Below are 71,660 nucleotides of genomic sequence, written 5' to 3'. Positions count from 1 at the left end.
ACTGTAAGAGTTAAATGTATTTTTATATTCTTTATTTTTAGGATTTTGCAAATTCTATTTAACTTTTCAACTTAACAATTTAAAAATTTAAACCTTTTATATTTCAATATGTTACAACTTGAATATTTTTATTACTTTTGCCTTACAAGAGTTTAATAGTCATATTCTCATATAATTGAAATTAAATTTTATCAAATTTTGAGCTATAATATATTAAAGTGAAACATTTTAAAAGTAGTTCTAAAAATTTAATATAGTTTAATATCAGTGAAGTGATCTACACCAAATTTCTTTTAAAAAAATAAAAGGTTTCAAAGTGCAAACTATTAAAAATAATTTTAATATTTTATATTTTAATATCTTTTAGGTATAAATTTGATATAATTTAATATTAGTCATGTGAAATGATAATTAAATCCTGTAATCAAAAGACAAATAAAACCTATATTGCGACAAATTAAAAAAAAAAAGACTTAATTACTGAGTTGATAAATTAAAGATATAAATTTCACAATTTTGGAAGTTTGGAATATCAAAATCCAATTAGCTCTAATTGTCAATATTCATGCGTTGAGTTTTGACATTATTGGATTTCACCTCTATTCACTTTTTCTAATGGTGAAAATTTTTATCATTTATTGCACCTTTTCTATTATTATTTGCTTCTGAAATTTGTAATATTATACCTGATATTAATATAGGAATTTTACATTTTTGAACACCTATAAAAAAATTATATATATTAATCTTATTTGTTTCTCATAAAATTCATACACTGAACGGCAAAATTTTGACATAAAGAAAAACGACTAAAGCAATAGCTTTATGTTTTTTGATAAATTGTTTAACTTCTTCATCTTTTTTTTTTTTTCTCCCCCTCATTTGATTATTGTTTTTTAGGTCAATATCTGAATATTGTTTGTTAAACTATACTTTTTTTTTTTTCCTCTCTCTATGAAAACAACTACTCTATTTGATTAAAATGATGATGCGTGCTTGTACTGTTTAAACTTTGAATATATATATATATATATATATATATATATTTTAATAGTGAAGATGGAGATTTTAGCTCAGATTATTATTTAAGAAAACAATGATTTTTATTATTGAACTATCTCAGGTAGAGAACTTTGAATAAATTAATATACTAGAATAAAATAAAAGATTAATATTAAAAATAATAATTCCTGTGTAATTTACGTTTAAAATAGTATAGAAAAATGTAATATTAATGAAACTACTCAAATATAATTGCTGTACGAATATCAAAATTGCCATTAGGGTAATGCTTTAAAGAAGAAGACAAAGACCACCTTAAGCCTTGTAATTCTCTTTCATTTGATATTGACTTTACATTAAACTAAACAAACATGCCAGCCAGATTATTGAGAAAAATTTCAAGTACAGAACCCACAAAATGAACATTGTAGAGGGTTTTGGTAGTACCTACAAGCACATACTACATAAACTATTTTCCCCACCAAGAAGATCAGAAAAAAGGATAAGTCTTTTCTATCTGTACCTTGATGAGCATGTTTTTTGGAAGTGGTCTAATTCATACATGAACCATCTCAGATTGGAGGTTGGGGCTACTATTTTTCTGATGGATTGTACAAATTTCATCCTGAAAAGAGAACAAGGTTGGTTGTCTTCCACCAATAAATTTAGGGTTTGGTTTAGACTTTTCTTAATATATCAAAATTTTAACTAATAATGTATGTCTGCCATGAGGGAAGTTTTATTCCAATCTTATCGACGACATCGACGACAATTTCATGTAACGTTTTCCATCAAGTATTCACTTTTTATCATATTCGAGGGGAATTACTTGAATTATGTTTTTCATATTTTGGCAATGAAGCAACAAGATTACTATTAATGATGTTGAAACATATAAATTATTTACGTTCTATGCTTTAACATGATTGCATAGTTCTATGTTCCATATTTTAAAATTCGTTATATATAACTCCTTAAATTTTTTTTTAAAAAAAATCTGGTGGCCAATATAATACACGATGAATGAGTAATACTTGATACACTAAACTGTCTAATTCTTTAGCAAATTTTGGATATTGACTAACTAATGTATGCCAATTTTTATTAGTTTTTTTATGGTCTTAAACTTAATTACTTGGAGTTTATTAATTTATTTTGAACAATCAAGATTCTATCATATTATTTAGTATCTAATCTCTGAACAATTAAATTAGTTTTTTTATTTTTATCAAAAGATAAATAAATTAGTCTGACCAATAAATTGCAACATTATTTTAGCTGCTGTTAGCTTTTTAAGCTTGTGTTTTCATATCTAGTTCAAAGAGACTTGTTCCAGTTTCAGCTAGATGTGCTAAGCAAACAAGAATGATAATCTCAATCATATGTGGTTTTCATATATAAGCACAATAATGTGCCTATTGCTACATATATATCAAGTACTTTGCAGGTAATCACCCAAAAAAAAAACACAAAAAAAAATGTACTTTGCATGTACAATATCATCCACATCATGGAAAATAGTGTTGTATATAACATATATATATATATATATATGTGTGTGTGTGTGTAGATAGATATATTTATCCAAATTAAATTATATATATATATATATATATATGTATATATTATGTGGCATTGCTGGGACCAGTGAGCATGGAGCATGTGGTGGTGTCAGAAGAGGTGCTAAGATATATCAAAATAATTTTGGTGCAGATATTTCTAGATTTATATACTTTTCTGTGCTTAAATTGTCATCTTCTTCCACTTTATTCTGCTGCATATGTCCTCTGCAATACATGGCAAAAGAAAGCAGCAGAAGATATAATTTCTTACTGTCTGTAATTTCTCCCTACTTTATAACAGAACAAAATCTATTGCCTCAAAACAATTTCAAGATAAAGTTTTAGCCAAAAGAAAAAAAACAATCTCAAGATAAAACTTGTTCCTCCATGCCAAACTTATTTCAGTTTTACACCCAATAAGCTTGCTCTTTTGCTTATTTATTAATTAATTTATTTTTATTTGGGATTGATGAATGTTAAACTTTTGAAATACTTCTAGTATGTATATCAATAAATTAGTTTAATTATAAGAAAATTAATAGAATCTCAAATATCTACATAGTATTGGTTGAATTAATACATATAGACTCATGAACTATAAAAAGACTTAGATTACCTTGTAAATTGGGATTATGATATATTCTAAATTAAAAGAGATGAGAGATTTTTCATATAGAGCTGATCAAATCTAAGATCTGGAGGTGTGTCTTAGTGAGTTTACCATTGATCAAGCTTATGAATACATTTATGTAACTCTATTTGAAAAATTATTTTATTATGTTTTATTTTATATTTTTAATGAGTGTGTATATCTAATTTTGTCAAATTTTTAATATAACAAAAAAAAAAAAAAGGGAGACAAATTCCGAAAATTTAATAGTTGAAGATGATGATGTGTAATTAACCCTATTAAAAAAAAAAAAACATTAAGAATAAGGACTTTTTGTGTCTTTCTAATCATGTAGACAAAACTATTGAATCCAAGTCTTCCATCCAAGTGAAAATCAAAGTACAACAAAACCATGCATGGGTTAGATTTATGGCAGATTGGGCATCACACAACTATAAATCATTGCCGTTGATGAAAAATAACCATAAGTCACGTTTTATATGAATTGTGAGTCCACTCTGAGCATGTTAGTGTACAAACAAATATGGTAGTGTTGCCTATCCATGTGCCAGAAAGTTGTCTTTTTTCATTTTTCGATTTATCCACTTTGGCACCCTCGTACTCGTCCTGTCCTTAAAATGCATTTAACAAAATTTGACTCTTGCTTGAAAGAATGGTTTAAAAATAAAATAATTATTATAAAGTAAACTTGATTATTGGTAAACTATTTCTTATCAAATAATAGGAAAAATTATTGTAATTGGTCAAAAAGTAAGATGATTATTGCTACCCTAGCTATCCCTTTTAATTTTATAAAAAAAACCTACCCTTTTAAAGGTAATCATTGTACCTAGAAAAATGCAAGCTATTTTTTTTTTTAAATTTTTTGATAAATTTTATTTAAATCTTTTTAATTTTGTTATAATAATTTTTAATTTTTAACTATAAAAATTATATTTGAGACATCGAAATAAAGAAAAATTATTGTAATTGGTCAAAAAATAAGATGATTATTGCTAGTTCAGCTATCCTTTCTAATTCTATAAAAAGACCTACCCATTTAAAGATAATCATTGAACCTAGAAAAATGCAAAGTTAACTTTTTTTTTTTTAAAAATAAATTTCATTTAAAACCTTTTTAATTTGTTATAATTACATTTATAATTTTAATCATAAAAATTAACTAGAAAAACTAATAGATAAATTCTAATTATAATTTTTTAAAAGCATAGATCTAACTATAATTAAGATAAAACTAAAAAGTTCTAGATGAAAATTTTCTCATGAAAGCTATCTTTTGTTTTTATTATTATTTTTTAAAAAATAAAAATAGTAGCTGTTAATGAGCTGCTTGTGAAAACACTATTTTACATCGTTTATACCATTTTTTGTTTAACATAAAAATATCTTGCAAGTTTACCCAAAAATAAAAATAAAAATAAGAAAAAGCATCTTTCAAAAAAAAAAAAAAGAAAAGAAAAAGGTCAAAAATAAAATTTTAAATAGAGGACCCTAGCTACTAGCATCTATTTGCCATTTGATTATTTTCATTTTACTATCATCTAGTTTTGAAATTTTGTAATCATTGAACTTTTATTTTTTAACATTTTGTTCATTGGTCCAATTGTATCTAATCTTAGTCCACCGCTTTATTTATTAGTCTTAGTTAGTAAATTTGCCAATAATATGCATATACGTATTTTTAAAAAATCTCCTTTTTTTTTTTGGTTGATTTCAAATATATGAAAAAAAATAAATGCATTATTTTCAATAGAATAATTTAAAATATGTATTAAACATATTGTTGTACTATACATGTGAATAAAAATACATATTTTAAAAAATATATATATTTTCAACTATTTTTTTCACTTTTACGACAACAGAAAAAATGTCTATAAAAAAGTTTTCTTTATTTTATTCTTTTATTTTTTAATTATCTGCTAATTTTTATTTTTTAATATATAAACTATTATTATCTTACAAACGTATACATTATTTATCAAGTATATTAAAATTAACTGATTTAATATATATATATATATATATATATATATTTAAAATCCACATTTTTAGCCCCATATTTTTTAATCTATACCATATTATATATATATATATATATATAGTGAATTAATAAATTAATAAACTTTCCTTTTACGTATTTTTTGACCAAATTTTTTTTTCTATCTTTAAATAAATAAAATGATTTATACATGTATGTATTTTTTTTTTTATGAATTTTTACTGTCCTGTATTTAACCAACTGTGTTTATTATCTTTAATTTTTTTGGTATCAATATAATTCCTTGGTAATTTTTTCATATTAATAACTATTGATTAAAAGCAAATCTAATAAAAAATGTTGCAGTTTCCATAATGGAGAATGCAGGCATGCTATAAATAAAATAAAGTAAAAGTGCAATAAAAATAAAACCAAAATAAAAGAAATAAAAATGCATAGGAATCTAACTCAAAAATCTTAAAAAGGTTCTTGTCATTAAAAATAAAATATTTAGAAAAATAAGAGAACAAATAAATAAATTAATTAATAAAAACCTAGAACTGGATTAAAGTTGGACAGACATTTTGAAAAGGGTTGTTGAGTAATGTTGGGATTTATCTTCTATCTCCTACCACACCTTTTATATAGACCTCAAAACCAAAGGGTTTATGGAGATACATATCCCATTAAATAAACTAGATAAAAATAAAATATGATTTGATAATCTAATCTAGATAAAAACAATAAATAAAATATCTAAATAAACGTCTATCAATATTTGAAATTACATTATTTCAACTATATTCCTTATTTTATCAAAAATAGTGATAAAAACAATAACATTAATAAACCTAATTTATAGTACTAAAAGGTATCATTTAATAAACATATAATTTAAAATATCATTATTAAACCATTAATATCATGTCAATCATTCTTGGTACCATATCATTAATTGGATCATTGTGCACAAAGTTAAAAATAGATAATTCAATATGGTGGATATGAAAACTAAAAATCTAAATTGCAAAAACAACTTTAAAACTAAAAGGTCACAAAGTGGAATTATAGCCAAGCCAACCAGAGAGGCTACTTTCTTCTTAAAACGGATTTTTTATTTTTTATAAACTTCATATTATTTGTTGAAGAAGCAGTGATTTACTATTAAACTGTAGAAACTTTTTTTTGTTTGTTTGTTTTTTTTTTTTTTGGGGGGGGGGTGGGGATTTTGGTATTTTAATACCATATTAAATGGCCATTAAAGGGTAAATGAAATTTGTAAGGATTTTGGCTTTCAATAGGTCAAATAAATTGAATTAATGGTAGATTAATGTGATTGTTATGGAAAATTAATTGAATAATATTTTTTTTTAATTTAATTAACCGTTATGAAATTAATTTAAATGTTATAGAATTAATGACAATGCTTTAAAAGCCAAGTAACTGCCTGCATGAATGAGTATAAATTGACTTCTAATTCCTTAAGATTTTGATAAGCTTTAGCGACATATTTGGGTAAAAATAAAATTAGTAGGAATCTAATTCTCTTGGAGAAGTGATAACTTTCTTTTGTTTGGATACTTACTATAAAGTGAAAAAGTATGGGTCTAAAGAATTAGATTCCCACCAATATAGGAAAATATGAGAGAAAATTGTTCCCATCTATATAGGTGTCATTTTGAGAATTCCAGAAAAAAATAATTTTAACTTGTTTTTAAAATACATATTTACCCTTAATTTATTATACAATATTAAATTTAATTACTTATCAATCCTAACTTTCTCATTACTCACCAAACAGATCAAGAGAAAAAATAATTCTCAGGAAACTAAATTCTAGTAAACTAAATCCTGAAAATCAATTTTCTTATCAATTTTGACACTTTCCAAACACTCCGTAAGATGTTTTCTCCATGAATGTCTAGAGTATGCTTAATGGCTATAAGCTTTCTTCTATGTGATAGGGTCAAAGCAATTTCAAAATCGCTAGAAAGAAACTCTAAAGGTAACATTTTTAAATTTATGTTAATTCGTTGTATTTTAGGAGACGAACATCTTTGAATTCATTAAATTAATGAATGGATATATCTGTCTTAAGGATACTGTGAAAAACATATGTGTCGAACCCGAGTTTGAATCTTTCATATAATTTCCATTGATTATTTTAGGTTTTTTTTTATCAATATATATATATATATATTTATGTAATTACTTTTGTTATTTTGTCGAAATTATTTTATGAGGAGTTTAAGCTTTCTGTATATTTATTATTTGTATGCTCCATGTATTAACTATCTATATTATATTATTCTTATATAATTTTTATTTTTTAACATTTTTAAGATATATAATGAACTTTTCCATATCTTGGGCATTAACATTTCACAATATATATATATATCTTTGGCTTTAACCAGGTATAGTTTATTAAGATCTTTAACCAGTATAGTTATATATACATAAACTTGCACAAAGCAAACCCAAATAATGACAATTCACTGCTCACCTTAAAGGAGTTCTGTCGTTTTTTATTTATATTATTTTTAATTATATAAAAAATATGACAAATATTTTGTAGTCAAGATTTGAATCAATCTGACTTTCCTAGTCAAGAACACATACTGACAAGGATGGAGTCGGGATCGATAATGTGGGTGTCCATATTTACATAACTTGTCATTAAAAAAAAAAAAAAAAAAAAGCCCAAAACAAAACAAAAAACAAAGAATCTCACATTAACAAGTTAAACTAGTTGAAAATTAATAATTATTATTATATATATATATATATAAGCAACATGAAATCATCCATTTTTAGTTTTTAAATTGTGTTAAGGATTAAAATTTAAAATTATATTTATTAATTATCAGATTTTCATAAGATTTATTTTTCATAAATAAAAATTTAAAGACAAAATAAAGTTTTAATATTCTTACTAAATCTATATTAACTACTTTTTAAATTTTAAATATCAATCTTTTATGTGATTTAATGATCATTAAATGTGGATCTTAATTTATTAAAACAAGTTAAACTTTATTTTGAGATTAATTACGGAAACAACTATTCCCATTACCATTTACCAAAAAAAAAAAAAAAAAAAGAGAGATCTCATCAACAAACAAATATTTATAGTGCTTCAACTCAAAAACATATCAATTATTAAAAAAAAAAAATTATATATTGGTAAGGGATTAATGAAAAAGAACTATGAGGCAAATTATCTACAATCATTGGATCATGAAAATTATATGGATTTGATTGTAAATGTTGTCTCTCATAATCTTTCTGATTGTAAATGTTGTCTCTCATAAACTTTTTCTATAAACCCCTTATCATATCATTTTTAACTATACATACATACATACATACATATATATATATATATAATCAAATCAACATAGATTTTTTATGTTCTTTTGAATCTCAAAAAACAGTTAATTTGAACAACATAAAAGTTTTTAGCAATTTCATTTTTAATATACATAAGTATCCACAATTTACATTGCTAAATCATTTGTTTTCCAACCATCCTTTGACTCAGTATTCTTTAATGTCTAATCAATACTTAAAATAAATAAATAGCAATAATATCAGAGTTTTTAAAATATTTATCAAATATATTAAGTAAAATTATCTTAATTGATAAGTTATTCATATCTATTATAAAAAATATCATAAATTCAACATATCAAATAGAAAAAATTATTATAAATGATAAAATATAATATATATATATATATATTTAAAAAATATGCTTATCAAATAATATTTTCTTTTTATTGATTTATCGATTTAAAAATTTATTTATCTATATTTAAATTATATAAATACATCAATTAATAATATCTTATAGAAACAGCAACTGTATCCGGTCTAAAAGACATTTTTTAGCATCAAAACACTCATCTACAAATTACATCAGTATCTTACCCATCAAGTAAATGATTCGAGGTATTTGGCTCTTCAATGTTGATCCACTACCTTCTAAAGAAATTATCATGCACTCGCATCCTAATGAAATTTTCTTAATCTTCGTCATACGTAAATAATCAATTTGTACAAAAAATTAAAATCTAAAAAAATAAAATAAAATAAGTAGATGGTTATGTTAATGATTTATAAATTAATGAAAGCAAAAACCTTACTAGCTAGTTTTCACCAGTATAAGCAATTGAAAAATAAAAATTAAAAGCACGTCATTAATACGTGGAACGAAGTAGGTAGGACAACGACATTGTTTTTTTTTTTTTTTTTTTTTTTTTTTTTTTTTTTTCATTGCTCCATGTAGAATAATATCCTATACAAGATCAGAAAAATCGTTTTTTTTTTTTTTCATTTATTATTAATTTTTTAATGTTTGGATGAATAAGAAATTTATTGACAAGGTGGGATAAGTAATTAATTTTAAGTAGATAATCTGAAAACCAAATTTAATAAAATTTAGAAAGCCACACTTTAAAAGTAAACTTAAATTTTATATAAAATATAAAATGTATATTTAAAAAGAAAAAAGAAAAACCAAATGCCCAAGGTCCATACGCAGTTCTGCAACTGCAAAGTGACACTTACTGTTATTATTATTTTTCCTGCTGATAACATATATTGACAGAGATCTATTTCTCTGTTTGTTTCTGCTTTTACTTGATGGAGGAGAAGCGTTAATGGGAAATACTCAAAACTGCAATTTTTAAGCAATAACAAGATTTAGCAGAACGAATTATAGAATCTAGATCATCATCAGGCAGTCATTTTCCTAGGTTACTAATTTGGAAAATCCTTGTGAGGCAGTCTAGATTAATCCCAGTGGTCAGGTTACACTGACCAACAATTGAACAAGAAATTTTCACTCAGAAAATGAATCTTAACCGATGGAGCTTCTTCATCACAAATTGAAACTCTCTGCAGAAATCAAGAATACATCATGCTTAATGACAATTTGGATAAACAAAACTTGCTCCTCCATCCAAAATGGGCCTTTATTTTTACATCAAACTCAACTTGACCCAAAATTTTAAAGTCATTACAACTACCATTCTCAATATCTTAATCCACCACTGTTTCTCTCTCTCTCTCTCTCCCCAATTCACACTTACTTATCAAAAGGTTTTCATTGTCTCTTATCTTCTAAAGAAATTCCCTAGTCTACGTGCAACATAAAATAGTGTACAGTAATAAGAAGCTTAGAACCATATCGGCTAAAAAAGTAAATCTAGTGAATATGATCATATGGTAAAATCAGTCAATACTCAAAAAAACCCCCACTGGGTAATGGAAAAACTACATTCTCTACAAGGTCATCCTTTAAGAAACATAAGTTGGCCATTAAATGAGAAGCAAATGGCTGAGAGAATTATGTTTTACATACTTCTATATACACCACGGAAGAGCCAGTCAAGGGCGCAGAAAAGAATGTGGCAATTCAGATCTCAAATTGCATAGACTGTTCTGTAGTCATTGCTCAGTATTTCTGAATCCATCATTGACATAGACCATGACCGTGACACACTGTTGCTCATCGATGATCTCCTGCTACGTATTTTGGAAGCATTAATCCGGTTCAAAACCACCCAGTAAAACATAGTCCCCAATGTTGTTGCCATAATCAATGTTCCAATACCTGTGACTAGGATAGCCAACCACCTATTATCATCTCCCACAACGGTGTATGACAGTGAGAGAAATGCTATTGAAATCAGCACACAGGCCAACCACATTAGCTTGTTTATAACTGCCATCAACTGCTTTTTTGCCTTTCTCTCTATGACAACTACAGAAGTTTGAACAATTACAACTGCCAATGATATGAAGAGTGCGAAAGAGTCAAAGATGATAAAAATAATAAAGTCGGTTTGTGGAGCAATGTTTGCTTCTCCAGGAGAGTAGCTGGGACTAGGAAGGTGACGGGGGTCATCAGGAAATTGGCCTGGAACAGTGAAGATGGCAGCATAGGCCACAGTAGCAATGAGGACCGCGACAACTGTGGTGGAGTTGATTGCATTGTTGAGCCCCTCAGAGTGCAATTTGTTGAGCCTCTTTGCTATGCCTCTCATATGCTTCCTTGTTTGATGTGTGTGCTCAAGCTGGTTATGCACCTTATGTTTTATATCAATGACCGTTTCTTTTATTTCTTGGTTCCTGTTTGTAACCGGTGATTTGATGGATTTAGCACTTTGAACTCCATGTGATGCTAGAATTGCAGCAATCTCCAAGTTTCCGGTTTTCTCAGCACTGTCAAAAGCAGTTTCTCCAGATTTGTTAATGGTAACTGCATCCAATCCCGGGTACTTTAAGAGCTTCTCTACAATCTGCAAGAATTATTGTTATGTCAGAGAATTCCCTATGTGATAGATTTAATATATTTAGCTACTGTGTTTGACAGTGATAGTACCTGCTCTAGAAACAACTACACAAAACCCATCCTAGATTTGAGGACAAGTAATCAAAATGCCCTCATCACGTAACATTCATCGAGAAAAATAATCTTCTATTCCACAAATAATGGCTTAATTTTTATAGAACTGGCTTACGGAGACAAAGAACTTTTATGTTAATAATTTCTGTACCAACAGTAATAAGTCTATCAGTAACTTCAGAGTATTAAAATCATCCGTCTTGAAAATAGAAATTAAGAAAAACTGTCACCTGAGTTCGACCCTTTCGGCTAGCCATGTGCAACACGGTGTTGCCCTTGTTATCAACCATGTTTATCAAAGATGGATCTGAACCCAAAATTTCATCCACCAGGTCAACATTTTGTCCTTTAACCCCCATATGAAGAGCTGTCTGCCCTTTCCTATCATTTCTTACTGCAATTCCAGGTTCTTTGCTAAGAAGGGCTTTGACAACCATCAAATGCCCATTTCTTGCTGCAGAATGCAAGGCGGTTTTCCCGTTGTTTCTTGCAATGGTGGCCAGGCTGCAAACATTCTCCAGAAGGAAATTTACCACTTCAATATGACCTTGTGCTGCAGCAGTATGCAACACAGTGGTGTTTGATAGATCGACAGTCATTGAAAGCTCTGGAATAGCTTCCATCAGAACCTTCAAAACCTCTAGAACACAGTAAGAGAGGAATGATCAGCTTAGTGAAGCATTTATCATAACTCAACAGACAAAGACTAAGATAATTTATGAAGGAAGCAAAATAGTTCTTCGTAAGCTAGCATAATTAAGAACACCTCAACCTTAAGGAACTTCAAGATTTACCAAAACAAAGGAAAGTGTACTTGGATGAACAAAACTATCTTTATTTTGAATAGTCAGCAACAAAACTTGAAACCCTCCTATATAATACTACATCAGGTTTACAAAAGCTCTAGAACATGTTCAAAAAATATAAGGATACATATAAATTATAATGAACAAGGAGTAAAGAGAATTTTGAACAACTTACCCAAATTCCCTTGCTTGGAAGCAATGTGGAACGCATCATAGCCATTTTTAGCTTTGATAGCAGCCATGCCACTGTCATAGTACTCCATCAAGGCCTTCACTAAATCAGCACAACCAGATTCAACAGCGACGTATAGCGCAGTTTCACCCGCATGATTCTGCTTGCACAATAATTCCTTCAACTCTGTATCCTCCTTTTGAGAGATGATTTCCACAACCAGTTCCAGATTTCCTGACCTTGCCGCCAGATGCAAGGGAGTGTCGTCGCGTTTGCTGGTCAACTGTTTCGTCATCTTCTTACGGTTAAAGCTTTGCTGCCTCACAGGAGCTTCCATATTGAACCAAAAACGGACAAAACCATGCACCTTCCCCGTCAGTTCTTGAGATGTCTAGATTAACACTTCCCTTCCTCCATGATAAGACCCAGATAAAAAAAAATCGACTTATGGATCATTTTGGCATAAGATGGTATAGTTGATTCATAGATTGAACACGTGCAAACCTGAGGACTTGATTCCTTTCATTAGGTATTCTTACGCAGTGACATCTTCTGTTCCCAAATATTTTAAATTATTAAATTAAAACCCACTTGACTCTATAGTTTACTGTAAACCACTTTTATTTTCTTTATAGTTTATTGTTTCTCGAACATCAATCACCACTAAAGGAGAAAAAGGAACAGAAAACTTGAAAAATAAAAATGTTTAGTTTGAAAACAAAAGGTACCCATTTGAAAGTATTATTAACAATAAATATTAAAGAAACACATATAGATTGGTCATAAATAATTACCTGTGTTTGAAAAAACACGGCTTGCCCGATTCACTTCTCCAACGTGGGAACAAGAATCAACCAACCAGATGCTTAAAGATGGTGTGAAAATGGTAAAACCGCGGGTTCAATAATTCTAGGTCTGCCGCAAAAAGCAAATTGGTGTGGACCAAAATATTTCCCAAAAAAAAAAAAAAAAAAATTTGATGCTGAAAAGTTGAAGAACAAGAACAAGAAGTAGGAGGAAAAGTCTACAGCAGCAAATGGAAAGGAAGGAGCAACATGGTTCGCTTTCTTTTATGAATTGCTTCTTTCTTGGAAAAAAAAAACGTGTGGGTTTCGTTTTGGTGCTCCCCAATCAAGCAGCTTCGTACGATTTTTGGACAGTGACAATTAACAAGCACAAAAAGAAAAAAGAAAATGGAAACTAATAAAACCCAAACCTAACAATAATTCTTATTACTCGGTGAAAATTGAGTGGAAGCATTTACCAATTAAGAAATGGTGCAGAAAACGCGGGAACTGAGTCCCTAATCTTCCTAGATGGGTCCAAAGCTCTACTGCAGTGCTCTACTCTGCATTTTGTTTCTCTTACAAAAGGAAAAAGAGCCCTTTTTGCCCATTGGCGTTAATTTTGTTTCTTATAATTTCGAAAATGTTATCCATCACCTTTGAAATCCACTTTGATATATCCATCATTAATTAATTTTGTTGTATTTAAATCACTTATTATTATTTTTTTTTTATCTTTTTAAAATTAAAAATTATATTCTGAAAGTGAATTGAACACGTAACGAACCTAGTTGTTGTTTTACAGACATAGTTATTATTTTAGTTCACGTCTCTACTCTAGTATCAGAAAATAATAATAATAATAATAATAATAATTAATAATTAATATATTAGCATGGTTCCACAGTGATAATCGAGACAAAATATCATTTTTAATATATAATATCAAACAATAAATAATTAAATATGTATTAATATAAATGTCAAGGATTAATAAACATAGTAGAAAAATAAAGAGAGAAACCATTTGCCATAGAAAATCTCTACCAGATTTGGCCTTCATTAGTTAAAACAATTCTTTTTTTTTTTTGTTTTTTTAATCTAGGTAATGGGTTTCATGCATGATTAAAAAAAAAATAAAAAATGTAATGGGTATACCGACTTAGGCATACTCTGTTTTCTATTATTTCTCTTTTCGCAATTGTTACAGTTTCGAATAGTTTTCTGATAAGTACAAACAATGTTACATTCTCAGCCAGAAAAAAATAATAATACTAAGTTTTTTTTTTTTTTTTTTAATATCAATATAATATGTATGTGGAATTACAATATGGGGGTGATGGATTGGTGGAACGCATTAAAAACAAAAGGGCAAAATGGAATTGGCAACTATCAGAAAAAGATTCTTGGCATAGAAACAAGTGTTGGGTAGCCGATGAGAAAGAGGAGGGATGATAGTTACAGTTTTCAAAGTATTACTATTTGCCAAAGCTGCTAATAACATGGTTATTATTAATTGAATATTAATTAATTTTTGTAAAAAAATAATTTTAAAACTAAACAATTAATCATCATCATTGAAAATTTAAGATTAACTATAAGTCCATAGTTTCAGTTAAACCAGCAGTGGTAATCATACTATTAATTTTTATAAAGATTATGGTTCATGACGTCTTTTTGAAAGGGATTAAAAAAAGGAAAATAATTTTTTTTTATTATTATTATTTTTTTTGTGTGGGTACCATACAAGATACAACAGGACAACAAAGTGGAAGACTTTTGAGTCATTGACCGGGAAAAAGTCGAGTCAAGGCGTGCCTAACAAATGAAAAAAGGGACCACATGGTTTTATAATTTATTTTTGGTTTTTTTTTTTTTTTTTTTTTTTTTTTTTTTTTTTGTTGGCAGAGCAAGCTCACTTTGCACGATGGGATCAAAACTACGTCGTCGTATTGTTGTTTTTACATTGGTCGGTTATGAGATATACATGACTAATGCTAGGCCACCTAATCAATTTTCTTGTCTTTTTAGTAACCAAACATGCTTTTAAAACCACAACAACGTTATTGATTTAGATGAAAAGTTCGACTCATAAAATCATAAGGATGCAAAGGATGAAAAAGGTTTTGGATAATTTGTAATCCTAAAAAAAAAATAAAAATAAAAAAATTAACAATTTAGATCGGCTTTGCTAAGGTTTTCGTGGTCATACATTAATGTTCAGTCGTTGAGTGTGTTGATTATGTGGATTTATTTGAGATTGACGTAGGTAAGTAGTGATATCAAAAGTTGGGCTTTTTGTAGAGTTGGGCTTTTGGGCTTGTATCTCCTTGTACAGGCTTAGGATTTCGTTTCGATTACTTTACAATGTCTCTTAACTATTGATAAGATATTCTTTCAAAACATACTATTGATATGATTTTATTTCATTTTATGTTTTTATTTTCGAAATTTTACTCTTATCATTTGACAACTTCAGTCGGTCAGTTATTCAATCAAAAAGTCATTTTACACTCGTAAAAATATCAAAACCAACCGAAAATTAATTGGTTAATTTCGATTGATATTGATTTTTCAATATGAAATTTTAACACAAAAAGTTCATAATTTTCACAAAAACTAAACTTGTTAAAGTTGTGTCAGTTAATTGTTCACTAAATAAATGAAGTAGACTTGGTTAGTAGGAGTGTTTACTGTTATCTCTATGCTTCGGGAGCTTGTTATAGCATGTATTAGGAGTTTGTTGTAGCTAGGAGTTACGTTTAAAGTTATTGCAGTTCTGTTGCTGTTTTATGGATGTTGTGCTGCCTATTTAAAGGCTTCTAATAATTAAATTCAAGTTAGAGTCCTTCTTCCACTTGCTTTCTTTTATTGTGCTATTTTTTTTTTCTTATCTGAAAGCTTATAATAGTTGTATTAAAGCCTAGTTGAGATGAATGGCCTTTGAAAATTTTATGCAACCAGCAATTCCTCGTTTCAATGGTTACTATATATAAAAAGTAATAGCATGAATAAAATGTTAGTGCACTTTCCATTGACTGATGAAAGTTTATATACACTTTAGATAACATCTTTATCAAGTTTAAAAGAAGCGGTGAGAGTTTGAAGAGATGTGGAGCCAACATGTGTGATATGGATGCCCTTACCATTGCCAATGACAATATCATCATTACTGTCATATTCATAATGCATGGAAAGATTTTGGAGATTCGATGTGATATCGTGTGAATCGCCAAGATCAACTATCCGCTGATTGTTTAGTACACTTCATTCATCAGTCATGTAGTTGGTTTAAGGAGTATAAGAAGGGGAGGGACAGTACCTGCATACTTTTGTATTGTGGCCAATTTTATTACATGATTATTAGCATACAATCCTCAGAAGTTGACTATCACAGGAAGGATGCTAGTTTTGATAAGACTGAATTGGATGAGTAGGAAGAAGAACGACCTTGATTGGTTTGATAGGGACGTACTTTAATTTATTGTAATAATATTTCTACAATAAAGCTCTAAAAAAATCCAGTTTTTCATAGAAGGAGTAAGCATATCAATGTAAGGTTTCATTTCTTGCATGATTTATGTAAAGACAATGTTATTAATTTAATGTTTTGTAAAAGTGAAGACTAGGTTACAGATATTCTAACCAAGCCTCTCGAATCTGATGTTTAGCTTCAAAGCATGCTTGGAGTTTGTTCTTTGAAAGATGTTGTTTAAAGGAAGGCTTGGTACAAGATGTTAAAGTTTCATATTCTTGGTACAAAATGTTATCCAAACAAATGTAGTAGACTTGGTCATTAGGAGTGTTTATTGTTATCTAAATGTTTTAGGAGTCTATTATGGCATGTCTTAGGATTATGTTATGGTTAAGAGTTAGTTGGTCCATAAAGTTACTGCAATTCTATAGCTATTTTATTGGTATTGTATTGCCAATTTAAAGGCTTGTATTAATTTAACTCAAGTCAGGGTCATTCTTCTATTTGCTTTCTTTTATTGTGATATTTTCTTTATCTGAAAGCTTATAACAAAACTCACTCTTCATACTTTCTCCACTAAATGTTAGAATTTTAAGGATCTTAATACGCATAATAAATTCCAATCAAGTATAAAATACTAACCTTCGAAGGCAGCCATTGATAAACTATCAATCTACTATCTGCAAAACAGAAAACAAAGTAAAGTAGTGTCTATGGACACATTACTCTTAAACCACCTTCGGATTTCTGAAAACCCTAATATCAAAATACCGTATGACATATGTTTATTTGCTTGCCCTAAACTTTTTTATAGTCTCTGCAAGTCACACTTACCCATTAATTTTAACACACATAAAATAGTAATAATTTAATAATATAATAATACTAGGAAAAATATGGGTAAGTCATTAGGCTTTTAAAGGGAGTTGGTCCTCCAGTCTAATGGGCCAACTGAAGTCTTATAGAAAGTGTGTGACCAAGGGCCCTACTACAAAATAATAAAATAAGCCAGTCCTATTAATGACATAAATAGGCCCTGTAAGTGAGTAGTTAATTATGCTAAGTCCACAAATTATTTATTTATCTAACATTCTCCCACTTTAACTGCATAATCATCATCATATATATAATCCAAACTCACTTACTACAGAATCTCTCGAACCATAATGCCATTTCATCTAAATATATATAGCATACCGACAGGGCATAGCAATATACTAGATTAGGCAGTAGAGATTCTCTCAATAAATCTCCCAAAACATGATACCATTTCAACTGAGCATTTTGCATGCCATAAACTTAGTCTAGGTAGTAAAGATTTACCTAACCATGTGCAATCCCCAAACACATACAATACCATTTCATTCGAGCACATCGTGTATCGACAAGATACAACAATATACCCAAACTAAGTAGTAGGGACTCACCATGGCATTTGTGGATCAACATACACATATACATAGACTAATAGTCTCAACAGACCTGTAAATATAGGAGCAATAATATGTGTAATAAATCATCTTATAAATAAATAATGATCCACATACATCAATGTATCAAAATACTCAAATAGATAAATAATACTCAACATGGATATTACTGTAGAAATTATAATAAACTCCCACTGACCCACAGCGGTCTTAGCTGTCTAACAATCCCATACGGGATACATGCTCCTCAAATATGCCTACGGGTAAAGCCTTGGTCAGTGGATCTACCACCATGTTGTAAGTAGGCGTGTGAACTACAATAATGAGGCCTTCTTCAACTTTCTCCTTAACCACAAAATATTTAACATCAATGTACCTCGCACCAGCAGTACCTTTTAAATTATTGGAGAAAGACACCGCTGCAGTATTATCACAATACATCATAATAGGCCTATCAATGGAGTCAACTACTCCTAAATCACGGATAAAATTTCGTAGCCAAACTGCATGACGGGTAGCCTCATAACACGCCACCTATTCTGCCTCCATAGTTGAGGATGCTATCATTGACTGCTTAGCACTCCGCCAAGACACAGCACCTCCTGCCATGATAAATATATACCCAGTGGTAGATTTCTTATCATCCACACAACCTTTATTATCTGCATTACTATAACCAACAACATCTAGGGAGTTGGTACGTCAATATGTTAACATATGATCTTCAGTACTCTGAAGATACCTAAAGACCTTTTTAACTGCTTGGTAATGAATAGGACCGGGATTGCTCATAAATCTACCAAGCACACCCACAGCAAAAGCTATATCAGGCCGTGTACAAACTTGAGCATACATCAAACTACCCACTGCTAAAAAATAGCGAACATTCTTCATTGCCATCCTTTCTCTATCATTCTTGGGACATTGATCCTCAAAAAACCTTTCACCCTTTGTGGCTAGCACACTTCCAGGAGAACTATTGTGCATATCAAACCTCTTAAGGATTCTATCAATATAGGCTCTCTGAGACAACTGCAACACATAATTAGTCCTATCTCACACAATCTTAATGCCCAAAACAAAAGAAGCTTCACCAAGATCTTTCATATCAAAATGGTTGCACAACATCTGCTTTGTCTTAGACAATAAGTCAGTGTCATTAGTAGCCAAAAGTATGTCATCAACATACAACACTAGAAATATAAAATTACTCCCACTGACCTTCATATATATGCATCTATCAATAACATTCTCCTTAAAGCCATTTTGGATGACAACCTCATCAAACTTAAGATACCATTGCCTCGAAGCCTGCTTAAGACCATAAATTGACTTCTTAAGCTTACAAACCAAATTACCATTTCCTGTTTGCTGGAAGCCAACTGGTTGAACCATATACACATCTTCAAATAAATCACCATTCAGAAAAGCAGTTCTGACATCCATCTGATGCAACTCTAGGTCATAATGTGCCACAATTGCCATAATGATTCTAAAAGAATCTTTTGTGGATACAGGAGAGAATGTCTCTAGGTAATCAATTCCTTCCTTCTGGCTAAATCCTTTGGCTACAAGTCTAGCCTTATACCTCTCTACTTGACCATTAGAGTCTTTTTTAGTCTTAAAGACTCATTTGCACCCTATAGGCTTGCTACCCAATGGTAACTCAACCAAATCCCAAAAACCATTTGATGCCATGGATTTCATTTCATCTTCCATTGCATCCAACCAAAAGTTTGAGTGTGAACTGCTTATGGCTTCCTTATAAGTGACTGGATCTGAATCATCATTTATGTCAAAATCATGCTCCTGCAAGTAAACCTCATAGTCATCAGAAATAGCTGATCTCCTAGTCCTTTGTGACCTCCTCAAAGGTACATCAGCATCAGCACTGGAATATCCTGCTCTTCAACAATGAGTTCATTCTGACCAACTACTGGTTCATCAACTACTAGATCAATAATATATCTATCAGGAACTACAATACTGGGAATGAATACATTTTCTTCTCTAAATTGAGGCTTTCTTGGACCATTACTATCATCAGATCCAAAATCATCTTTAAAATAAATAGCACTGTCTGATTCAACAATTCTCATGGTGTGAGATGGACAAAAAAATCTTGAACCCCTAGATCCTATACAATAGCCAACAAAATACCCACTTATTGTTTTAGGATCCAACTTCTTAACTTGGGGATTATAAATCCTTACTTCAGCTTTGCAACCCCATATTTGAAAATGGTGCAAATTAGGCTTTCTTCCTGACCATAACTCAAAAGGTGTCTTAGGAACGGACTTACTTGGAACTTGATTCAAAATATAAGTCGCTGTCCTTAAAGCCTCTCCCCACAAATAATCTGGCAAACTAGAATTTGCCAACATAGACTGCACCATATCCAACAAAGTCCTATTCCTTCTCTCAGCTATGCCATTTTGCTGAGGTGTACCAGGCATCGTATATTGTGAATCAATGCCACACTCATGCAAATAAATAGCAAAAGGCCCTGGGTTACTTTCAGTCTCATTATATCTACCATAAAACTCACCACCTCTATCAGACCTTACAGCTTTTATTTTCTTATTCTTTTGAAGCTTCATATTTACCTTAAACTCTTTAAAGGCAACTAAAGAATCTGACTTCTCACGAATAAGCTCAACATGTTCATAACGAGAGTAATCATCAATGAAGGTAATAAAATATCTATAACCACCCAAAGCAGTTGGTGTAAAAGGTCCACATATGTCAGTGTGGATTAACTCCAAAACATCTCCACACCTAGCTAACTTATTCTTTCTTACCTTGGCAGTTAACTTCCCTTTCACACATTCAACACAAGTCAATAGATCAGAGAAATCAAGATTAGGAAGTATCCCATCCTTCACTAGCTTTTCCATTATGTGCCTAGAAATATGTCCCAAACGTTTATGCCATAACATTGAGGAATTGTCATTAACTCTTGGGCATTTGGAAGCAACAATAGGAGCAACAATAGAATTAACAAAGAAATTGAGACCTTTATTAAATAGATCAAGCTTATATAAATTGCCACATAAAGTTCCAAAACCAACAACTTTACCATCCTTAAATAATTCAACTTTGTTATTTCCAAACAAAAAACTATAACCTTGACTATCCAAAACAGAAATAGATAACAAGTTTCTTCTTATTGAAGGTACGTAAGAAACTTCTTGCAACTCCAAAGCATATCCAGTGGCAAGCTTCAACTTGATTGTTACCACAATGCCCACCTTCACTCTTGAGCTATCTCCCATATAAACATGCTGCTCAAGATTGGTTGGGCCCCTTCGGCTTATCATCCCCTTTCTTCTCTTGCTTTCCCTTTAAGGTCCAACAGTCTATCTTCTTGTGTCCAACTTTATTGCAGTATCCACACCTTCCATTGAAGTACCCTTTCCTTTCTCTAATTTGAAAAGCATCATCCCTCGGCCCTTTAGGCTTCATACCAGAAAACTTCTTCCTACTGGGGTTAAAATCCTGCCCAGGCTTGAAACCTTGTCCTGGCTTGAATCCTTATCCCTTCTTTTGGAAAAACTTCTTGGACTTATTTACCTGATGTGAAACCATAGCAACAGACCTAGACTTACTTAGTTTAATATCATCCTTTTCCTTGACAAGGATAGCAGTTAATTCCTCCAAGCTACAACCTTCTTTCTTAGTATTTAAACTCGACCTTATATTATCAAACTGTGATGGAAGACTCCTCATTATAGAATAAGTCAAGAACTCCTCTCCAATGTCCATCTTAAAGTCCTTCAGCTTATTATAATGGAGGAAAGTAGCATAATATGGTCCCTTACTCCTTTAATACCATCATTCTTGGTATTATTCAATAGGTTCAAATAATTATGCTTCTCATTCATATCAAACTTGATAAACTTCTTTCCTATCTCCTCAAGAAGTCTCTTTGCAGTATCCACTTTAGGAATACTAGCATATATGGCCTCATCCATGTAATTCTCCATCATCATCATACAGCACTTATTAGAGTACTTCCAATCCTCATAAAGTTTCTTAGCTGCTGTAGTACTCTCATCAGTCGGTATCTCTGGTGGATCTATCTTCAAAGCCAAATCCAATTTCATGAAGGTCAAATTCATAACTAAGGTTTTCTTCCATTTTTGATAATTTGTCCCATCCAATTTCATCATGTCAGTCATGGGCAGAAGGTTTGGGGTGCTACTAGCTCTAAAAATAGTAAACAAAAAGACATTCAAAAAATATAAGACAATTCAATTACTATTTTCTAGCCCTCAACACAAAAACACAAACATAAATATCGCTTAAGGTCTTTGTAGCACTAAAGATACCCTTACGCGGGCCAGGGATAGTCGACCAAATAACCACAATCAAATGCATTGAACTGAATCACCAACAGGGTAACCCAGAACCTACGATTTATAGTAATCAATCAACTTCCACTGCCATTCCAGACGTCATACAAAGCAACTAAAACCACCGACAGGGTAGCCTAATTACATGTATAGACCCTGGTTAATAAGTGGGAGATAATTAACAAATTGGCAATTTCATGATATAGGTAAATAAAAGATAACCCATCCACTATGCCAACACACATTACATTGGTACACATAATGCAGACAAATAAGTCTCACGACAGGTGAGTACCTAAAATCCCACACTACTATACCAACTAGGCACAAAGCTTCTTTGGGTAAGCTCACACAATCCAATTTTCCAATCACAAACATTTAATTTAATTTAATAAAATTGGAATGTGATAATTAAACAAATAAATAAACAATAAATAAATAAATTGAACAATTGAATCACTAAATTAATTAATAAATAAACAACAAATAAATCACTAAAAAAAAAATAAATGAGAATAAAAATAAATAAATTTTTTTTTTGCCTGCTGACGTCATCTGCTGACGTCAGCAAACGATGTGTCGTGCTGATGTCAACAGATGACGTTAGCAGTTAGCCCAAAACGGCACGTCGTTCGTGCCTTCTTTCTCAGCTGGCCAGGTAGAGTCTGATCCGATTCCAACCTGTACGGGTCCCGCGACCCGATTTCTTATCCGGCTCTATCTTGCCGTTCCGAACTTCGTTTCCGAAAATACCGGCGGCAATAGTTTCGTCTTCCCTTGGGCAACGTTTCCCACAAATCAATTTGATTCAAAATCAACCCAAAATATACACCCAAGCAAGGTTTATATTCGGCCATGGAAGGTTCAAAATCAACAGATTTTTACAAGGTTTTGAACCTAATTGATTAGTCTAAACTACTACATGCAATCCATAAACACCAATAAAACATAGCCCAGTTTTCAAATAGCATCAATAACCATTATTCAGATTTTAAGGTTTGATTTTTTTTTTTTTATGAAGAAATAGCAATCGGGTTATATATATATAGATATGCATACATAATCGAAAGTATTATCACACAGATTCCAGCAAATATATAAACATCACAAACACAATCGGGCATGAATCTTATATATTCACAAGATATGTAATTTTGATTCTCTTAATACACATGTATTCGAATCGGAGAAGAAGGAAAAATAAACAAAAAAACATGTATAGATTATTCAATGGCCGAACATACAGTAATAATCCGAATAATCAGATGAAATTTATTATACATATTAACCATGCTCTGATACCAATTGTTAGAATTTTAAGGATCTTAATACGCATAATAAATTCCAATCAAGTATAAAATACTAACCTCCGAAGGTAGCCATTGATAAACTATCAATCTACTATCTGCAAAACAGAAAACAATGTAAAGTAGTGCCTATGGACACACTACTCTCAAACCACTCTCGGATTTCTGAAAACCCTAATATCAAAATATCATATGGCATATGTTTATTTGCTTGCCCTAGACCCTTTTATAGTCTCTGCAAGTCACACTTACCCATTAATTTTAACACACACAAAATACTAATAATCTAATAATATAATAATACTAGGAAAAATATGGGTAAGTCATTGGGCTTTTAAAGAGAGTTGGTCCTCTAGTCTAATGGGCCAACTGGAGTCTTATAGAAAGTGTGTGACTAAGGACCCTACTACAAAATAATAAAATAAGCCAGTCCCATTAATGGCATAAATAGGCCCTGTAAGCGAGTAATTGATTGTGCTAAGTCCACAAATTATTTATTTATCTAACACTAAAAACATGGAGATAGAGAAAATAAGGGAAAAAGAGTTTCCAAAAAATTTATGCTCATAAAAAAACATAGAAACAGATTAAAATGGAAAGAGAAAGATAAAGAGCAAGACAGTACTTGAAAAATTATGCATATCCAAGAGAAATTAAGATGCATACTATCCAGATTTAAAAAATTATGCGTATCCAAGAGGAATTAAAATGCCCAATGTTTGGTTTTTTAATTCTTCAAATTTTCACGCCCAAAAAGGGAATGGATTGTAGGAGATAGGATTAAAATAAATCGAGGAATGCATTTTGTGAAATAATCGGATATAAAATATAAAAAATAATATATCTATATATATATATACACACATATAAACCTTTTAATAACTTCGTGTTTGGTCAGTTTCGATAACAGCCAATTTTGCAAATGTGGTAACAAAAATTGACTGAAGGCTTTTTCATCAAAGCTGGTTTTGTCAATCGATTAAACAACAATCACCAAAAGGAATTGGTTAATATGCTTCTGTTAACTGATTTTCTCAGTTATCCGGTTTTTATGTCCAACCTTACCCCTTTTTTTAATTTTTTTAAATTTTATTTTTCACTTTTACCAACTTCATGGCCTTTTCTGAATAGTGTTGAAATTTTAAGAAAACTAATTCTCTAGAAACAGTTTCCTAAAAATTATATTGCTCTTACCTAGGTATGTTTAATTTTGGAGTTCTTTCGAACCTTAAAACCAACTTTTTTGAAAAGGCATTGCGTTATGAGAGTTATTATTATTACATTTGAATTATCTCCTGATCTAAATCAAGACGATGTAGGATTGGACACAAGGTAGGCTGCTAGTGCCCAGTGCCCGGCTACACTGGTCATCATAAACGATTCCCTTTGGGGCCGGGCGACCTCGTTGGCACACTTCCGGTGGACCTGGCAGACACTAGCTATATTGGTTATCACAAGCCATCCCCTTTGGGACCCAGCGACCTCATTGGCACATTTCCGACGGACCTGTCACTGTTTGCCAATATTATCCCATGGACCTGCCACTCTCTGAAGATATTATCCTTAATTTAGCTATTACACTCGATATGAGATTTTTTATTCAGAGCTTCCATGAGATCATCCATTCTAGAATTGTTCTCGCTTAAACGAACTTAATTTCGGAGTTCTTTCGAACCTTAAAGCCAACCGTTTTAAAAAAACATTGGCATTATGGAAGTAACTATTATTACATTTGAAATATCTCTTTATCTACACCCAGATAATTTGTCACGATCCACCATTTTTAGAGCCCAACGACTTCGTTGGCACATTTTTGGTCAGGTACAGGCTCTGATACCATTTATAATACCCTATTTTTGTTGGCAAACCTGCTACTCACTGTTAATTTTGTCTCCAATTTAGCCACCATACTGGATACGGAGTTTTTATTCAGAGCTTCCGAGGAGGTCATACATCCTAAGATTGCTCTCACTTGAGCACGTTCAACTTTAGAGTTCTTTCAAACTTTGAAGCCAACCATTCTAAAAAGACCTTGGTATTATGAAAGTGAGACTATTATTACATTTAAATCATTTCTTGATCTGCACTTAAGCGATATAGGATTGAATATCAGATAGTTTGTCAGTGCCGTGCATCTGCTCACATTGATTGTTATACTAAAATCCGACTCTCTTGGGATCTTCGATACCAATCTACAGGGTGGATTTAGCATAGGGGCAATGAAGACAATTGCCCCCAGACTAATTTCAAAAATTCCATTAACAGTTTATAGTTTTCTTTTAAAAAGAAAAAGGTTTGGGTTTTTTTTTATTCTTATTATTTTACACTCACATTTAAGAGGGTATGTAGTTTAAGCGATTGTAAAGAATGTAATTCAATTAAATCTTTTTAATTTTGTTCTTAAATTTGATACAATTGAAAAAATAATAATAATTGCTAGAATTTATTAAGCAATTATCCTCTTTTAATATCATTTGTCGAGCAATCACCCTCTCTTATCTAGAGTCTTTCTCATTAATCTGATTATTTTTTTAAAAAAAGACCTTTCTCCTACCATCCAATAGGAAATTTTAGTGTTTATTTAATCTCGTCAAAACTCTTGTTCTACTGATCTTTGTGTGTGTGTGTGTGTGTAATATTCTTCTACTAATCTTCCAAAATGGAGAAAAAAAAATCCTCTTTGTCACCTAAAAAAGTAAAACTTTAACAAAGAATATACACTCATTAATTATATTTCATTTGAATCTTAAATTATTTTTTGTTCTTGTATGCTTAATTATTATTATAATTTGATTATATATGTGTGTTTAAAAAATCAAATGCTAGAAATTAATAATATAATACATGTTAAACAAAAATACTTACACTCCTTTATTATTATTATTATTATTCCTTTTGTTGAACACCTTTTAAAAACAAAAGAAAAAGAAAAAAAAAGTTATTTGAATTTGTTAAATAAGTTCATAAAATATTTTTTTTTGTCTTAATTTGAAATATTATATTATAAAATTGTTTTTGTTGTCTTTATATTATAAAATTCATTAATTTTGTTGTTTTACTTTTTACGTCTTTTTTTTTTTCCTTTTTTTTTAATTTTCTAAAAAGAAATTTCGTTCCATTTTATCTTTACGTTTGTCACATTGTCTAGAAATCTTAGCTCCACTCCTACCAACATATATCTAGATCCAAGCCAACCAAAGCTTGAACTTTTTTTATTTTTTAAAGATTAAGTATAAAATTCAACGAAGGCTTGAACTTTGCTTTAAAGAGTTAAGTATAATTTTATCAAAATTGAAAGTATATGTTCGTTTTTAATTTTCACTGTTGTACAATTGGCCTTAGCAAAAGCACAAAATATTATTTATTTACATATGTATAAATACATATTAATTAGTATCTTTATTAATTGATAGCAAAAAAATGCAAAAATATTCTATAAGCAAATAGATGTGTTTGGCAACATATCATGTGAATCCTATTTATGTTCGTATAAAATTTAATTCATTCAAACACGAGTAGTTAAGCTATTATATGAAAATATGTAAATTCATCCAAACATGATTTGTTAAACTATCATATGAAAATATGTAAATTAGAACCTATTCGTTAAACTCTTGAATGGTCTATCATTCAATCCAAAAACATATAAAATTTAAAATTCAAATTTGACTTTACTATCAAATGATAAAATGATTTATATATTTTTGTTTCATAATGCCATATGAAATAAATTGTTTTTAGTGTGTCCATAAACTTTTAGAAATTTTGTAGTAATGCCCCCAAGCTTTAATTAATTATGCTATATTGTTTTTCTAAAATTTATTTAGTTTTGCAATAATACCTTCCAAACTTCCATTTTTTTGCAATAATATCCCCTGAAACAGTGTAAAAAATTGGTATTTCCAATTGTATTATCTGTTTCGGCACCAAAACACATGAAATTCCATTAATATCATTAATCTAACGGAGCTTAACGTTCACATATACAAGAAATCAAGCTCAGCGCATTGCTAATAAAAACTTACAAATTTAAAAAGCATAGATGATGGATGTTAAATATGGGATGCAACTTGCAAAATCCCTTTTAAATTTAGAAGACATTGCTATGAGAAACCTTAATATTTTAGAAACTTCTTAGGAAAAAAAAAAAGAAAGAAAAAAAAAATCAGAAACTTGCATATAACTGATCTCATATTTGTGGTTGTGAGTGGTTCTACATTAGACATGTCGATCAGGCATTTGTATTTCAGAAAAAGAAAAAAAATGTTGTGGCCGCCTGTCGGGCCCTTAGTCCCTCGGCTTGGCCAAGGCATGGTTGGTTTTGCACCATGCCAAGACGAGTGTGGGTGTGTTTGTAATGGGCACAACCTTGGCAAGCAAGACACAGTGATGTGTTGTGTTGGTGCACAGCAAGGCATGGCACGGGATGGTGCCCAGCGTGCCTTAGTGGATGGCATGTTGGTGGTGCATGGCCGATGTGTGGGTTGGCTGAGTGCTGGCACGTAGTGGTGCCAAGGTACACCGTGACTTGCGCACACGGAAAGAGCATACATGCATGTGTGTGTGTACAAGTGATCGTGCAGGTACATGGCTGCAGACAGGCATGCGGAGCATGTCGGGCGCGCATGGAGATGGGTGTTAGGAGCATGAGTAACGCCTGATACATGCATGGGCTGGTGTTGGCGCGCTTGCGCGGGGGTGCGAAGTGTTGGCGCGCGACCCTGTGTGTGTGCAGGTTGTTGGCTGCGTGGCGTGCGCATAGGTAGGCCACGGAGTGGCTGTGTGTGCGTGTCGCATGAGGGCACACTGCACTTGTCTTGACTGACTTTGAGTGGTTTCCAGCAGTTATGGGCGGTTAGACTTGCAAGATGTCTTGGTGGCGTACATCCAAGGGTGTTGGAGATTTTGTCCCTAGATGTGGCACATGGTGGCATGTGACAGCATGTCATAGGTAGTTGAGGGAGGCAACTGCAAGGCCAGGTGGTTTAATTTGGTTGGTCTAGCATACCCAAGGTAGTTAGGGTTGTTAACTACAAGTTTTGGTGTTTGTATTGCTGGAGCCATGCTTGAGACACCAGAAGAGGAATATGGTGATCCTTGCATGGTTCTTGGCCGGTTTCCTTGTTCTTATTGAGTAAAAAAAAGATTGGGAGTGTCCCCGTAAATATTGTGTGTGCATTGTATTGCTTTGTCATTACTTTGAGACACTTGGTGGTATGTGTGAGAACCTCAATTTGGAGTGTGTGATTCGAGTAGGCTGACTAAGAAAGAGATCCTTAGGCCACACGTCAAGAAATTAACATTGAATTTTAGCCCTGTGACACCGCCCATCCTTTAGCGAGTTATATGACAAAATAAGGGTGTGATTATTTTATTGGTTTATATTGATTTTCATTTATTTATATTTAGTTATATTAACTTTTCAACAGTGTCAAGTGACAGGCTTCTCACATATACATTTTATCACTTTATTATTATTCTTTTTGCTGAATCATTTTGCCACATACGTAAACAACTTGCTTCCTCTAGCACCACTTAAAAAAACAAAAAATGCTTTTCACATTAGCCCTTCTTCAAACTTTTTTTTTTTCTGTCTCAACCCAAAAAAAAAAAAAAAAGCTTTTTTTGAAAAATCACTGGCAATGCACACCATAGCCGAAAAAGGAAAAAGGAAAAAAATGCATATTCACACTGATTAAATGCCTCTAGACAACATCATGTGAATGTGATACCCCTGGGTCATGTATTGAACAAAATTGACTTCTTCTGGCCCCTGATTCTCCTACCGTCTTGACTGTCGTTTTCCTTATATTCAAAATCTCTTCCATACTTCATACAGTGGCTTGCTACATCCATATTTGCATTCTCTACAAACATGGATTTTGATTTCAATGGTGAAGGTTGTCCCATTAATGGAGCTAAGCCAGCATTGTATCAGCTGCTCACCATAACAGAGAAAAAGGCCAGGTAGTGAAGAGCAATTCAACAGCTTTTAAACCTTGTTTCGCAGCTCCAGCCAATTGATTCAATTTTTTTCTTTTTTTTAATCTACATATAAACAAGCCACTATCTATTCTCAAATTCTTATACAAGTGACAAACCTATATATATATATATATATATATTTTACATTTTGAGGTTAATACTATGCATATACCAAAAAATAATTGGATGATTTCTCATTCAGTGCCTCTGTAAAGATTCAAGGTCATTGACTGGTTTTTCTCCAAACCCTTTAAACACCTGGATATTTCAATATCTTCCAAGAAGCCATTCATTCAAAAAATTACACCCAAGATTCTCTTCATCTACAGCTCAAATCCCCTCGGGGCCAAACTGCTCCTATCTCATTCTTCTTCTTCGTATTTATAATGTGGACGAGGTATCTGAGGCTAGTTCAGAGCCAGGTTTAACATCAAATGGCATAAATAGGGTTTGGTTCTGAATCAGACTCCGAGCGGCGCCACGAGTTGGTTACAGTCCTTGACTTCTTTCTTACTTTGCGAATCCGTTTCGACTTCACCACATAATAAGTCATGGTGCCAAGAACCCCAGTCATGGTAGCTGCCCCTATAACTGTAACAAGAATGGCAGCCCACCTATGATGCCGACCAACCACTATATAAGATGATGAAATAAATGCGACTGTGGTACAGACAGAGGCCAACCACATCAACTTATTTATCACCTCCACAACCCTTCTCTCTGTCTTTGTCTCTCCCCTGACAAGTGTGATTTGTACCACAACAACAGCCAATGATGTGAAGAGTGCCACAGCATTGAAGATGAAGAAGATCTTGAATGATGCACTGCTCACCATCACAGCCATACCACTCTCATTATCACCACCAGGAACTGTAAAAATAGCAGCAAAGGCTACTGTTGCAAAGAGAACAGCTACCACGGTGACTGAGTTAGTGGCATTATTGATACCTGCCCTGTGAAGCTTACGAAGCTCCTTCGCAATCCCATCCACATTCTTATTGGTTTTGCGGGTTTGCTCTAGCTGGATGTGGACATCTTTTTTTATCTGTGTTACGGTTTTCCTAAGCTCATCCCTTGGCTGGTTAAGTTCATTTGCTCTGACAGCTCCATATCGAGCCAAGGAATCCTTTATCTCTGCAGTTTCTTCCGAGAGGGGGAGTCCTTCAACTATGTCAATGGCTGTTTTATGGTCTCTTGTTAGAGCATTCACATTGGTGTCAGGAAGGAGTAACAACTCATTCACTATCTGCAAGAAAAAGAAAGTGCTGGAAATTGCCGCATTTAACTTTCATTAAGTTTCATAATAGGATCTAAACTTTAATCCTTTTCCTTCAAAATTATAATAATAATAATAGTAGTAAACTGATTTGTAAATCTCTATAGTTCAACTAAAAGAGTGAAACACATAGACAAAGCCCTTGTGAAGTTGGAAAAAAATAAAAATAAAAAAAAGAAACTCAACCAAATTTGATAGAGCTGGACTGAAACATCTGGCTTTGAAATGTTATAATTGATATCTTGCATCAACAATCATTCAGTTAATGGTAATTGTTATGGTAAGCAACAGTAACAAAACTACCTTATCCTCTTTTGTAAAATGAGCATCATGACAGCTCACTGCTAAACATATATGAACTAAACTCGGTCTAAATTTTAACAAAGCTCAAACCAAAAAAATGACAAAAGACAAGGTATTGTGCTTCCTAATTATACAACTGGAATTTAAATAAAAAATAACAAAGTAAACAAATAACTTCAGCAGAGAAATAGAAGTGGGAAGCAGAAAAAAGTATGTGATTAGAAATATAATCTTCTAACAATGCATTTCATACCTCTACCCGCTTCTTTCTAGCGGCAATATGTAAAGCTGTATTGCCAAACTTGTCAGGGAGCATGACAGTAGCTGGATCAGCTTGAAGAAGCAACCTCACCACTTGAGAGCTAACCCCTTTTACAGCCATATGCAATGCAGTCTGTCCTTTCTTATCCGTCCTCCGTGCAAGTTGTGAATCCTTCTCAAGCAATGCTCTTACAATATCCACATGCCCCTGCCTTGCAGATAGATGTAATGCATTCTTCCCATTGGATCTAGAGGCATCAATTATGCAAGAATCTTTCAATAGCAATTCATTAACTACTTGTAAATGCCCTCTTGTAGCCGCCGTTATAAGAGGGGTTGCATTTGACTGACCAACAGTTTTGCTTAGTCCAGGGTCATATTCCAATAGTACCCGAACAATGGCTGCAAAAGGCTAGTTGTCAAACAGGGTTTGCTCAGGAATACATTTCAATAAACTGGGAACTAAAAAACTCTCTCAATGCACATCAATCATCAAGTCTATTATCACATCAATCATTCAGGGCATTTCTCTTATTATCCAAAAAGATTCACTGGGAATGCATAAAACTGAGATTTCTTGTTCCACAGACAAAAATTAATCATTACCAATTCTTAGAAAACAAATTGAATTCAACAACACTAAAAGACAAAGAACAACAATCCATCCTCCAAATTTATACATCTTACCTTGGTGACCTTGACTTGCAGCAACATGCAACGGATCAAGCCCGGACCGGTTCTTCATAGAAATACCCTCTTTAGTAGAGTACTGCAAGAGTTCCTTCACCACATTGAGATGTCCTTTCTCCGCCGCGGTGAAGAGAGCCGTCTCTCCCAACTCATTCACCTCATTCACAATCGACGTCCTTATATTGGCAACCTCTGCATCGAACTCTGCACCATTAAGCGTTCCAACCATCTGTGCATCTATATCTGCAATAATTTGTTTGACGACGGCCAAATCGCCCTTCTTGGCGGCCAAATGGAGCTCGGTGTCGTTGTGCCTTCCGGTCACCTGCTTCACGTATTTTTTCTTCCCAACTTGATCCATCCGCTTACCGGAATTGGAAACCACCAGTGACTTACTGGAATTGGAAACCAGTAGAGCCTTGCCGGAATTGGATAGGACAAGAGTCGGCGTCGATGGACAACGCACAATCGGCGACGTTTGAGCCACGGGACTGCATGACGCCGATGCCATTTTCAGTCCCTTCTCCAGATCTCTCAAACCTCCTTATACCAAATACAAAATCATAAAAAATACAGCCAAACGATTTCAGATCTCATTCTTTATTCATTTTGTTTTTAAAGAATTAAAAAAAAATGAAAATAATTTCAAAAATTTTACAATCATTCCAGCTTTTTTCAGCAAACAAATAGGATAATTATACAATTCATGGGTCGCATGTAAAATTTGATTTTCCGTTTCTTTCTCGGAAAACAAACGGTCCAACAAACAAACAAAGAAAAAAAACAGAAAAGAAAATAAAAATAAAAATAAAAAAGGGGAAGAGAAAATGAGGAGGGAAAAAAGAAGAGAACCTAATTCGGCCTTGGAGTCGATAGCCATACGTGGAAAGAATTAGAAAGGCCTCTTATTTTGTCATAACGGCAAGACATTTGATATTAAATCCATCGGGCATTCGGAGGAGGGAGAGAACCCGAAAAAACAGAAAAAAAAAAAAAAAACAAAAAAAAACAAAAAAAAAACAAAAGGGAAAGGAAAGGAAAAAAGGGTTGGGAGAGTCGGTGGCCGTCTACGACGAAGAAGAAGAAGAAGAAGAAGAAGAAATTTTTTGGATTTGAAAAAAAGGAGTCGTTAACGCCGCCATTTTTTTTTTTAACAAACACTGGGACCACCATAGCCCGTTTCTTTTCCTCGCGAGTTCGTTGGCCTTTGTTTCCAAAAAGAAATCTAATTATTCAGCTCTTGCCATGTCAGCCTCCACGTTGGATCATGTTATTAGTTGGTCATTTTTGTTTATTAAAAAAAAAAAAAAACACACACACACACACACACAAAAAACAAAAAAAAAAAAAAAAATTAATTCTAAGCATTGGCCCACTCGTGAGACAAGGGAGTTTGTAGTAGAATTAAATATATTTATTTTTTCTTGAAAAATAAACACATTATCTTAAATATGAAATTTAAAGAATTAATATATGTTTATATTGTAGATTTTTTTTTTTATTTTGCTAAAATAAAATTTCTATTTCTTATTTTTGTTTATCATAACATTTCTAATAACTCTGTAGATTATTAAAATTTTTTTGTTATATCAAAATTACAAACAACTACTTAAAAATTAAATTACTCTAAATGGATTGATAAAAAACTTTGTTAAGCTGAGATGATAAAAAAAATAATAATAAAAACCATAATGAAATTGTCTATTTAAAAACAATTCTAAAATCTAATAAAAATTATCTTCATCAAGAAAAAAATATTTATATGAGTAATTGAAACAAGATTAATTATTTAGTATTCATACTATTGTAAAGCATTTATTGATTGAGTATTTATTAAATAAATATTTGTGCCATAAATATAACAAATCCTTTTAACTTTTATACTACATAAATAATAATTACAAAGTCATTAAAAATGTGCTTATGAATATGAATATGAATATAAAATTTAAGTAACCCTATTGATAAAAAAGAAAATAAAAATGCTTGTATGAAAAATAGGGATTCCAACTCCAGTAGGTTCAATGCCATGCTTCCATGTATTACTATTGACTAGAGTCGATGACATTCCTAAAATACGAAAGATATATAACATTATGTAGTTTGTGGCTTTGGGCAATTTTGAGAAAACAATATTAAATAAAATGGGTTTTTTTTTTTTTTTTTTTTTTTTTGGGTTATAAATTCTTGGTCATCATATAAAGTGGCCGCCAACGACATTTTGTGGCAAACCCCAGAGAAAAGAATTAACTATTAAACGACAAAAGTAGCAGCACATGTTTAGAGAATAAAAAATTGACAATTTTTCTGTTCTTTTAATACAAATATTCTACGTCCAAGTGTTCAGAACTTGTTAATTTCGTTGTCAGTCTATGACTTTTAGGTTGTTTACAAAAAATAAATTAATAAATAAATAAATAAAATGATTTTATTCAAAAAATTTGACTATTAAGTTTTAAAGCAGTTTTTTATTTTATAAAATAAAAAATTATATATTTGATTATTAATTTTTAAAAATAATTTCAAAACATAAATTAAAAAGAATTAAAAAAATATTAAAATAATATTTTTTATTTTTAATTTTGAAAATTATTTTTAAATATTATTGGTCAAACATTTTGTTTTTTTTTTTTTAAATAGTTAATTTTTTTATTTTTAAAATAATATTTTAAAAATTAAAAACAAAAAATAGGATCCAAAAATTCAATTAAAAGCGCCTGCATATAGAAATTCAATATATATATATTTTTGAAAGAAAAGAAAGTTTTATTAAGAAGAAGAAGAAACAGTAGGCATAAACTCTGGACTATCCTATAATCAAGGCTAATATTTATACTCCCCCAAAGGCAAAGCATAACAAGCTGACAAATGTTCAGCTCGACTAGCTTCACGACCCCATATAAAAAAAGAAATAGTTTGCAATCCCGATCTCAAAGATTATTATATTTCGCTCATTTTATATTATTTACATGTTTCATATTATAGTCTAACTAATAAAAACATTTGCGTTTTCTATTGAACAAAGGAAATCCGACTATCATTTATCAAGATCATTATATCAAGAGTACTTACGGAAATGTAACAGTTAAAACACCTGACCCGTAGGGTGCCTAAATGAAATGCTTCTTATAAAAACAGATTGAAAGGTTGGAATAAAAACCTTCTTTGGAAAACGGACAAAGTTGTTCTAATCAAATTTGTTATTCAAGCCATTCCTACCTATAGAATGGCTACCTTTCACCTTTCTCTTTGCTTATGTAAGGATTTAGATGGATTGGATTGAAAATTCTGATGGGAGACAAAGCCAAAAGCCAAAGGATATCTAGCCTTGAAGTCTTTGGATAATATTTGCAAATCCAAAAAACCGGAAAATCTCGATTTCAGAAGGTTTAAAGACGTAAATTTAACTTTGTTGGTCAAGTTGGATTGGAAATTAGCTAGCGGAGAAAATTGTCCATAAACAAGGATGATGAAGGCAAAATACTTAAAAAATAAATTATTTTTTAGCTACAAGCCGAAGAAAAGCTCTTCTTGAATTTGGAAATGAATTTTAAAAATGAGTTGTTCCAAGCATGGATGCTTGCTTTAGTATTGAAGATGGTTCCTCCATAGACCTATGAAAGGATCCTTGGCTGCCAAGACTCCCAAATAGATGCCCTGTTAGGGATGAGACACCTTCCTTGCTTTGGAGAAAAGTCTATGAAATATGGGACATCGGCAACCACCATTGGAAAGAGGCTGTGGTCAGACAGATTTTTTATCTTACTTCTTTAGTAAACCGATTTCCTAATACCGTGTGATCCAAGTTTCATCGGGATTTGGTTTTGGTTTTTAATTTTTTTTTTCCACACCCTTATATTTATATAACACTTTTTAAAATTGATTAAATTGAAATTTAAAATCTAGTAATAAGCAGTACTTTTTAGCTAAAGACCGATCGATACAAAATTTCTTTTATGTATTTTACAATTTTTTTGCAGATCCGCCATTATATTTGAAACATTACAATTTTGGCTTTATTATATTTCCTTTTTTTTTTTTTTTTTTTGCAATTTAGACCCAGAATTGAAAATCATTTAATAATTATTAAAATTTTGTTTAATTTACCCTTATTCTATTATGACACATTTGGTATAACTTTTAAATAGATGCAAATTTAATCTGACAAAATTTAATTTATTGAAAATTTTGATAAATTTATGCGTAAGTTAATTAATCAAATATTTCATTAAATGAGGGCTAAAAGTGTCAATCTGAAAAAGATCATAATTTGAATAACATATGGTCTTAAATTGAAAAGAAAAAGAAATGTGAGGGGCTACTCTAATGTTCCAATATAGAGTGGCTAACATCCAAGAAGTGCAAAATAAGGCGCTATATATTTTAAAATGCTAAAAGTTAATACATTCCCTACCATGAGAAAAAACAACAAAAAGAAAATTTTCAAAAACCACTCCTATATTTTTGCCCTAATCTCAATTTATTCTGTGTCTCTTTTTTTTTTTTCTTTTTTTTTGGTTTATAGTTCAATTTATCCTCTATACTTTCAAAATTGTCTCGTAAAGGTAATTTTAAGTACAAATTTCTTCAAATAATAATAATAAAAAAAAATCATGTTGTCAAAATGATATATTTATAAATAATATTTTTAAAGAAATGCGTGAGTCTAATAATTTGTTAATGTGCATTTGACATGTAAATTTCCTTCTATGTGTTTGAGCGTTTGTGAAATTGTTAAGTGTGACATTGTTTGAAAGCAAGTTAGTGGTGATGTTTAAATGGCATGACAATATATATTTTTTAATATTAGCAATGGAATGATTCAAAATTGGAATCATTGTTCGATAAAAATAATAGTTTTTGCAATTAAAACTATGACATGGTCACATGCTAACAATTGTGGGATGCCATTTCACATTTCATATGGTCTTGACAAAATGATTTTGTGAACATTTTGTTACATTATTAATTTTACATTAAATTATTTAAGAACATTTGGTTTAATAATAGAAAATTATTAAAAGAATTAGGAGAAAAATTTTCTATTAGTTGTTCTCCTTCTAGGGCCATATTAGTACAAAAAAACATAAAATAAAAAATAAAAAATAAAAAGCTTGCGAAGCTGTCCAATGCTTGCACGTCAGGTGTAACAAAGTACGTATGTTTTCAATTGCTAATTTAACAAAGCCTTGCGTATATTATCAAATGTTGAAGATTATAAAAACTATTGATTAATTAGTAGATACAATTTAATGTTTAATTTCGTCGAAAAATAAATTAACAATTTTCTTTTTGGTCATACATTTTACATTTATTTTTATTTATCAATTTCTTAATGTTTTCTTAAATAAAATATAACTTGACTTCAATTTATATTAATTATTACTTTTTCAAAAAATTAAAAAAAAATTGAAAAAAAAATCGGGCATAAACTGGGCCAAAACCCGGCCCATAAAAAGTGAACACTCCAATGTCTAAGCCCAGTGTGCATCTCCAAGACACAGAGCAAAGCGCCATTAAAGCATTTTTCACAACTGTACGGACGCGATCTCTGTATGGGAGCCAAAGGTGGAGGACACAGGGAATGAATTCCCATTTTGGGAAACAAAGTGTCGGTGGCTGGGGTGGGGTTTTTTACTTCTTCTTCTTCTAATTAATGGAAGCTTTTCGCTTTCGGTTTCGATTTCTGTCATAATCAGAATTCAAAGAGCTTCAAGAAACCGAAACTGTGTATTTGTTTCTGTAATAAATGGGGAACGCTCACGGCCACCATCGAAAATTCCATAACGGCCCGAATAAACAGGGCGGTTCGGGAATTATATATGATGGTGGTCAGTTCGATCGACCAGTTCAAGCCTCGAGCTCGATCAAGAAGACAAACATGGAGTCGCCCTTCCCGTACGCTCATGTCGACTCGAGCTTGCGTGGCCTAGCAGGACAGGCAGAAGGATTTGGCCGCTGCGCAATTGGTGGCTTGCACGGTTCGCTTTACCATGTCACCACTTTAGCAGGTGGGTTTCTTTATTTTTCTATTTTCAATCTGTTTGTGTTTTCATGGTATGTAGCGATTTGTGGGACTAAGAATTGTAAATTATATACATATATATATATATATATATATATTATGAATTTGAAAGCTGAGAGCTTCTGTGATATTGTTGTAATAGTTGTATTTTTCCATGTAATTTTTGTTTTTGAGTATGCAAAATGGTAAATTTATCTGTGTATATCAATATTTGGGGGAGGTTAGATTATGCAAATTGTTTAAGCATCATTGTAACAAAGACTGCTCTTTGAGTTTGTGGCTAATTTAATTTTGAGTTAGAATCTGCAAAGTTATCCAAATACACTTGTTTATGTGGTCATCAATGCTCAATAAAGACTGTTTTTTGAATTTATTGGAAGTCGTTGTTTTTTGGTCCAAAGTACTTTGTCTATTTAGGTTCAATTCAGAAAGTTGGCCTAGGTGGCATTTAATTAGTATGGGTAGCTATGGTTGTTTTTATTTGGTGATTTGGCATCTGAAATAAATATATAATTGGCTTGTTGCTCATTTGTGTGTTAGATATCCTTGTATAATCTCATCCCTAAAATCTGTTTGTATTTCTATGAAACTGTAGATGATGGTCCTGGATCACTTCGGGAAGGTTGTCGTAAGAAAGAACCACTTTGGATTGTTTTTGAAGTTTCAGGCGTTATTGCTCTCTCATCAACATTGAGTGTATCATCTTATAAAACTATTGATGGACGAGGCCAGAAGATAAAATTCACAGGGAAAGGTTTGAGGTTGAAGGAATGTGAACATGTGATTATATGCAATTTAGAGTTTGAAGGTGGGAGAGGTCCTGATGTTGATGGCATTCAAATAAAACCCAATTCGAAGCACATTTGGATTGACAGATGCAGCCTTCGTGATTATGATGATGGACTTATAGATATCACTCGAGAAAGCACAGATATTACAATCTCAAGGTAAGCTAAAACCCCAATTAGGTTTTCCCCTTGTTTTCACTTAACTCCAAATTGTTTTCTCAAAACTTGTCTGCAGGTGTCACTTTTCACGGCATGACAAGACGATGCTCATTGGGGCAGACCCCTCTCATATTGGTGACAGATGCATCCGGGTAACCATTCACCATTGCTTCTTTGATGGGACACGACAGCGGCATCCTCGTGTTAGATTTGGGAAAGTGCACCTATACAATAATTACACCAGAAACTGGGGCATATATGCTGTCTGTGCCAGTGTAGAATCTCAGGTGCTAATGATTTTACATTTGGATTTATATATTGTTTGTGAAGGTTTCAGGGATTTCATCTTATTACAAATTTTGTTATATGTATTTTCATGTCAGATATACTCGGAATGCAATATATATGAAGCTGGACAAAAGAAACTGGCCTTCAAGTACCTTACAGAGAAGGTATGTCAGTTTTCTTTCTCTATTTTCTGGTAAAGAAATTGTGCATGTTTCGTAACAGAAGCTAAAGGATTGTTGTGTGAAACCACATATCTGGGGCTGCTTGTAGCATTCCATTCTATTCTTTCCTGGCGTTTCTGCCTATCCATAGATCTAACATTGGTTCTATTATAAGAAAATTGGTATATAGTACTAAATGTTTCCAGATTGCTTAAACAAAATGGAGATCAACTTCAATTCATCGTTAATTTTAGCATCTCGCTAAAATCATCCTTACTTTTTTATCAGTTTGAAATGTGATTGATATCTTGTCTGCTGTTTCATCCAAAAGCTCATTGCTCTTCCATTTAGTCAGTGAACTAATGTCTAACTGGCACTACCCTGAGAGAGATAAATACATAATGCATAAGTGATAGATTGTTAATTGCAATGGCCTCCCTTTCAAAAAAATAAATAAATAAATAAATAAATGAACAAATTTGTTAGAAAAGACAACCTAAAAGTAAATCTCGATTTGATTCTTGATGTCTCTTCAAAAACATACATTCCTTTAGTAGCCCATAGTACAGGTTTTATGAAATGGAATCTAGAGATGTGAGCATGGTAAATCATTTGCTCTGAATTTAAGTTATAGTGTGAACAATGTTGATAATTTGGCATTAGGTGAAGTGGTCATTTGAATCTTCCTGGCATTGATTAGAGAATACTTTTGCTGTTTGCGAGGATGCTGAACCTGTAGAAATATTGTTTATGGGATTGTACTTTGGGGAAAAGAAACAACTTGTTTTTTTTGCTGAAAACTTAGATGCCAGAAAGAGCTTCAAATGGATGGCAGTTGAAAACAAATAGAGAGTAGATTGTCATTTGACTCGTAATGTGAAATATGCTTTTGTTAATGCTATTAGATTAACGTTACATCACTACAATATTTTCGTGTGACCATTGACTTCTTATAGAACAACGAGAATGCATTATTGTTTCTTATGATGGTTTTATAGGCAGCTGACAAGGAAGTGGCAAGGACTGGCTGCATAAGGTCTCATGGTGACTTGTTTATGACTGGAACTCAAGCGGGTTTAATGCAAGAGCATGGTGGTGAACATAGCATGTTTCATCCTAGTGAATACTATCCGACGTGGACAGTTCGACCTCCAACTGAAGAGCTTAAACATTACCTCCACCACTGTACAGGATGCCAATATGTTACACGGCCAGCTGATCACAAATAAGCTGTATAGTAGTAGTCTAGAGTAATATTTAAAACGAATTCCCAGGTACTTGATTGTAAATTACTACTTGCAGTATTTATCATGCCATTATGGTGGCAATCATATAAGATGATATAGCAATAATTGTTTGTGGGGCAATTGCTAGTTTACCATGTTCAATTCTTTAAATCATTTTATTTCCTGACCTTGATAGTTTCTCTCTCTCTCTCTCTCTCTCTCTCTCTCACACACACACACACACACACACACACACACATCCACACACTTATTTTAATAATTTTTTAATGCCTTATTCATGGGTGCATCTGATGGACCTAAATTTGATAATATTTATATATACTCAGTTTCAATTACGGTTTATTTTATTTTATTAAATTAAGATTTGCTTTTAATGATCATTGGATCACATCAAGATTAATATTTAAAATTCAAATATGAATTTAATAGCATGCTAAAATTTTATTTATGAAAAATAAATTTTATCAATTAATAAATCTTAGATCTATTTTTAATGACCATTGGATCACATCAAGATTATTATTTAAAATTCAAATATAAATTTATAAATATATTAAAATTTTATTTATGGAAATGAAATAAATTTAATTTTAAATTTCAACCTTAATAAGTGATTGTTTCTAGTCTAGATATATATATATATATATATTTTTTTTTTTCCCTCATATTAAACTGACAGTTTTTAGTCTAGCCCACACATACATACATATATATATATATATATATTTTCTGTCCGTGGAAGTTTATTGCAAGAAGCAACAAATGAATATTGAAATATGAAGGAAAATGGAAGTGTAGAGATATAGAGGTCTCTCTCAGCTGCTGAAGTTCACGTGTGCACAAAATTGTTGTTTGCGACCCGGCATTTCGGTGGAAAACAAGTTGAGATAATAAATGGATGCTGGGTCTTAGAGTCTTGGAAAAATTTTACATTGCAGATGCTGCGATGATGTGTAAATAAAACAGTATTCATTTTTGGGTGTTGAAAAATGCATTAATTATAGGTTTGAAAATAACATTCACTGATTTTGAATATTGAAATAATCAAAATTGGATTACAGAAAGTACATTTTTTGGCATATATAACAGCAGTTTTTAATTGACTTGCACATGTTTATTTTACAATATATGATGTTTTGTCTTTTCTTCATTTGTTCGAGTCTTGGATATCTTAAAAATGTCAATTAAAAAACACATAACAACGATAATAAAATAAAATAAAATTGCTCTTTTCAAACCCAAGAACCCAAAAGACGGAAGCGACATCGTTTTCAACCCCATCTTTTTCTAACCGTTTGCTTTCTTAAAAAACACACCACAATCTATATGAGGGAAATTTATAGATTATCTTTTTGAATTTTTGGACAACGAATTTTAGTTCTTTTTTTTCATCTAATTTATTAGGCTTTTGTTTTCGGCCTTTTGGCTGATGTGAGTTTTAAATTTTAGTTTGCTCTGTATTTAGCGCTGACATCCTCTGTTTTTTAATAATGGAATTTTACGTATTTGCAATATTATTTAAACAGAAGGCTTTAATATTCAACTGGGAAATTAATAAATAATTGTCTTATTTTCCTGTAAGAAAAAATAATTATTGTTTCATATGACAGTGTGCTATAATTAAATGATAAATACCATTACCAGCCTACCAGCATTGGTTATCACATGTCAACAAGATGCTTATTAGCCTAGAATCATATTAACATTGTTTTACTCTGCTTTTCTACTAATATTTTACTTGTAAAAGAAAAAAAAGTTTTTAACTTTTTTTTTTCTTCTTTCTAGATGATATATATCTACGTCATTCAAAATCTATATTCATTCTTTTAATACTAATTACCCTTTGCTTTTAATGAAACCATGAAATTGTCACAAATTTTTTTTATTCAATTAATTAATGCGTTTTTTAAATTTATACTTTTGGTATTTAGTTTATGATTTTTTGTTCAACTATTTTAGTTGCGTAAAATTAGTTTTATATTCTAATAATAGTTAGGCTTTTAACATAATTAAAAACTTAAAAAGGAAAAAGAAAATACAATATTGAAAACCATCTTAAGACATTTAACAAAGATGAATTCCCACTATAATTAAAAATAAAATTATTTAATCGACGATGTCATATCTCTTATTTATTTATTTTTTTAAAAAATTATTATTATTGTTGTTGTTGTTATTTTTGGTGAAAAAACCAAACTTTTTTTGACTCAGAGAAAAAAATAAAAAATAAAAAATAAAAAACCTTTATTACTCAGGATGATAGAACATAGAACGTTCTAAAGCAAACGATTTAACCACAAAGGACCAAGTAGAAACCATGACTCAAAACCATTAACTTAAAGCGAAAGAAGCTAATCCCATTTGCAACATGGTTAGTCTCCCTAGTGGGAACAACTGACTTACGTATCAAACTTTTAATTTCAGCAACTAAAAAATGACAAACTCCTAAATGAATTTCCCTACCATTAACTGTCTGAATAGCCTCAAGACAATCGGAGACTAATTCAATAACATTGAAACCAACATCCTAGCAAAATACCAAACCTTCACCAATAATTTATATAATAATTTTTTTTTTATTTGAGATTATATTAACATTATTTTTCTTTGGATTAATTATACTTTAATACCATGTAGTTTGGACAAGTTTCATTTTCTATTTTTAAATTTAAAACGTTCTTATCTTGGCCTTTAAATTTCAATTTATTGAATTTTGATCTTATTAAAATGGTTTCAATATATTTTGCAATTCAAACACTGCAATTTTAATTTGTTACAATTTAAATCTCTATTTTCAAAACAAATTACCTTTTAATACCCTTAAATTGCTAATCACAGTTTGTTTGTTAAAAATCCAATGGAACCAAAATAAAAAAAATTAAAACTTAAAAGTCTAATTAGGATGTTTTAAATTTATGCAAAAGTCTAATTTCTTTGGTACCATAATATAATTAACTCTTCTTCTTTCCTAAAATTTTATAAGAGAGTTCTTGTTTGAAAAATATTAGATACCTTTCATGTTATACACGCATATAGGAAAAGAAAAGAAACCCATGTTGTCATAAACTTTCCCTGAAGATTCATAACCCATTAAGTTTTTTCTTTTTCTTTTGGTCGAACATAATACAATAGGCTGCAAATCGTATTTCAAGGAATAATGGATACCTTACCTATCATACACGCATATAGCAAAAGGAAAAGAAACCCATATTATCATTATACTTGCTCTGAAGATTCATAATTCATTAGGGTTTTTTAAAGGTCAAACATAATCCAGAAGCTCGGAAATCCTGATTTGAGGACTATACTTTTACTTCCGCGTTTATTTGATTTTTATTTTCGTTATCAGTTTCTCTTGGTTTCTGTTTTTTTTGCCGAGAAAGTACACAACTACACACAAACAAACAAAAATAAATAAAATAAAAAGCCTATAAACATTCCAACTAAAATAAAATAAAATAAAATAAAACCCGTTATTGAATACCCAAGAAAAGTCGTTATTTAACTGCTGTGTATTTTTACACCATCGCGATTCGCGACCACATATAATTTTATTACCAAAAAAAGAAAAGAAAAAGTCTTAAATGTACACCTCCACAAAAATCGGTAAAAAAACTCCGATCAAAACTTACTAAATACAAAAATCGCCTTTAAAAAAAAAAAAAAAAAAAACTCAAATAAACCGCCAATGTCGCCGTCGAGAAGACGACGACGAAGAAGAAGGAGATGAGGATACGAAATCGAATTCGAAATCCATATCCGTCGTGCCGTAGAACAGTCCCGACAAGTAATTTCCAACATCTTCAGGGGCATATTTGACAAACACCCTTGCATGTCTATCATCCCCAATCGTAGGCCTATGCGTATCGTAAAACTGCCTGTAAATCTCCTCGATTGTCTTTCCGAGGGACGATTTAATTTCCTCTCTCAGTTTTCTGTCCGGCACGACACTCGATCTCTGTTTCCGATACGCTTCCTGGAAGCTCAGATTGAACCCTCGGAAAACCAGCTTGGCTTGCTCCGGCGACATCACCGCCGACGGATTTTCCGGCAACGATTGGAAGACCTTTCCCCAGGCTAACTGCTCGTACTTCGCCGCGAACTTTCTGACTTTGGCTTCTTGCTTCGCGATCCATTCTTCTCCGAGAAGGTACTGGAGGTTCGATGTACGGACCTTGGAGACGACGTGTTGGAGATTGTTGGCGAGGAAGAGGTAGGAAAGCGAGACGTCTTTGTAATGCTTCGCTTTGCCGTCGAGCTTGCACAGGAGGACAAGGATGAGCCAAGCCAGTCGGACAGAGATCGCCGAAGATGGAGATTCATCGGCATCTGGACTGTCGAAGTAAGATGCCGGCAGAGATGATTTCTCCGGCGCAGACCAGCTGTTGAAAATGTCGACGAGTATGTTGCTGTAGTCGGCTAAGAGAGAGAGGTAGTTCATTGTCGTGATTGTGAGAGGATGGACCCCACCGCCATGTACCGGTAATTTTGATGAGTCTTTCTGGATCGTCGATTCGAAATCCGATAGCGTTGAAACTACGGATTCGGTTAGGCGGATGAGAGAATTGATGGCTTGGGATCGGACGGTGGCGGTTGATTCAAATGCGAAGATGGATTCGATCTCCGGCCAGTTTTCGGAAATCGCGGTGTACATGTCGAGCGCGGGAAACATTTTCTCGGGAGAATATTTCTTGCTCTTGGCTATAATTTCCGGGAATCCAAACAGCAGCAGAGCGCCTTCCTTGGCTATGTCGGCGAAGCAAGACTCTCTGATGGAATCTGAGGAGGCGAAGACGTGGTCGCAAAGAATGCGCTCTCCGGTGAAGAGCAATCGAATCGAAATCTTCACCGCTTCCAACCAGTTCTTGATTTTGAGCTCAAGAACTTCCCAATTCATCTTGTTGATTTGCGACGAGCTCAACCTTTCCACACCAAGTTTATAAATCCCTTCGTCTATTATTGATTTTCTTATTACCTTGTAGATATTTATGCACTCTTTAGCATAACCTGCAGAGATCATACACTCTGCAATCGACCTCAAGTCCGCCATCGCAATGGAAGAGACTTGTTCGACTTCGGTAATGGAATCTCCGGCAGCTTTGATCTCGTCATCGGTAGCACCTTCGTCGTCGTAATCGGAGGTGCTTGACCTTGTTGAGGCACGTGAGGATCGAGTTGAGACCGATTCAGGGTCCAAGTGTGCTCTATTCATCGATAGAATCTGATAGAACTCTTTCTGAAGCCTCTTCATCGAAATCTGCATCAAGCTCTGCGCATAAACAAGTCTATCGGAGGACGAGTCCTCGGCAACCAATGAATGCATGGCTTTCTGTAGATCGTTAACGCACTTGATGAATCTATGAGCTTCTCTTTTGTTCTCGTAGAATAGAGAAGTAACTCTGGCGTAGGCGGAAGACTGGGGGTTCCACTTCATGATCATCGCCGCCGCGGTGTCTATGCTCTGATCGATCATGGCGTCGGAGAAGCTCTGCCGGGGAGGTGTGGAGACGGAGGTTCTGGCAGGCGAACCGTGGCGGGATATGGAGAAAGACGGTGACTTGGAACCAAAGCAAAGGCTCCTCATTCCCTTTCTAGGCATTTGCTGCAATGTGTTATAAAATGAGAGTGAAATAAGAATAATGATTCTGTTTGTTTCTCAAGAAAATATAGAAGGAATATTTAAAAAAAATTTTTTTTTTTTTTGGGGAGTGATGGCGTGAAAGAGAAAGAGGAGCTTTGAGGCCTCTGAGAGTTTATAGGCTTGTAATAAGTGTTTTGGAGGGGTAAGAAGAAGTATATATATATATATATATATAGAGAGAGAGAGAGACAGAAGAACGATGCTGTTGATGAGAAAAAGAAAATTTGATAGAAAAGTAATGTGAGAGACTTTTGGGGAACTAGGAGTTTGACTTTGGGAGTTCCATTTGTCGACCCACGTACGTTGACTCTAGCGCGTTGTTGTAAAGATGGCAGGTGTACCAGGTCAGCGATTAAAGTCCAAAACAAAGCACGAGAATTGTTCCCCGGAAATTAATTTTGCGGCTTAAATTAGACTCCTGTTCATCAACGACACCGCGGCATTTATTTTATGTTTCACACTCACTAAGAGATATGTGGTGATCCTTTCATTAAAAATAAATAAAAAAGAAAGAAAGGAGTTTTCCATGAAAAAATGGTTATTGGGTTCTGATCATGTAGCCTAATTCTCTTAACATTTAAATATGCTTATAATGACATGTATTGGGAAACTTGAATTTGTGAACTTGGTTTAATATTTGCTGATTCATAAAAATTTGTTTGGTTTTTTTTTTTTTTTTTTTTAATGGAGTTTATTTCGTAGAGATCATTTTCAATTTGTCATGAACCATTTAACATTTGTGAACATAATTAATAACCATTTCCTACTAATATGACTTTTTCACGGTCAGCTTGACTTGCCTCGATTAAAAGTTTTTTTGTTTTGCTGAAAATAAAGTTTTGGCCATATAATCTTCTATTATTAAATGTGTTGTGCTGGACGTAAGCATATACACATACATATATATCATTCAAACTTCTCTAAAAGGGAACTTTAATTAATTCATGAATCAGCCCTGACAGATATAAAATTTCATACATTTCAAACTAACTATTTGCGTGTTTTTACCCCCAAAAAAACGTGTTTAAATTTAATTCAGTCTAACTATAAAAAAAATAAATTCAACTAATCAAGTTTTATTATTTTATTAGTTGAAACATTTATTACAATCTAAATATGGATAAGTGATAAAATCATAAGTTAAACTAAATATATCAAAAAATAATAAACCAAATAAAAATAAAAATAGTAACATTTCATTTTGTGTGCATCATAAACAACTTATATATTCCTATAGTATTAATGACAAAAACACTATTTGTTATTTTATATAGCCATTATTAACTAAACCTATATGTAATGTAATATTTTAATTGGCTGTCTGAAGAAATATCATGTTTTTATTTTTGTTTCTTTAAATTATTTTAAAAGTTAAATATAATTAAGTGCAACTAGCTGGCAATTGTTATATTTAGAATGAAATCCAATATAATCATTGATAATAATGACAAATAACAAAATTTTCTATTTGATATATTGATGTTTTGGTTGGTACTAAAATTTTGAAATTTTAAGTATTGTTATTAATTAATTGAAATTTTAAGTATAAGTATTAATTAAAGTGTTTATATATATATATATATATATATATTCAAACCAAACAAAACATAATAATAAGTGACCATAGTTCAATTTGGGATAATACGAAAGGCGGCTATATATCCATGCGAGAGCCATATATAACATGATGATAAGCCATGTATTACATATATAATTAGAAAATTAGATATTAGTTTAAATTTGGTCAAATAATTAGATGTTTAAGAGAATTTAAAAAAAAAAAAAAAGAAAGAAAAGAAAAAAAAAATCTGATCTTCAAGAATATTCTTCCCATAAAAAATGATGACATTATATTTATATGGTCGTCAAAATGGACAAACACGTCTTGCTAAAAGAAGATTTGATTAATTCTTGCCATAAAAGAATAAGGATATCAATTCTTTTATTAAATAATACAATCAGAATTCTCTCTCTCTCTCTCTCTCTCTATATATATATATATATATATTATTTTATTTTATTTTATTTTCATTAATATTTATATAATATTCCTTAATAATGCATACCGCCAATACAAAAAAAAAGGACTACAGTGAAATGGACTACAGTGTCTTCGAGCACATGGTTCGTAGTCCTCTTTCTTCCTCTTTTCACATGTTTAATTTCCTTTTATTCTTAACAAAATATCTTAATTTATATATGGTTTTTTCTTAACAAAAATCAGAATCTAAATTTTAACCAAATTAAATTTCTATGTCACCAATCGGTCCAACAAATTAAACATACAAATGCTTAAAATCCTCGTTGTCATGCTCTAAAGTTGCATGCGGACCAAATTTTTCTCTGTACCTGAAAGAATTTTGGCAGCCTTTAATAATTATTTCAGAGATAGGGGATGAGATTGGTGGGATATAATTTCCATGGAAATTTGTAATAATTCTGTCCTGCTTTTTCAAGTATAAGAAAACAACCATGAATTAGGCCATCTTAAGCCAACAAAAGACTTTCTTTTTCGTTAATTAATTTTCTTAAGCTGACGGCCAAACTCCGACAATTTCCATTAATTGAAAGGAATCTTTAGAAACTTCTATCAACAAAAATTAGGAACATGTCCATATAGTAATAATACGTATGTACACACTATATATATATTTATATATGCAACTTGCAAATCCGTATAATATTTATTTAATATATAAATTTGGATTACAAACTAGTACGTATACTGTGTAGTGCTTGGCACATTTATGCATATCTTTATACATATATGCATGTATATATTATATGTATTTATATTTTATGTATTCAATACACAGTAGAAAACATCATTATTCAGTTAAGACAAATATTTATAGCACGCAGAAAAATGTTATACATGCATTACAGCCTATTAACACATGTTTCTTGGATTTTTCTTGCATAATATGTAATCTAAGGACGTTAATATATATATATATATATATATATATGTATGTATATATTAATATATGTATGTAACTGCATACTACACATATTTTACATGCTTTCCAAATATATCATTTAATTTATATAATTGACCATGTTTTTATTTTTTTGGACATCTAGAAAAAGAAATTTATTTATTTATTTTTTGGGATGCCTTACATTCTATGTGCTTAAAACTTGATAAAGTAACGAATGGGTAAAATGAATTCACTACTGAAATAAACATGAAGATAAATACAAATTCTATAAGGAAGAATATATACATTTTTGAATTACTACATTTTCTTGTCGAATTGAAATTAATTATTTTCTTAAACTATAATATTTAAGACTTGAAGTTTATATATTTAGAGCAATGATGAAAAAAGTAGCAGGATCTCACCCAATCAGTACTATGTACATGCTTTGGAACAGCCGGGTAACAAAGTCCACGTTCCTAAACAGAGACGTATAAAAATAATAATGATAATAATAATAAAAGTCAGTTTTATGCATCTATATCATTTCTATAAAAGTCATAACTTGATATAGAAATTTATATAAACTTAGGAATTAACAAGACACCACCTCCATGACTTACATTACTTGAGGCAAAGTACATCTGTTTGACGTGGGACTTTGAATGAATTAAACTTAATAACTTGCTAGATGTACATAAAATTAATCATAAGCGGCGGTCCAAAAAATTTAGTTTAGAGAGACATCATTGAAAACAATTTTTTTTATTTAAAAAAACTCAAATTATAATTATTGCTAATAAAACAAAAAATATTATATTTTCTATTCAACTATTATAGTATTGTAGTATAATATAATGAAATAGTTAAATAATATAAATAATATTTGAAAAGAAAAAGATTTTACATGTATTCAACTAAAAAACTAAAGAGAAATTGATATTTATTTGTATAAAAAAGTTAGTCTAAATGGTATCTTAGATATTATTTTTTTCGAATAAAGAAATTTATACTTGAGCTATGTAAAATAAGTATTTTTACAATGTTTAATAAAGTATCAAGTTAAAAAGGAAAAGTTAAACAAAATGAGGAAAAGTGTGACTACTAGATAGGAAATCTGAAGGGGAGGCACATATGCCTAAATTTTAGTGATAATTATGTAATTAGGCAAAAATAACCAATAAAAATGTGATTTTTTTTTTTTTAAATATCGAGGGGGTGGGCAAGTCCTAATGTAAATCCATCCCGTTCTTGACCTAATTTTGATATCATAAATGTATATAAATCCCAAAATGTTTTTATTCAAAAAAAAAGAAAAAAAGAAAAAAAGAAAAAAAGAAAAAAAGAAAGAAAGAAAAATCCCAAAGTGTTTTGTATGTGAACTCGTAAATCTGAGAAAAGCGGTTTGCTTCAATGAAGGCATATATTTAATTTACTCACATATTTTGATAATTCTTATAATTGAATTTATGGAACATTACTAGTCCTATTAGACGGCTATTCTAACGGTCATCGCGCAAAAAAAAAATTAGGTCGACGTGTTGAAATTCCTTGATTACTTTCTTGGTCATCTTTTAAATCCTTCCTAACCAATTAATTAGAACATTAAACAGAACGCTTTCAATAAATTCAATTGCTCCAATATTCATTGCTTGTGTAACATCATATATGTCACGTCAAAAAAAAAAAAATCATATATATTAATAGTTCTCATGCCAAAAGATATTGGAGTATTTTTTATTAGAAGTGCAGATCCATATATTTGAAAATTATAATCATAGCCCCTTCATATGTTAGATTAAATTTTTTTTTTTTTTTGGTAATTGATTAATTTTTTTTTTTTGGTTAGTGGTATAACGATCACTTTACATGTTAAAAGTGAGAAACTATGTTTAATTTTAAAAAATGCTTTGAAACTTTAATTTCTAAGAAATAGTTATAAAATGGAAGCATGAAACAAGATTTTCTTTGAAATCAACGGTGTAGTAGCAAATTTTATTGTATATCATCATTTAGAAATTGGCTGCAAGGTTCAGTGATTATTCGCTCCAGAGATTTCAAATCATAAAATTTGTGTATTAATTCTCCCCGCATGTCTTTTCCAACAACCGCCACGGGAAGAAATTATGAGGACACCGTATCAATCATAATTTCAAAGCCTTGAACAAAATTGATGAAAGTGATGCCTTTATTTATTTATTTGCTTATTATTATTATTATTATATATTATTATTTTTGCAAACGGATGAAAATGACGTATTATGTTTGTTTTTTTTTGGGGAGCATTTACACTCATCCCAATTTTGATGTTTTGGATCTTTAATTTTTCCGTTATAGGTTTGAATGGTTTATTAATTGAGCAAATTTTACTTAGTTCATTTTTTATTGATGTGATGATTTTAGTATTAAAGCTATTTTTATTAGCTTTTGAATTACTTTAGTTGAATTACCATCTTTTATAAAAAGTTCAATTAATGAAGGTGATCTATCATAGAAATAATTTAAAGTAATTTATAAAAATAATTCAAAATACAAAAATATATTTTATAAAACAAATATCAAGGCTAATTTTTTTGTTTTTTTTCTCTTCATCTATGTAATGTTTTTTGGTTACATTTTTTATTTTAGAAAAAAGTATATGTATATTTTTTAAATTCTGTTTTTTTTGGGGCACATGTCTTGCTTTTTTTTGAACCTTTTATCGTAATTTTTTTTTCTTATTACTTGTAAATATTACAATGTATTTTATTGTTCATAAAATAAATATTTCTACAGGTCTTTTTTCTTTTAGTACCAATGCTCAATATCTATAACATTTATATCTATATATATATACATATATATATATATATATATATATTTTTTTTTTAATAAACATATTTTGAGATATAAAATTTGGAAATATTGACTCTATTTCCTCTCAAACTATATAATATTAAGGTTATTCTTGGCCCCTGGAAATGTTTACATGTAGTTCAATGATTATTAAGGCTGTGCATGTTGAAGCCACATGTGTTTTTCATCAATCCTTATTGTGAAACATATATTTAAGTTTGGGGTTTTAATGCCCAAAAAAATACAAGGTTTAGAAGCCAAAATACAAAACAAGATAGCATTTATGGGGTTATTCCTGCCAAACAACCTTAAACTAATTAAAAAAAAAAATCAAACATTGTGATATGATACCTTACTTAAATATTATAACGTTGATATGATCAATGGCCGGTTGTCTATGTCAATTACATATCCAGGCAATTGATTCATATACAGTCTACATTTTTATTTTTATTTTTTATGAAGTAAGGTTTCTTTTCTTAGTTTTTTTTTTTTTTTGAATAAAAAAGGTTGAAAGGGTTGAAGTTGCTCAATTTTTGCAGTCGTAAATGGTGGATCTACCAGCATGCATTGATTAAAAAATAATAATAATAAAAAAATCCATGTATATCTATATTTATAATTAGGAGTCTTCAAATAAGATAATAGTAGGATTTCTCTACCCTCTTGGTCATAGTCATTGTGTTTAATCATTTGGCTGGCCTCTCCTTAAATGAAAAACCAATTGCTATTAAAAAAATAAAACAAAATAAAAAGACTTCATTTCAAAAAAAAAAAAAAAGGTATCTTATGTGAATCAATCTACGTAATATGTATACACAGCCTAATATATATAATATAATCCCCGACCCCCAAGACCATAGGTATACATAGAATTTATTTATTTATTTTATTTTTTCGAAGATCAAGGTATATATAGAATTAAAATATGTATTTTTTTTTATATATAATAAATGTATTTTGTGAACAATTTACTATAGAGGCGTCTGATTGGAATAAATTGAAAATGGGGAAGGCAGAGAAGCAATTTAATCCTAACATTATTAATATTATTTTTAATAAACTTTTAAAAGAATTATTTTAATATTTAGATAATATAAAAGTTTAGATAAAATTATTTGGAAAATAATATACAATAGGCATGTGCCAAAGGGTATTTTTGTCAAATTGAAATTTGTTAATAATTTTTAAAAGAATTATTTTAATGTTTAGATAATAAAAAATTTTGGGTAAAATTATTTAGAAAATGATATAATGGGTATGCCAAAATGTTATTTTTGTCAAATTCAAATAATTTTTAATAACATTGTTGAAAGAATTGTTTTAATATTTGATATTTAAAAAGTTTCGACAAAATTATTTGAAAAATGATTAATTGGTATGCCTAAAGGGTATTTTTGTTAAATTCAAATAATTTTTAGTATTCAATTGGTTTAAAAGGAAAAATGAGTTATACATAATCATAATTAAGGGGGTTTATTTTTTATTTTGACAGTTTATAGATGTTATTTGTAAAGTATTAAATAGTTAGCGGGATTTTATTCAATTTATATTATTATTAACAATACTTATTTATAAATATTATATTGTAATAGTAATATTTTAACATTATTTTATTTTCTAAGAGCCGGTAATATGATTTTACTCCTTAAATTCTGTTACATTTTGGGTAATGCTCGGTTCCATAGGGTAATAGGGCGGGAATATATTAACCAGCTTTATCCAGCGTTTGGCAACACTAGTGCGCTTCTTACGCGCATAAAATGGCGTCGGTCCAACATCTGAGACCGTTTACGCCGGATAAGCTTTTATGCTTGCAATTTATTATTAAAAAAATAATAATAATTCTTCCTTGTCAAGGTCTCCACCACACTTGTTTTTGTCAATTTTTTTTTTAATTTTTGATAAAAATGTTATCTTTTTCTTAAATCTTCTAATATTATATAATTTAAGGTAATGTAATTATTATTATTTTAAATAGTAACTAAAATTTAGTTTAATAAATTAATGATAATGTAATAATTTAAGAAAATTGATTAAAATACAAAAAAATAACGATACTTTAATTATTAGTTATAATAGAAAAATAAATATCATTAATTTTTATTTTTAATGTTAAAATATTTTGTTAATTCTTTTAATAAATATTGTATATACTATAATTATAGCTTTTGATTGTGTAACTATTATCATGAATCAGAACTCTATTAAATATATTATGAATAATGTAATCAATTTCTTAAAATTATATTGAGTAATGATGAAAAATTAATTTATCTATTCTAAATTTAGAAAATTTTTTATGAATAATAATAAAACAACTAATTTCATCTATTTTGAGTAGTGTAATTATTTAAGAAAATTAAATTAATAATAATCAATTTTATTTTAATAAAAATAATTTTTGTAAAAAGAATTTATAATATAGTACATTCTTGCACATACAATCTTAATGCGGTATAATACATTACATTACAGTTTGATAAAACACAATATAACTAATATTGTATAATCTTGCCTACCAAACATACCTTTTACATTTAGGATTTTAAACTACAAAAATTTGCCTAGGGAATAAAATGCAAAATGCTGGTGATTAAAAAAAAAGATAATTACATTAACTTACCTCTAAGTTTGAAAAATTTTCATACTGATCGTCATATTTTCATTTTAAAAAATAATAATAATAAAATAGATATCTAAATGTAAAATAATTAAGTGTGAAGACAAAATCCATTTATATATCATTTCGTTTAATCATTGAATATTTCAAAACTAATGTCACATACATTTCCATTTTCTATGAAAATTAAATAGCCAAAGACAATGTTATTATGGCCCCATACCGGATAGTTGGAAGATGATTGTCGGCAACATTGCTGTGTCACAAGCCAATTCCAGGGAGACATCCCATATGTCCCTACAGAAAGCTTCAATTGATCCTAAATCCCATAACTATCACCATTTCAATATTATACTTTTATAAACAATACGATTTGACGAGATGGAAAACACCTCCAACTCACATTTTCTAATCAATCTTTACAAAACCAATAAAAGTAAACCTTCCATCAAAATGGAAAGCAATAACTGTGATGACCAGTGTGGAATAAGTGTGGGGAACTAATAGGTTATTTGATGTCCAATCCCACATTGTTCGAGTATGGATCAAATATAATAATAATTACTTTTATATAACATCAAGGCCTTTTCAGAGCATTTGGCTTCAGGGTTCGAAAGAACTCTGAAGTTAAACCAGTTTAAGCAAAAGCAATTATAGGATATGTGACATTTTAGAAGTTCTGAATAAAGACAACATCATACCAAGTGTGGTGCCTAAATTACAATCAAAGAGTGACATATCCACTAGTAGAGGGGGGTATTACAAATGGTATCAGAGCTTATACCTGATCAAAAGTGTGCCAGCGAGGACAGTGGACCCAAGACAGGTGTAAACCACTAACAGACTACCTGCTGTCTAATCACACATCGTCTAGGTATAGATCAAAGGATGGTTCAAATGTAATAATAGTTACTCTTATAATGCCAAGACTCCTGAAACGATTGACTATAGGGTTCGAAAGAACTCCGAAGTTAAGCACTCTTATGCTAGAGCAATCCTAAGATGAGTGGCCTCATAAGAAGTTTTGAATAAAAAGTCACATACCGAGTGCGGTGGCTACATTGAGGACATACTGAGTAAATGTGGTAGCTAGGATGGGTGACCTCTTGGGAAACTCTGAATGATAGGTTTGTCAGTGGAGGTGGGGTGTTACAAATGATATCAGAGCTTGTACGCAGCCGCAAGTGTGCTAGCTAGGAAGTTGGGCCTTAAAGGCGATGGATTATGACCATCAATGTGGGCAAGTGTAAAGCACTGGCAGGCTATTTGGTTCCAATCCCACATTGCTCCGGTGTAGATCAAGGGATGGTTCAAATGTAATGATAGTCAGTCTCACATACTAAGGCCTTTTTAGAGTGGTTGACTTCAAAATTCGAACGAATTCCAAAGTTAAGTGCTCTCAGGTGAGAACAATTCTAAGATGGGTGACTTCCTAGGAAGCTGTAAATAAAAAATTTCATACTGAGTGTGGTGGTTAAATTGGAGACAATATCGTCAAAGAGTGAGCAACTAAGGATAGGTGACCTTTTGGGAAGTTATGAATAAAAATCCCATATAGAGTGAACTCCAAAGTTAAGCGCTTTCAGGTGAAAGCAATCTTAAGATGGGTGATCTCCTAGAAAACTTTAAATTAAAAATTCCATAGTGAGTGTGGTGGCTAAGTTGGAGATAATATCTTCAGAGAGTGAGCAACCTATGATGGATAGTCTCCTAGGAAGTTTTGAATAGAAAATCCCATATAGAGTGAGTGTGGTGGCTAGGATGGATGGCCTCTTGGAAAGAATGAAAAATCTTATACCGAATGTGGTGGTTAAATTTGAAATAATATTTTCAGAGAATGATAGATCTGCCAGTAGTGGCAGAGTGTTATAACTTTGAACAAAAAATCTTGTACGAAATATGGTGGCTAAATTGAGGATAATATTGTCAGATAATGACAAATCTACCAGTGATGGCTGGATGTTAAAATGGCTCCCTTTAGTGGCCTTCATGTAGGTCTCTACATAACCTTTCAATTTTTGATATATTTCTCTGAAATTCAAATCTCATCTTTTATTTTAAGTATAAAAATGTTTGTTAATGTCTCCTTTCTATTAATTATAGAAGTTCACTAATTTGCTTGGTGAAAAAAATTGAAATCCAAGGATAATTTGCTGTCAGCTCCTTTTTTCCTGTTGTTGATATTTTTAATTTGTTCTCTTTGTTTTGCCTAAACATTTTTGTATGTTTATAGGTTGTTGATATTTTTAATGTATTATAATTATACATGTTTTTATTAATGGATTTAACCTAAATTTATGTTTAAATAATCTATTAGTAATTAATATATGTTTCTTATATTTTATTTAAAAAAAATGGAAAATGGATAAGCATTTGTAACAGTCAAATATTTTACAAAGTCATCAACCTTTTTGTTTAAGAATTTAATAGATGGGATATTTTCAAAATTCTTTTTGTGCCAATCCAAAGGAGTTATATATTGTGAAATCGTGTTGCTTTTTATGTTATGTGTCAATTCTGGTAATTAATTACTAGTGAAACTCATATGTTGTTTGACAATTTAATTGGCTATTAAAAGGGATTGATTTTATGTAATCAGATTTTTAGTATAAAAAATTAATAAACAATTAAATAAATCCAATTAGTATTTACTATCTTATAATAAGTCTCATCAATGATAATCAATACCATGGATGATAAATAGCAAAAAGAATTTTATGTGCATCATATTTATGTAATGAGTTGAAAGAATGTTAAATTTGAGATTCATGGAAGCTTAACTTTGTCCTAAATTTCCTCCAAATAATTATGGGCGGCGATTGACGTGGCTAGCCAAAACCTAAAAAAAGAAACCTAGCCAGACGTTAAAGTCGTGATACTGGTGAATGTCTTTATTTGGCCTTTATGAGAATTATTGAATTGAAAGTGAAAATCTATTGATAGTTTACAAGTTTGTTATAGTCTGCTTGCTTTGACTTTACCGTAATTAATTCGTATCGCCAATTTCCTCTTTAACACAAAAATCATTTATTATGTATGCTAAACATTTTAGTAATGTTGTTAATTAAATTAACAAAAGTCAATGAAAAAATGCCGAATATTATGAACTAAGTGCATGGTTGATATACATATACATATATATATATATATATATACTTTAGTTTGGTTGGAGCTGAATGCACTTTAGGTTGGGAGAATGTATTACCCCCGATATATATATATATATATATAAATTATTACCAAAACAAAATTATCACAAAAAAATGAATTAAAAATTAATAGAGTAAATAATACATAATATATATATATATATATATATATTGTCAGCTGCGAAACATCATATATATATATATATACACGTAAAATATACTTATTAAATTTGTACTTTTCCTCTATGGCGCTAGCCTCAATATATATATATTTATTAAAATCTCATATTAATAATAATAAAGGTATATCAATTTGCACATACAAAAATGTTTAAGCAAAATAAAGAAAACAAATTAAAAATATCAACAACCTATAGACATACAATCATACACAATACAAACAAAAGAGAAAAAGGAGCTGACGGTGCGGGGAAGAAACAAATATATATTCTCAATCTATGAGGCATTCCAAATAGTGATTGGTATTTTCCCACTAGAATCAAGGGACTTTTTAATTTCCATTTCGTTATTTTGTTTTTAAAGAGTCGCAATCTGTTCAATGAGCACATGCATGACGCACAATTCGCTGGGAAAAAAAAAAAAAAAAAACAAAACAGAACAAAACGTTGCAAAAATGTATATGCAAGAGTCGATTTCGAGATGTTTTGGTTAATTTGTATATATGCAACTTGCATGGAATTCTCTGTGTATAAAAGTTTGAAAGGAATTAATGGTGCAAAAGTAGCTAAAGTTTTACTTTTTTGGTGAAACAGCTTGACGATTAAAGTTTCTTCGTACTGTCGTACAAGATACCATGCCCATGGCGCCCAAAAGAATAGCAAATTAATAATTATGAGACTTGCAACTTGCAAGCATGAATGAATTAAGTTCATCAAGGATCCAACTATTAGTTGTACATTTCATGCAAATTTTCAAGCAGAAATGCCATTCAATGATGCCTAGGATCCAACTATTGGTTGTACATTTCATGCAAATTTTCAAGCAGAAATGCCATTCAACGATGCCTTTTCGCCATATAAGTTCACTAAAAAAATTCAAAAATAGGTCTAAATAAAATTAGGCTACTTAAAAATTTTATATAAGTTGTTACATCACCTCCTATACGTTCATTAATTCTAAGAAGTATTTTCTTTCTTTTGACATGATTAAGCTACTTACATATATTATCTTAACATTCCTCTCCTACATGGTTATCTAGCTTTAATGTCAAGTTGAATAATAAATTTTTCAAAAATTTAAAATATTGAGAAAAATTATCATTATATTTTTATTATCTTAACAAATTCACCTAAAATACAATTTATTGGTTTTATCTTTTCATTTAAGGAAGCACGAATCTATTTGGCAATTATTTTAATTTTTTTATCATTAAGATTATAATAATATTAGGATAAATCTAGAGTGATCAATTTTTTTTTTTATCAAAATTTTTTTATCCATGATTTGATAATTTTTAAATGATTTATCTATCAATATATATAAAGCAATATCAATTTAACATCATTAAAAAATTATCATATAATTAGTTACCAAAATTTTGGTGATAAAATGGTCAAATGTTATCCTCTGCTTGTTTTTTCTTGTATACATATTTATGTTTTTTTTCTTACTTCAAACATATTTGAATACATGTTTACAATGAAATATTTATTTTTAAAATTTTTTTTGGTGATAAAATGGTTTGATCTTATCCAATGAATTGAAATTCAATGGTTTATAATCAAAGTTAAGCATAAATAAGCATAGAAAAAAAACAAGCAGAGGATCCTAGTTCTTTCGACCCTCAATTTCAATGATGTGAGAGGTAGATATTATATAGAGTCAAACTCACATTAACATTAGATTTGTTTTTTTTAGCTTTTGAATCATATCAAAAATTATGATTTAAAATTTAAAATATTATCAAATATACATTACATGATATACTAAAATCTTATTTAATCCGATGATTAACAAATATAATTTTAAATTTCATATTGAATTTGATTTAAAAGCTGAAAAAAAGATATTAATTCTAATATTCAACGCTTGATTTGAGTCTATCCAATACTATATACATAGTGATATATCATCAACCTTACTCTATTTAAATTTTTATTGACTTTAGTGAATCCTGATTATGAACAAATCTTTCATGCATGCAAGGAAGATTTATACAAGTCCTACAAATCAGCGCATGTATGATCTTAAATGATAGTTACGTAGGGTGATTTTGTTGCGTGCAGGAGAAATTAATCGTTGTCTTTTTTCTCAAGATGTTACTGTTTGGAAAAATAACAAGCTCTCTCCATTTATAAATTGACACATTCTTCATCACCGTACAAAAAAATTCAAAAGCAGGTACATGATCGTGAACCTTGTGAATAAGACTGATTGACGGGTTCCACCTCTAATTAACTAATTATCCTAAACTTCAGCAGTCTAATTGAAATAAATTATATTAAAATTTGCCGTGGGGGCTCAAGGTTCATCAAATAAAAAATGACTTCTGCATCATCGTCATTGTGTAATTCATGGCAGCTCTGAATGATAAAATAATAATAATAATAATAAATAAATAAATAAATAAATAAATAAATAAATTGTGGCAGTTTCTGACCATTATCGATGTCAATAATATAGCCTTCAAATTCATAGTCGCCCGCAAAATTAGCACGACCGTTCATTCCATTATACTATATTTCATGTGCATGTACTGAGGTTATATTTAAACATTTTTTTTTTTTTTGGAGAAAATAAAGTTATATTGAAACTTTCCAATGAAAAAAAAAAAAAAAAAAGTTGTATTGAAACTTCAAACTTAACTAATGAACCGGTATTATACTTCTGTACATTTATAGACTTTTTAGCTATCTTTTAGGTCCATGCGAAACTGCTTAACATATTTATGGCTAAAAGTAAAATTCAATTGACAATGACGTAATGTAGGCTTCATAACAGCCTAGGATTTTGGTTACTCTGTGTGTGTGTGTGTGTATATTGGTTACTCTGTGTGTGTGTGTGTGTGTATATATATATATATATATGACCCTATATTGTAGGGTGGATCTCGAAAGATATGAAAGATATCCCTCCAAGCTTAAATATGACTTTCATCGAAATGATTTTCATCCAATATGACTTTTCACATAATTCTATATGTATCTATGATATATATATAAGAAAATTTTATAGTGGGACGGTCTACACCATATAGTGCGGATTTCAGTATTGATGATGCTTTTTAAAGAAGCCGTCGTCAATATTGACCGCATGATAAAAACGTGCTGATGTCTGCACTATAGATAGACTATATATATATATATATATATAGATTTATATTCAAAGTCTTAAATAACGTTTATCTTATTTTATTAAACTAAAGTCTAATTTTTATAATAATTGAATGACATCAAAAATTAATATTTAAAATTTAAAAAATAATTAAATATGAGTTTAGTAACACACAAAAATCCTATTTAGAAAGAATAAACTATATAGAAATTCGATGATTAATAAATATAATTTTAAATTTCAGTTTCTAATGCGATTTAAAAACTAAAAAAGAAATGCCTCATGTTAGTCCTAATATTAAGGATCTTATTTAAGCATGACTATATTTGTATATTCAAATGGTTTTTAATATGAGTAGTAACATGATATCTTTTTTTATTTTAATCCTTAGATCGCATTAAGAACTGAGATTGAAAATTAAATTTATAAATCATCGGTCCAACAATATTCATTTTCCTTAAATAGGGTTTTAATATTTTACTGAAATTATATTTGATCACTTTTTTGAATTTTAAATTTTACTTCTTGATGTGATCTAATTGTTATCAAGGATGGATCTTAGTTTAACAAAGTAAAGTGAACCTTACATAGGCTAACATTATATCGATTTAGTTAACTATTGCATTTCTTCAAAAGTTGAAATTTAAAAATGTACTCACCATTGATCGGATTCAAGGGCTGAAAAAGGATTTTATTTTACCCTGGCTGCTATTATATATATGTTGTAGGAAAAATAAGCTCAAGACACATGGCGTAATCATAACCATCTATCTTTAAAGACCACTAAATATAGAGGCAATGACAGTCAAATAGTCTAAAGATTGGTCTCGGCTACCATATTAGGAAATAATCTTGTATATTTGACTAGGACTCATCTACTAAATCAGAAATTGGTCTCGTCTACTACACTAGGGATTGGTTTTGTTTACTCGACCAGGAATTGATTTGATAAATGTATACTATCAATATCATGGATGTCACAGAGCGAAGTCTTCGTACGCTTCAAATTCGAACGATAATAAATACGATCTATATTTAAACTAGCTAATTCTTATTTGAACAATATCTAAAGATAACAGGTAATATCACATGATTTTTCCATGGTTTACTGTATGATCCGATGAATTCAAATCAAATGGCACTACCATCTTCAAAGGTCCAGATGCTTTTATAAGTAGCTCTTACTTCTCTAAGAATGATACGATCTAAAATATTCTCTCCACTATCTCTTCTATAAAACACCATATTTGATTTTTAATTTAAGCATTGGAGTGTCTTTAGCCAGCACCACATTAGTACTCTGAGGGTTTATGTAATATCCCACCCCCACAGGTGGACTTGTCATTCTCTGTCGATATTGTCTCAATTTAGCCACTGCTACTCAATAAGCAATTTTTTTGTTAAGAGCTTCCACTGGCAAACCTGTCACTTTCTATATTGTCTCCAATTTAGCCATTGTACTTAGTTTGACTTTTTTTTTTTTTTTTGGGTTTAGAGCTTCTTAGAGGGTTATTTGAATTTTGAAGCCAACCACACTAAAATAGCTCCAGCGTCATAAAAGTGGCTATAATTACATTAGAGCCATCCCCCATTTCACACTCTTGTGATGTGGGATTGTATACAAAATAGCTTGCCAATGCCTTTTGCACCCTATTATATTGGTTGTCACAATCCACCCCCCCTCCTTGGCGGTCCAGCGTCCTCTTTAGCATACTTCCGGCTAAGTACAGATTCTGATACCATTTGTAATATCCCGTTTCCATTGGAAAACTTGTTATTCTCTACCAATATTATTTCTAATTTATTCTATTTCATTGGGTATGAGATTTTTTTGTTTAGGCCTTCCTAAGGGGTCATATATTCTTTAACCACTCTCATTGAACACTCTTAACTTTAAAATTCTTTTGAATCCTAAAGTCAACTTCTTTAAAAAGGTCTCGGTGTTATGAATGTGACTATCATTACATTTGAATCATCCTCTATTCCATACTTGGATGATATAAGATTGGACATCAGATAGCTTGCAAGTGCTTCTCGCACCTTCCCACACTAGTTGTCACATCTTAACTTTATCTTTGGATGTAAGTTAGTAGTTCGATAGTGGCTAAAAGTAAACAAATAGATGGTTTAGTTAGACGGAGCAGTGGTTAGTTATACAGTGGTCGACTAGACGGTCAAGTGGTTCAATTGATGAACCGTTGGTTGATGCAACAATTGACTAGATGAACGATTAGTTAATTTGACTAACATCAAATTGAAAGACATATTGGAGGTTGAATTTTTTGCATCAACCATATATACCATTATATTGTCAACCTCACGCTACTTAAATTTTTTATTCACTTTAGTAAATCCTGATTATCAACAAGTCTTTTATGCATCCATGAAAAAAAGATTTATACAAGTCCTACAAGTTAGTACATGGAATATATATATATATATATATATATACCACTATATTTTCAACCTCACTCTATTAAATTTTTTTAATGGTTTTAGTGAATCTTGATTATCAACAAGTCTTTCATGCATGCATGGAAGGAAGATTTATACAAGTCCTACAATTTAGGGCATGAATAATGTATCTTAAATGATAGTTACGTAGGGTGCTTTTGTTGTGTGCGACAGAATTAATGGATGTTGTTTTTCTCCAGACATTACCTTTTGGAAAAATAACAAGCTCTCTCCATTAATATATTGACACCATCTTCATCACCGTACAAAAAACTCAAAAGCAAGTACATTATCGCCATCGGGAACCTTGTAAATAATATACTTGGATTGATTGATGGGTTCGATTTCTAATTAACTAATTATACTGAACTTTAGCAGTCTAATTGAAATAAACTCCATTGAAATTTGCCGTGGGGAACTCGTGGAGGAAATTCATCAAATAAAAAATGACTTTTCTCCACATTATTTGCCATTATGTAATTTATGGCAGTTCTGAATAAATAAAAAAATAATAATGAATAACAAACAAATAAATTATGGTAGTTTCTGACTATTGTCGATGTCAATAATATTCCCTTCAAATTCATAGTCGTCCGCAAAATTAACACGACCGTTAGTTCTGTTATACTATAGTCGAGTGCATGCACTAAGGTTATACTGAAACATTTTTTTTTTCTTTTTTTGGTGACTAAGGCGATATCGAAACTTTCCATCAAAAAGAAAAGGAAAAAAAAAAAGTTATATTGAAATCTTTTTTTTTTTTTTTTTTTGGCTTGGAAACAAGGTTTACAAACAACCCAAAACACCCATAGCCAAAAGCGTACGAATGGGAGATGTCAAGAAGACTCATCTTTTGGGCAGCAAACAAGAGAAATTGCTAGGGAGGGCATCTAGACACAAAAAACCACAACAATTGTTATGATGACACCAGCCACTAATAAAATGGGCTAGGAAGTTGGCCTCCGTAAGGACCCAACTAAATAATACATCCTGAAAGTAAGCATTCAAATGATGAATTTCAGAAATAACCCCTGTGGCCAATTAGTGAGTGGAGTGGAGATCTTGATTAAGGATGTTCACAATGACATTCCTCGCATCTGACTCCAAACACACCTGCTTCCACCCTTCCTCCTTTGCTAAATATAAACCATGAAGAATGCCGTAGGCTTCAGCTAACTCCACCAAGTCCATTTGGAGATGACCAACCTTGATTTTTAAAACCTTGCCTCATGATCTCTGGCGATAGCACTGATGGTGTTAAAACCATCTTTCACTGCAGCATCATAATTAATCTTTATGAAGTGAGCAGGTGGTTTCCTCCATAAGCCCCTACTAACACTAATTGCATGTGTTTCAAAGTTCTCCTTGGAGATCGAAGCCTTAAGCTCTGCAAATCTAACCCTAAGGAGGTTGACAATGTTGTCCAGATTGAAAACTTTGTTTTCGTGCTTGGTTAAATTTCTAATTTTCCACAGCTGTGCAAGCAGGAGAGAGGCATATAAAAAGAAGTCTTCTTTGTCAACTGAGTGCACTTGCAGGTATCTTGTTGGATTGACAAATAACTGAAGTTTGTCCTCAACTGAGGAATCTTCGAAATCATCCCATTTGATACTACACGGGAGCACAAACTACAAAGCTTTGGCTACTTGGCAGTGAGAAAAGAGATGATTATCCGACTTGATGCACCCACAACCGTATATGCAGTCTTTGTCGCTTACAAGAATATTACGGTTTAGCAAATTCCCAAAAGTGGATAAACCCCTATTGTACAATTTCCATAAGAAAAACTTCTGCCTGTCGTGGATCTTGGATGACCAAAGAAACTTCCACCATAGATTAGCCCGAAACCCACTCCAAAATTCCATCTTAAAAGTAGACTTTACCGAAAAAATGCCTTTGTTATTCCCACACCAAATGAGTTTATCCTCTAAATGATTGAAAGAAGGGATTTTGCCAATGTTTTTGACAGTTTCTTCATCGAATAGATTATGAAGCTTCAGGGTATTCTAGTTTCCATTCGAGCATTTTAGAGAGTCAACCATACCAAATTTGGTCCTATTGGCTTCCGAAAGCGGTTGGGGCTTGAAATTGAGGTTGTTAGGGATCTAGGGATCCTCCTAAAAGTTGATCTTATCACCTTTCCCCACTCTAAAGCAAAGACCATTGGAAAGAAGTTTTCTAGACTTGAGGATGCCTTTCCAAGCCCGAGAACCGTTCTTTGTGAAAGGGCATGACATGAAAGGTTTACCACTGCAATATTTGGCTTTCAGGGCTTGTACCCACACTCTATTCTCGTTGGTCCTTAAGTGCCAGGCTAATTCACTGAGAAGAGCCATGTTCATGTCTGTCAACCTCCTTAAGTCAAGCCCTCCTACCTTTTTTGGTTGGCAAACCCGTGACCAAGAAACGGGAATGAAAGTCCTGTTGTTCCTTCCTTGATCCCATAGAAACTTAATTGCCAAATTCTCTATGTTTTTTGCACCATAACGAAGGGAGCTTTACTGTGGACATTGCGTAAAGAGGAAGAGCAGTAACTACTGACTTGATGAGGGTGTATTTACCAGCTTGAGAAAGCAATTTTGATTTCCAGCCTTGCAGTTTAGCTTCAATCTTGATTCTTAGCTCCTCGTAGTCCTTTGAATGTTTTTTGTTACCAAACAAGGGATTTCCAAGATATCTGGCATCTTCTGGGAGATCTGAGAGATCAAAGAGAGCTTTGATGCTCATCCTAACTTTCGCAGAAGTATTTTTGGAGAAGAAACATCCAGATTTTGCATTGTTTATTCTCTGTCTAGACCATTTGTAGTAGAGATGTAGACTATTTTTGATTTCATTTACTTCCTCTGAATTAGCCTTACAAAATAGGAGGATGTCGTCTGCAAAGAACAAGTGGGATATAGCTGGTCTTGTTCTGCCGATCTTAATCCCATGTATTTTGCCATCCCTTTCAAGCTTGAACAACATCCTTGATAATAACTCAGAATACAAGATGAAAAGATAAGGGGAAGCGGATCCCCTGTCTTAGACCTTGTTGCACTGTGATTTTGCTGAAAACACTCCCGTTTAATAATAACTCCGCCGAATCGATAGAAATGCATCCTAGAATCAGGTCATTGATCTTGCGAGAAAAGCCAAGTTTCGCGATGATTTTGGTTAGGAAGCCCCAATCAACTCGGTCATAGGCTTTGGACATGTCAATTTTGAAACCTACCAGACCATTGCTGCTCTTTGTCATCTTCATCGTGTGAATATGTTCATTTACTAGGATCGAGTTTTCACCAATCCAACGATTCGGAATAAAAGCAGATTGAAAGGGATATAATCTTATTCAAAAAAGATTTGATTCTTTTTACGATTAACTTAGAAAAGATCTTATACACTAAATTGCAGAGACTAATAGGTCTGATGTGATTAAAAATCAAGATTTGCTTGACCTTGGGAATTAAAACCAAAAAAGTCCTATTAATAGCTCTGGGAATGAGAGCTGACCTGTAAGCATTTTGTATCATTGTTATGACATCTGCTCCCATCGTGTGCCAATATGTCCAATAGAAAATAGCAAGCATCCCATCAGGCCCGGGGCCTTTGATGGGATGCATGCTTTTAACAATTCTGTGAATTTCCTTTGCTGTAAGGATAGTGTCTATCCTGGTAATCCCTCCTTGGAAGAAGTCATCTAATCTGTCACAATAAACTGTGGGCTCTAGATGAAATAGCTCTTCGAAATTTCATGTTAGAAAGTATCCAATCTCCTGCCTAGAATGCAACCAAGTACCAGAATCATCCTTAATACTAGCGATAAAATTCCTCCCCCTTTTATCAATCAACAAAGCATGGAAGAACTTGGAATTTCGGTCCCCTGCCTTAAGCCACAAATCCCTAGACTTTTGACGTAGCACTAGCTCGAGCCTGAGTCTCCATTCATCAATGTCATATTAGACCACGTGAAGAGCTCTAATATTTTCTTCTGAAGGGGGGGGGGGTTGGCCAAATGATCCAGTTGGTGCTCTAGATCCTTTAATTGGGTTTGGCAATACCCAAAACTGTTCTTATTCCAATTCTTCAAGGCTAAGGCTATGTTGGCAACTCAAACATAAAGAGGAATTCGCTGTCTGGCCTGAGAGTTGCACAACCAAGCCTCCTTAAAAGTTTTCTCACAGGAAGGGTCACGAATCCATGCTTCTAAAAATCGAAAAGGCTGAGGTTGGTAAGGATGATCTTGTTTCAGATAGAGTTGGATAAGGAAGTGGTCAAACCCTGCGGGAGGCAAGTGAAAAACTCCTGCTTGGCTAAAGTAAGTTTTCCATGCAAGGCTAACGATGACTCTATAAAGGCGCTCTCTTATGTTCTGATGTCCCCACCTTCTATTGCACCAAGTATATGAGGCTCCACTGAATCCGACGTCTATGGCCCCCAACTGAAACATGAAATTCCTTAGAAAAAAAATTAGATTTGCTAGTAACCTTCCTGCCTCCAAATTTTTCTTCCTGACCCGTGACATCATTGAAGTCACCCATGCACATCCACATATCACCTCCTGTCTTAACTGCATCAGCTAACTCTACCCAGAAGCTACTTCTAAGGGTCCTCTTCGCAGGACAATAGCAAAACCAACAAAAACAAACAGCCTCATTGGAAAGTGTAGCCTTGACCCTAATGATCGAGGTCAATTTAGCACCACCGTCCAGTTAAGATCGGAGTTCCAAAAAAGAGCTAAGCTTCCTGCGGTGTTATCCGCTTCCACAATGCATGAACAATCAAAATAAAGCCTCTTGGCGATTCTAAGCATCTTCTCTTTAGTCGCTTTGGTTTCGATGAGAAATAAACCAAGCGGGGAGGATTTTCTAATGAGGTTTAGCAAACCTTGCACTGCTGAGGCTTTTCCCAGGCCTCGGTAGTTCCAAGCTATTAAACTCATGGCGAATGGGGGGGGGGGGGGGGGCGATTAAGGCCCGCCTCCTCGACCGTAGGGATTTCTGTGTTTTCTGACCCAATGTCTTGAACTGCATGGTGCAGAGGATTGCCATTGTTCAAAGACTTCCTAGCTAGCTGCTTCAGTTTTACTATAGGGGAAGAAAGCTTAGAGACAGACACATATGAACCAAAAGGGAGGAGAGAATCAAGACTCTATGATCATTCTGTGTGGTCTTCTGAGTGTGCTTCATAACGAAAACAAAAATTGGGAGGATTTTCTTTTTTTTCTTTAATCGTAAGGCCCGGTTGTCGTTTGGTATAATCCATATTAGAAGGAGACCAGGCTACCCTTTTCCTTTTATTGTTGTTGTCTGTAGCTAGCTCTTTTGGGTCTGCAGAAGCCATCCTACTCGCATTGAATCTGAACTCAGTATTCTTTTCAAATTTTGAGGATTGGGCCAAATCAAAAATCATGGGCCCAAGACCTTTAGGTCCTTCAGAAAAAGGGCGAGGGAAAGAGCCTGCCCTATTCACAAATTCAAAATCCTTCACGTGGGTGTCTGACTTGCCCTCCTCATATGAAAAGACGTTGTAGCTTGTAGGTTGGGCTTCTATAGTACCAGGGATACCCACGTGTTCTAGGCTTATTGGATGGCAGGTACTACCCTAATCTTCCTTTAAACGGGCTTCAAACTTAGTGGAGTGAGATCCACGCACCTATTGCAGGTGAGTTGACTCGTCTTCATCCCTAACCTCTTTTACTGAGTTATCCGGGGCCAAACGATCTGCATTTTCTAGGTTATTATCATTCGTATCAGTCTATGGATCAGTGTTGACATCTTCTGAGGAAGAAACGAAAGGCCCTCCCCTAGGAATTGGAACCCATTGCAGCAGAGTGTTATCTTTTCTCTCTGTATAAACGTCTGGCTCAGCTTTCAACCAAGGGCTGTACTGGGTGCCTTCAATGCTATTACCATGAGCGTTGGAAGTGGAGCAATTCCTCTTACCATGCCCAATAATCCCACAACCATAGCAACACTCTACTAGTTTCTCATATGCAAACTGAATCCAAGGGCCTCCAATGCCTACTTTAAGCAAAAAACCTATTGGGAGGGGTCACGAAATGTCAACTTCAACTTAGATCCTCAAAAACGTTGACCCAATCACATTTGTTCTGGATGAGTGTTCACAGTTTAGAACTTCCAAAAACAGACCACCGATAGTTTTAACGTTGTCTTGCATCATAAATGCAGAAACAATCCGTGAATTTGAACCTAGAACGTGGAAATGTTGAAATTGATGTCATTAAAAGACAGCTCCTGCTTCCACTCTCTCAAGACAAGATGGGCTCCGTCAATGGACTAAGGTCTCCTTCTCCAAATCCTCTCCCTGTTGGCCACCGATTTGAAACTAAAAAGGAAAGCGTTATGTTGGATTTGTTCGACTTTAACCCTCTCCTTGGTGAACCAGACCCTTCAAACAATAGTTTGCATCACATTGATCCCTATGGATTTGTTGTCAGAATTTTCCCCACTAGTTTAGATTGAGAAATACGGAGAGCATTCCCCTCATCGGCAATCAACTCTAGTTGAGAGGCTGTCGAACTACCCATAGTATGAAAGTTTCCTTCCATAACAGCTACTACAAGTAAGAACTTACAGAGATGACACCATACTAGTGTAGATCGGTTACCAGAACCTCCTTTCAGAGCCAGTTATATTGAAATCTCAAGCTTAATTAATGAATTAGCATTATGCTTGTCCATGTTTATAGGCTTTTTGACTATCTTTTAGGTCCATATGTAACAGTGTATTTTGGCTCCTATTCAATTCATTTATGGCTAAAGGTAAAATTCAATTGACATTGACCTAATGTCGACTTCACAATGGGCCTTGGATTCGGTTGCTAAAATTAAATCTAGTATATATATATATATATAAATCGGTCTCAAAAGTAATGTTTATTTTATTTTATTAAAGTAAAATTCATTCTGATAATTATTTGATCACATTAAAAGTTATGATTTAAAATTAAAAAAATGATCAAATATAGATATTAGAAAAAGTGAATTTTATCAGAATCAATGGTTAATAGCAATAATTTTAAACTCAATTCTTGATTACTCTTCATATTAAGGACTTATTTGAGCCTGATAATATTTATATATATATATATATATATATAACAACCATGTTAAGAATACATATTTAGGTTCTGATTAGATTAAAATGAAATCTTCCTCTATTTCAATTTAGAATGTCCCTGACTTAAAAATAAAAAATAAAAATAAAAAAGAAGAAGCTAACATCAAATCTGTTTGATGGTTTTAGCATAAGGACTTTCTTTATTAATTATTTCATCTCTTAAAAGGCTAGGATTTGAAAATGCATTTATTTATTCAGCAAGTTTCTACGCGTTCACTTTCGCTAAAAAAAATTTAGTATGTTGCTAAATTCATATTAGATCATTAATTAAATTTTAAAACCCTAGATTTTAAAGCAATGTAAGGGCTAACAAAAGAAAACCTTATGCTAAAACTATCAAGTTGACTCAGTCTGACTTATATATATACGATACAGCTCACATCATGTCAACTCGATGGTTTTAGTATAAAGGCTTCATTTGTAAACTATTAAATCGCTTTGAGGTTGGAGATTTAAAAATACATTTATAGTTCACCAAGTCCTATGGGGTTCACTTTCTCCAAATATAGCTTTCCTATATT

At 31.6% G+C, this 71,660-nt stretch overlaps 4 protein-coding genes across 9 annotated transcripts; 1 reads left to right on the top strand and 3 right to left on the bottom strand.

The window, feature by feature from the left end:
• Positions 1-10,370: 10,370 nt before the first annotated feature.
• Positions 10,371-13,653, bottom strand: LOC107432823 (ankyrin repeat-containing protein At5g02620). 5 transcript variants are annotated; one of them, XM_016044023.4, is made up of 4 exons: positions 13,364-13,653; positions 12,573-12,980; positions 11,822-12,231; positions 10,371-11,484 (listed from the first exon to the last, which is right to left on the bottom strand). In XM_016044023.4, exons 2-4 carry the CDS (start codon positions 12,904-12,906, stop codon positions 10,606-10,608), a joined length of 1,623 nt encoding a protein of 540 aa, XP_015899509.2. In that variant the 5' UTR covers positions 12,907-12,980; positions 13,364-13,653; the 3' UTR covers positions 10,371-10,605. The 5 variants fall into 5 exon arrangements, with proteins under 5 accessions (XP_015899509.2, XP_015899510.2, XP_015899508.2 ...); XM_016044024.4 differs by having other exon boundaries at positions 12,573-12,976; XM_016044022.4 differs by having other exon boundaries at positions 12,573-13,121; positions 13,364-13,652.
• A 15,879-nt stretch (positions 13,654-29,532) lies between these two features.
• On the bottom strand, positions 29,533-33,572 carry LOC107432811 (ankyrin repeat-containing protein ITN1). 2 transcript variants are annotated; one of them, XM_048464864.2, is made up of 4 exons: positions 33,289-33,572; positions 32,434-32,976; positions 31,739-32,148; positions 29,533-31,152 (listed from the first exon to the last, which is right to left on the bottom strand). In XM_048464864.2, exons 1-4 carry the CDS (start codon positions 33,314-33,316, stop codon positions 30,337-30,339), a joined length of 1,797 nt encoding a protein of 598 aa, XP_048320821.2. In that variant the 5' UTR covers positions 33,317-33,572; the 3' UTR covers positions 29,533-30,336. The 2 variants fall into 2 exon arrangements, with proteins under 2 accessions (XP_048320821.2, XP_048320820.2); XM_048464863.2 differs by having other exon boundaries at positions 32,434-32,979; positions 33,289-33,571.
• Positions 33,573-37,984: 4,412 nt separating this feature from the next.
• LOC107432795 (probable pectate lyase 4) lies at positions 37,985-41,270 on the top strand. The gene is made up of 5 exons (XM_016043988.4): positions 37,985-38,447; positions 39,057-39,408; positions 39,485-39,695; positions 39,792-39,860; positions 40,856-41,270. Exons 1-5 carry the CDS (start codon positions 38,186-38,188, stop codon positions 41,084-41,086), a joined length of 1,125 nt encoding a protein of 374 aa, XP_015899474.1. The 5' UTR covers positions 37,985-38,185; the 3' UTR covers positions 41,087-41,270.
• Positions 41,271-44,577: 3,307 nt separating this feature from the next.
• LOC107432771 (exocyst complex component EXO70H1) lies at positions 44,578-47,175 on the bottom strand. The gene has a single exon (XM_025066444.3). The coding sequence runs from the start codon at positions 46,701-46,703 to the stop codon at positions 44,778-44,780; it is 1,926 nt and encodes a 641-aa protein (XP_024922212.2). The 5' UTR covers positions 46,704-47,175; the 3' UTR covers positions 44,578-44,777.
• Positions 47,176-71,660: the final 24,485 nt, after the last annotated feature.

Source organism: Ziziphus jujuba, chromosome 11 (genome assembly GCF_031755915.1).
Source record: "Ziziphus jujuba cultivar Dongzao chromosome 11, ASM3175591v1".
Classification (NCBI taxonomy): domain Eukaryota; kingdom Viridiplantae; phylum Streptophyta; class Magnoliopsida; order Rosales; family Rhamnaceae; genus Ziziphus; species Ziziphus jujuba.
Note: the sequence above shows the minus strand (reverse complement) of the source record. Positions and strands in the feature narration are given on the sequence as shown.

Coding starts and splice junctions, on each gene's coding strand:
- LOC107432823 (XM_016044023.4), bottom strand. CDS start 12,906: ATGGAAGCTCCTGTGAGGCAGCAAAGCTTTAACCGTAAGAAGATGACG. Junction 12,232..12,572: donor TTCCAAGCAAGGGAATTTGG/GTAAGTTGTTCA, acceptor ACTGTGTTCTAG/AGGTTTTGAAGGTTCTGATG. Junction 11,485..11,821: donor GCCGAAAGGGTCGAACTCAG/GTGACAGTTTTT, acceptor TAATTCTTGCAG/ATTGTAGAGAAGCTCTTAAA.
- LOC107432771 (XM_025066444.3), bottom strand. CDS start 46,703: ATGCCTAGAAAGGGAATGAGGAGCCTTTGCTTTGGTTCCAAGTCACCG.
- LOC107432811 (XM_048464863.2), bottom strand. CDS start 33,316: ATGGCTATCGACTCCAAGGCCGAATTAG. Junction 32,149..32,433: donor TGCAAGTCAAGGTCACCAAG/GTAAGATGTATA, acceptor AGCCTTTTGCAG/CCATTGTTCGGGTACTATTG. Junction 31,153..31,738: donor CTAGAAAGAAGCGGGTAGAG/GTATGAAATGCA, acceptor TTTTTCTTGCAG/ATAGTGAATGAGTTGTTACT.
- LOC107432795 (XM_016043988.4), top strand. CDS start 38,186: ATGGGGAACGCTCACGGCCACCATCGAAAATTCCATAACGGCCCGAAT. Junction 39,696..39,791: donor GTGCCAGTGTAGAATCTCAG/GTGCTAATGATT, acceptor TTTTCATGTCAG/ATATACTCGGAATGCAATAT. Junction 39,861..40,855: donor TCAAGTACCTTACAGAGAAG/GTATGTCAGTTT, acceptor ATGGTTTTATAG/GCAGCTGACAAGGAAGTGGC.